Here is a 69,931-nt window from a genome sequence, read left to right as displayed (position 1 = left end):
CTCAGAGGGAGGTAATGCAGCTCCAAGCTGAATTACCTGCCGCGTCTATTTTCAGATGCAAATCCAAGGACTATGCAGCAGAGAGCAGCATCCCCCTACTGCATCCTTCCCGTAAACCCCCACAGAGCCTCAGCAGAGGGGCATCTTTGTATGATAATGGCAGGGGTTGGAGACAGCACTCTGCCTTCCCATGGGAGTTCATCAGCATGAAGAGTGCTGTCTCCCCGTGTGATTCTGCAGAGGGTGGTTTGAGCCTATGTACAAGGCATTCTGTGGAATGTTGAACTTTCGTTTTTAAAAAAGACCCTGATTTTCTCTTAGAAATTCGAAGAAAGTCAAGGACGAGTCAATAGCAAAACAGCCTTTTATCAGGCTCTGCAAAATTCCCTCGGAGGAGAGGACTCCAATTCCTTCATTGAAGATGCAGCTGCCTGGTACTATTCCCTCCAGCACTCGACTGCCGATTATGCATCATTTTCCCGGGCTTTGGAGAACGCCACACGGTAAGAAATTCATTTTAGGATTCTGTTGTGTGATTTGGGGTAAAACAGGTTTGGGTTTTCATCATTGTCAAATACACACTCAGATACTATGGTGGTGAGGACCTTACAAGCACCTGCATCGAGAGATGGGAAAAGGAGGCTGTAGGATTTGGATTGCATAGTAGGCTGGCTGTTTGGGGTTCTTTTTTCTTTTTCTTTATTTTAAATCTTCTAATAGCCATGGGCTGTTAGTAAAAGGAGGGAGATGAAATGTCTTTGGTGCCCTTTTGAAAATGGGTTTTCCACATCAGGTGCATTTTGGAGTAAAAAAAATATTGAGATCAAAAAGGTTACCGGACAGTATTTGTCTAGGTACCTTTTGCTATTAAAAATGATTTGGTTGCAAGAAGGCATTTTCTCACCCAGGTGATCCTCATTACAGCATGACAGTTCCTGGGCCACATTTTTCAAAGATAGGTGACTAAAGTTTGCCACCAGCATGCACAATTTGATACCTAAATAACTGGCCTGATTTTCAGAGGTTTGGAGCACTTTACAGCAGCTCTTGAAGGAACTAGACAAGTCCAAAAACTTTGAAAACTGGTAACTTTTATTTAGGTGGCTGAGTGTGGATTTAGATGCCTACAACGTTCAGAGAGTCAGATTTCAAAATGTTGGCCTTTGCACTCACATGTATGTTATCAAAGTGTAAAAATATAGTTTATCCTTTCTGGAAAGTGCTCCACAAATGGCTCTCCTATGTAAAACAATGGGATCTGCATACACAGAAGACTTGCAGGTTTGGGCATTAACTAATTGTCACACCACCTCTGTGTATTATTGATCCCATTCCACAGACAGCTAAACTGACCAGCTTGGCTAAACAGTGAAATCCTTGCTGATCTTAAATGCAAAAAAGAGGCTTATAAGAAGTGGAAGATTGGACAAATGACCAGGGAGGAGTATAAAAATATTGCTCAGGCGTGCAGGAGTGAAATCAGGAAGGCCAAATCACACTTGGAGTTGCAGTTAGCAAGAGATGTTAAGAGTAACAAGAAGGGTTTCTTCAGGTATGTTAGCAACAAGAAGAAAATCAAGGAAAGTGTGGGCCCCTTACTGAATGAGGGAGGCAACCTAGTGACAGAGGATGTGGAAAAAGCTAATGTACTCAATGATTTTTTTGCCTCTGTCTTCACGCACAAGGTCAGCTCCCAGATTGCTGCACTGGGCAGTACAGCATGGGGAGAAGGTGACCAACCCTCTGTGGAGAAAGAAGTGGTTCGGGACTATTTAGAAAAACTGGACATGCACAAGTCCATGGGGCCGGATGCGCTGCATCCGAGGGTGCTAAAAGAGTTGGCGGGTGAGATTGCAGAGCCATTAGCCATTATTTTTGAAAACTCATGGCGATCGGGGGAGGTCCCAGATGACTGGAAAAAGGCTAATGTAGTGCCCATCTTTAAAAAAGGGAAGAAGGAGGATCCGGGGAACTACAGGCCAGTCAGCCTCACCTCAGTCCCTGGAAAAATCATGGAGCAGGTCCTCAAGGAATCAATTATGAAACATTTAGAGGAGAGGAAAGTGATCAGGAACAGTCAGCATGGATTCACGAAGGGGAAGTCGTGCCTGACTAACCTAATTGCCTTCTATGAGGAGATAACTGGCTCTGTGGATGAGGGGAAAGCAGTGGATGTGTTATTTCTTGACTTTAGCAAAGCTTTTGATACGGTCTCCCACAGTATTCTTGCCACCAAGTTAAAGAAGTATGGGCTGGATGAATGGACTGTAAGGTGGATAGAAAGCTGGCTAGATCGTCGGGCTCAACGGGTAGTGATCAATGGCTCCATGTCTAGTTGGCAGCCGGTTTCAAGTGGAGTGCCCCAAGGGTCGGTCCTGGGGCCGGTTTTGTTTAATATCTTTATTAATGATCTGGAGGATGGTGTGGACTGCACTCTCAGCAAGTTTGCAGATGACACTAAACTAGGAGGCGTGGTAGATACACTAGAGGGTAGGGATCGGATACAGAGGGACCTAGACAAATTAGAGGATTGGGCAGAAAAAAACCTGATGAGGTTCAACAAGGACAAGTGCAGAGTCCTGCACTTAGGACGGAAGAATCCCAGGCACTGCTACAGACTAGGGACCGAATGGCTAGGTAGCAGTTCTGCTGAAAAGGACCTAGGGGTCACAGTGGACGAGAAGCTGGATATGAGTCAACAGTGTGCTCTTGTTGCCAAGAAGGCTAACGGCATTTTGGGCTGTATAAGTAGGGGCATTGCCAGCAGATCGAGGAACGTGATCGTTCCCCTTTATTCGACATTGGTGAGGCCTCATCTGGAATACTGTGTTTTGGGCCCCACACTACAAGAAGGATGTGGAAAAATTGGAAAGAGTCCAGCGGAGGGCAACAAAAATGATTAGGGGTCTGGAGCACATGACTTATGAGGAGAGGCTGAGAGAACTGGGATTGTTTAGTCTCCAGAAGAGAAGAATGAGGGGGGATTTGATAGCAGCCTTCAACTACCTGAAGGGGGGTTCCAAAGAGGATGGAGCTCGGCTGTTCTCAGTGGTGGCAGATGACAGAACAAGGAGCAATGGTCTCAAGTTGCAGTGGGGGAGGTCCAGGTTGGATATCAGGAAAAACTATTTCACTAGGAGGGTGGTGAAACACTGGAATGCGTTACCTAGGGAGGTGGTGGAGTCTCCTTCCTTGGAGGTTTTTAAGGCCCGGCTTGACAAAGCCCTGGCTGGGATGATTTAGCTGGGAATTGGTCCTGCTTTGAGCAGGGGGTTGGACTAGATGACCTCTTGAGGTCCCTTCCAACTCTGATATTCTATGATTCTATGAAGTTAAACTTTTGTTCTTGTTATGGGGCTCATTGCTGAACCTCCTCACGTCCGGTGGCAGTGACTGATGGTTCTTTCTGAACGTGGGAGTATGTAATAGTTATGTATGCAGACAGGCATGGGTGTGATAAGGAAGTTAAAAGCTACAGGACCTTGAATCCAGCCCCCTGCCTTCACTAGCAGGACCAAATATTGATTTTGCCCCAGATCCCTAAGTGGTCCTGTTGAGGGTTGAACTCACAACCCTGGGTTTAGCAGGCCAATGCTCAAACCACCAAGCTACCTCTCCCCTCCTTTTATTTAAATTAAAAATGGATTAAGATGAGGGGAGAGGTCCTACACTGAGCCAATTCCAGAGTTAGCCACATGCCATTGTGTTCTCTTAACTTACATGTACAAATATCCCATTGTGTGCACCCAGTTTGCTCTTTTAGTGCACACATGAGCATTTGGACACATAACCGGTCCTGTGCACATGCAAACACCAGATCTGGGTGGGCTTACTGGGCACTTCCATGCATGACTAGGCATGTGCAAAGGTGTGCTCGCTGTTGGTTGTGCTGCACTTTGAAAATCTGGCTCCATACCTTTACTTTTTAGAGTTCACCAGAGGTGACTTGTTCTCCTTTGTCACCAACTGGAACCAGGCACCAAACTGTGGAAGCTAAAAACTCCTTGTAGTTCATATTGAATCTGCTCTTTATACTTCTTCTAGGTATCTGAGTAGCACAGGGGCTGGTATGTTTCTGATCTGAATCCCTAATGCTACTTCTTGGAATTAAAAGGAGTTTTGCAATTTACACACACTTTGTAATGAAAAAGTGAAATACGAATAGAAGGGTCAGATCTGGAGAACTGGACAGAGGAAAGCAGGACAGAAAAATAATGGGAAAACAGTGGGTTATAATAGCAATAGCATGAGAACAGTAGTGGCTGTTATATGATCAACTAAAGACACTAAAGCAGTGGTTCTCAACCAGGGGTAGTAATCAGAACTCTTCCAAAGGGTACATCAACTCATCTCAATATTTACCTTGTTTTACAACAGGCCACATAAAAAGCACTAGTGAAGTCAGTACAAACTAAAACTTCATACAGCCAATGGCGTGTTTATACTGCTCTATACACTATACACTGAAATGTAAGTACAATATTTATATTCCAATTGATTTATTTTATAATTATATGGTAAAAATGAGAAAGTCAGCAATTTTTCAGTAATAGCATGCGGTGACACTTTTGTATTTTTATGTCTGATTTTGTAAGTTTTTAAGTGAGGTGAAACTTGTGGGTACACAAGACAAATCAGGCTCTGGAAAGGTTGAGAACCCCTGCACTAAAGAGACCCCTGCAGTTGCAAACATGGAAGCTCACCGGATATAGACAATCTGTTGAAGGTTAATGGAAAATGAAGCAATTACAGCAGCTGGCCATTTATTTTAGTCTCTGGTTACTAAATGCAAACATAGTATAAAAGAGAATTTGTTCCTAACCAGCTTGAATCACTGCAGCTGTAAAGATACAGGCTCTTGTGACTATTTGCACCGTGAAACTTTTCATACCAGATAAGAAAATACTTAACCAACTGCAGAGAAATGAGAGTTTAAAGCAGGTGGGTGGAGCTGACTGGCCTTTCGTCAGCTCCTAAGCCAGAGCAGTTTAGTCAGTCTTGCCCTGTTCTGCAAATAAATCAGTGACTTCCCTGTTAGGCTGCAATCCGAATTTTTTAATCCACCTTGGTTTCTTAAGGAAATTTGAGAGCTATTTACACAGTTGCAATTTGTCTATGTTCTTTCCCAATTTTTAATCAGAGTGGGTGAGAAGAAAGTGACTTCCGCAGAAATCTCTTGCAGACAGAGGGCAAAAATCCCTGAAATGAATCAAAGAAACTAAGTTTTTTTTGGATGAGGCAGAAAACTGAGGTCATGGTGACCTGTGGTTATTAGAGCCCATGAAACATCTTGCAAGCAGAGGTGAGTTGGCCAAGTGTCTTGGCCAAATTCCAGTTGTGTAGTTGCTGGCTATCTGCACTCCCCTGCTATTTTCAGCTGGATGCTGGATACTTCTGAGCTGTTGTGGTATTATCATTTCCTAAATGCACTCCCTCAACTGTTGTACAGGAAAAATGCTGTTCACTTCGAGAAGTAGTTCCTCATTGTGGTGGAGCATTTGCTGATACTCATTAGCTTGTGCATCCCGATTTCCCCACACACATACACGAGTCACATCATGGCAGTCTCTGAGCAAGCTCTGTTAGCAGGGCACATTTTTCTCCCAGGGGTTGCTGTGGCCCCAAGGCACAGTGACCAATCCACTCCTGCTGTCGGTCTGGCAGCACTTGTCTTTCCTTAGTTTGTCAGGACGAGTATTTTTTTAAATGATAACAGGGGGTCCTGTGGCACCTTTGAGACTAACAGAAGTACTGGGAGCATAAGCTTTCATGGGTAAGAACCTCACTTCTTCAGATGCAAGACTTCAGATGCTTGCATCTGAAGAAGTGAGGTTCTTACCCACGAAAGCTTATGCTCCCAATACTTCTGTTAGTCTCAAAGGTGCCACAGGACCCTCTGTTGCTTTTTACATATTCATATTCAGACTATCACGGCTACCCCTCTGATACTTTTTAAATGATGTAACTCATCATAATTTCAAAATGGGTTAGTTTGGCTAATGGACCACATTGAAACGGGTCACGGTGGGCAGCTGTGTCCGTTTGCGGTGGTGCCGAGCTTTGCCCCAGGCACACACTCTAACTATTTAAGGCGTCCCGCGTCAGTCTGAGCCTGATCATGCTTCTGTGCTGTGTAACGCTCCTGGTCTAGCGCACATAGGGTGACCAGATGTCCCGATAAAATCGGGACTGTCCCGATATTTAACCCTTTGTTCCATGTCCCGATTAATGTACGATCGGGATGCCATTTGTCCCGATATTCAGGTAAGAAGGCGAGCGGGAGGGAGGCGCCAATTCCGTGGGTGCTCCAGGGTTGGAGCACTCACGGGGAAAAATTGCAGCCAAGCTCCCCCCTTCTCTCCTCCTTCTCCCCCCCCCAGCGCACCACGTCCCCGCTCCTGCCCCCCTCCAGCGCTTCCTGCCGCCTAACAGCTGTTTGGCGGCGCTTAGCAATTTCTGGGAGGGAGGGGGAGGAGCTGGGATGTGGTGCGCTCAGGGGAGGAGGTGGAGAAGAGGCAGGGGCGGGGACTTGGGGGAAGGAGGTGGAATGAGAGCAGAGTGAGGGCAGATGCTTGGCTGGGAAGAGGCGGGGGGTGGGCGAGCACTCACTCAGCAGAGGGGAAGTTGGCGCCGTAGGGGTGAGTGGCAGGCGGGGGGTGAAGAAGCGAGTGGCGGGTGGGGATGGTGAAGAGGTGAGTGAGCGAGCGGCCGGTGGGTAGGTGTGAGGAGGCGAGCAGTGGGTGGGGGACTGAGGAGGGACGCAGGAAGCCATCAGGGGGATGGGGGATGAGGAAGGGCATGGTGGGGAGGGGCGAGCGGGGAGAGCGGGGGACCTGGGACAGAGCCTGGAGGAGCAGGGGTGGACTGTGGGCGGGGCTGATGGCACCCCAATGTGTCCCGATATTTTAGTGTTGTGATCTGGTCACCCTAAGCACACATCAAAGGCACTTTCTGCAGCAGCCACAGCAGCACACATGGAGGCCAATTGTGTCCTCCAGCAGCGAACGAACCTACCGCTGGGAGCAGGATGGGGCCCTTGGGAGGAAACATTGTCTTTTACCCTCCCCGCAGAGCATCTGTGCTGCTTTAGGGCCTGACTCCTCATTGGAGCCAGGGCTGCAGGGGTGGGCCCTGGTTTTTCTATCTAGCAGTAACACAGACACACACAGAGGGGACCAGGTGAAGGAAAATTCCTTGAGGTTTCCTCGCAGAGTTCCTGCCAAACCCTGCTGCTGGGGGGTTTTGACTTCAAACCTTACAGATCTCCTAGGCTGCAGGAAAGCACAGGGCTAGCTATGCAGAGGCCCCTTGCCTCCCTTCTGGCTGTGGGGTCCCACTAGGCCCAGGTAGCGCAGCCCTGAAGGAGCTGGGCTACCAGAGATTCCCCATGGTCCGTCTTAGCTGCCCAGTGCCTAGGGGCCCATAGAACCAGATTAACTTTTCCAGGTAGTGCATGTAGAGCTCTAGGGAGGACTAATGCACATCCCCTGCCCCCCTGTAGCAGGGTGGTTACCCCGCTCCTGCCCTGAAGGGCTTAAAACTGCCCTGGGAGAGGGCTGTGGCAGGGAAAACAGCTAATTGGCTGATTGGGGAGGCAGCTGCACCTGGGCCATGCCCCATCAGGCCTCAGCTGGCCCTAGCCAGGAGCTCAGCAGTCTCTTTCTAGCTGTAGAGGGCCCTGGCCCTGGCCGCAGGGAGCTAGAGACAGAGTACCTGAGTGGAGCATGGCTGGGGACAGGCTGAGGAGCTGGGGAGCTGGGGGTTGCAGAGGGCAGCCCAGAGGTAGGCCAAGGCAGCAGGTCCAAACCCAACCTTGCCAGTGATGAGTAGGCTGATACTGCACTCTGCCCCAGGGCGTGGGGCTAGATAATGACTGGCAGTAGCCGTACACTGAGGCGAGATGGGGCTAGTGGGTGGGGGTTCCCTGGGGAGGGGAGACCCTAAGACTGAGGGGTTACTGCCAGGGGGCAGCACCCCAGATAATGGGGCACCAGGTCCGGGAGGGACATGGGGGGCCAAGCCGTAGTAGATCACCAGCCTGCAGAGGGTGCTCCTGGCTGGAAAATGAGCTAATTCCCGGAGAAGACCAGCAGGAGGCGCTGCAGGGGTGAGTCTCGCACCCTTACACCCCCTCACTAATGCTGCCCTGTGGAGAGCTCCCCTTTCTGCTCAGAAGAAGGGGGATTTGTGTGCAGATCTTGGGGAATGTGATGGGACTCGTTGTGTTTAGATTTCCCCCTACGGATCGCTCTAGTTCTGCTCAGTGCAGGAAAGGCCTCCCAGAATCTTTAACAGGGAGCAGGGTGCCTCAGTCTGGACGGCCTGGTGCACTGTTAATAGCCTCAGGTTTTGTCTGACTCAACCACAAAACAAAATTCCGAACCCCACAGCAGCTGTGATTCCAGCCATAACTCCAGCACTTCCCAGAGTGAAATAACAAGTCACCCCAAAGGACGGGAGGACTCAAAATGCACAGGGGAGAAAAGAAGTGTTCAGAAGAGATGTGAACAAAGATCATGAGCACAGGAGGCTCTTCTAGGTGTCTGGAACTGCAAAGGAAGTGGCTTGTGGCAGGCTGATGACATGGTTTCTATTTCTAGGAACTAGCATCAAAGTACTGAGAGAGGCAGCAGACAGTGGCTGTGGTTGCCCCTTCTCCATAGTCTCGTAGTGTAGTTTCATTTTTTCAGTGAGAATTAGGACAGTGGTGATTGTACAATACTGAATGTAAATTATGTAAGGTTATTGGGAGTCACCGGATGGTGATGTTCCAGACAGAGCTATATCTTACACATATTTTAACATGTAGGCCTTAGAACATGGAGAAATGCTTATTGTCAGCTGTGATGAACTTCCTGTTAGAAGCTCAGAATATAACCAATCGAAGTAGTTCCCTGTTTTGTGTCTGTCTCTCTGAATCGTTCGTGGGTTATACCTGTGCAAGCAAACAAAACACAGTGGTGGCACAATAGTAGCAAGTGCTGCTGTGTTCCTCTGTCTAGAGCTAGAGGGCTCAGCTAAGGTTGAAACTGAAGTCTCAATAAATGGCAGCATTTGTGCGCTACAGTCATACAGTGGCTGAATCTCTTATTGTTCTAGCTAAATGATGTTACCCATCTGAGTGCCTAGTACCACCTACTGACTCATACATCTTTGACAGACATGGTAACATACCCCATGTAATTTCTGAGATTCTCGGGACACCGCATGATGAACGTGTTTCGAGTTATAACCTCATGGGCCTTGGCTCGCTAGCACGTGTGGGAGAGAGGAGGTACCTGCTCTTAGCAGAAGCACTATGGGGCACCAAAGCAGGATGCTCAAAGACCATCTAACCCGTGACACCCCCGGCGTACTCCCTCCTCCAGCACCGGGGTGCAGACCCACTCCCCGCATGGACATTAGCATTGTGCGTTTATGTCCGTTGTCAAAGCCTGCTCACTGCAGGGTCCCCCAGCCACAGCTCTCTGACCCTGCTGTGCTTGTTTTCTCAGCAGTTTCACATACAGAGCTCGCTGTGTATTCCTCTGCATAAATATTTCATGTGGCAGCTATAGCATGCGCCAGAAACTCAACCAAGGTGCCAAAATGAACATCAACTCTGAGGCTGTGGATATTGGCACCATCCCTTCTGTGGAAGTTAAACGGGGTTGAAATTAAACGCTCGGGCCTCTCTGCTCACAGCCACCAGCTGCAGTGCGGTTCAGGAGAGGAGGGGAGGAACAGCTGAGCTGCCAGGGAGCTGGACTCACTGTCTGAACATCCTGCACGACAGCAGTAAAAACCTGGCCCCATTGGGTATGCAGGCAGCACCAGGTGTCTCAGGTGCGGGGAAGGGTCCTGCCCATGGCTGAGCCAGCCTGTGCCTGTGATCACATGTTCTGCTCACCCGGGCTGCACAGACCCCTGGTTCATGCTGCCCCTTCTCTTACACCAGTGATTTAAAGCAGAGGCCCCTACTGCTTGGAGATCTCGTGTAGCTCAGGGAGCATTGGAGCTTACACCTGCTGTGGGCCAGTCCCTGGAGGTGCTTCCTTCTGCCCCATGGAGGGCAGTGGCCTCACACGCACATTAGCCAATGCGGTCCCTGAACATATTTTCGGATTTATCTACACAGGGCCGTTAACTCGGTTGAGGTAGGTGGGAATTGAAAGCAGGCTAGTTATTGCTGATTAATTCCCGGTGTGGAATTAGAACTCTTGGGTGAATACCATCTGGTCCTGGTGATGTATTACTGTTTAATTTACCAATTCATTCCAAAACCTCCTCTACTGACATCTCAATCTGGGATACTTCCTCAGATTTGTCACCTAAAAAGAATGGCTCAGGTGTGGGAATCTCCCCCATATCCTCTGCAATGAAGACTGATGCAAATAATTCATTTAGCTTCTCAGCAATGGCTTTGGCTTCCTGGAGTGCTCCTTTAGCACCTTTTTCCCTCAGTAGCCCTGCTAACTGTTTGGCAGGCTTCCTGCTTCTGATGTACTTTAAAAACATTTTGCTGTTACTTTTTGTGTCCTTAGATAGATGCTCTTCAAATTCTTTCTTGGCCTGCTTTATTATACTTTTACACTTGACTTGCCCGAATTTATGCTCCTTATATTTTCCTCAGTAGGATTTGATTTTCAATTTTTAAAGGATGCTTTTTTGCCCTTAACTGCCTCTTTCACTCTGCATCTTTTGGTCTTCTTACTGTTTGTTTGTTTGTTTTTAATTGTGGGGTATGGATTTAGTTTGAGCCTCTGATATGGTGTTTTTAAATAGTCTCAATGCAATTTGCAGGCATTTCACCCTTGTGACTGTTTCTTTTAACTTCCATTTAACTTGGTTTCTTATTTTTGTATAGTTCAGGGAATGTAAGCTATGTGCATTGATAACCAAAGCCACTATATACTCGCATTGCTGTAACCCTTCTCTCTTCCCCCCAATATTCAGTACCTTCCTTGTGAAGTCTTGATAAAGGTCCCAATCCTGCAAACCTGTGCTCGTGGGATTACTTATCTGAATAAGGGGGTTGCAGAAGTGGCCCCTTTGCACCCAATTCTACTCCCATTTCTGTCAATAGGAAAGTTCCCACTGACTTCAGTAAGAGCATGATTGGGCCCTCGTGCTACTACGTGCTGCCCTGGTGAACACTACCTTTAATGCAGTGACTGCAGATTTACACAGGTGTAAATGAAATCCAGATTTGCCCTTTGGTCTCCTTTTTTGTGTGGAAGGCATCATGTGCCCTATGTCAGCGTGTACATCACAATAAAATCCTGCCTGACTATGTGAGGTTTCCACAGCCACACCTCTGGCAAATAAGGTTTGAGTTTAACCCTGTAATGATGACTGTGATGGTCTTCAACACTTCTTTGACTACCTTGTGCCATCCAGAACTGGCTTCCTACTCCATTTTCTACAGATCAAACTCAGGCCTGCAGAGCAAATGTGAATAGCATCACAAGAGGTAGTAATCTTTCTGCAGCTGTAACCACAGGAGCAAACCAGGAAATGCAGCAAATGAAGCATTTGCTTATTTCTCACATCCTGTTCTGGACTGGTACAGCTAGGAGCACAGTTTATTATGCTAATTATCAGGCATTTCCATTTTGTTGGGGTGTTCTTCACTCACAATGATCTGGAAAAGTTCAGGATGTTCATGTGTCAGTAGGTAGCATCAAACCATGCTTGGATGAGTTATTAGTGGAGAGAGATGGGCCTAAGGTGAACCCAGATCTATTTCCTCCTCCTTAAAACTCCAGCTACCAGTGAGTAGGCAGGTGGTGCGATGAGACTGCTGCTTATTGTGGATAACTTCTTGCTCGTTTCACTGTTACCTCATCTTCCCCTCGTCCTTCCTCCCTATTTGTTTATCTTCTCTACCTGTTGTGTCTGATTACCAAGACTGGTAGCTCATTGTGGCTGACCTTTTATTATCTGCCTATGCAGCGCCTAGCGTAATGAGGCCTTAATCCTTGATTGGTTCCCCTGGATGATAATAGAATATAGATAATACAAGTGATGATATCATAATACTGAGTGGCATCATCCCTTAAGCAATGATGTCACAGTGCAGAAGCAACCACTTCTTTATCAAGATTCCACAGCAGAGAAGCTCTGTGCCAGTCTTCTCAGCAAGATGCTCCTCCCAGTGGCTTTCTAGGAGTAAGTCACAAGCCCACTACGGGATTTGGGCTGAATTTTGGGATGGGAAATAGTGAAGATCCCATATAGGCTACACATGCCATAGAATGGAGGCGGGAAAGTCCTGGTAGGGGCTATTTGGGATCAAGCCCAAAAAGGAGGGGTTGGGGGAAGGCTGTTTAGAAGGGAGGTAGGTCCCTGGTGATGTTGGCCTCGACTGGAGGGATGAAATGGTTCATATTTGGGGATAAATTGCTGCGTCCACCTTGTCTTGTGTTCACCCTCCTCCTTTTCCCACAGAGGAAGGGAGCTGAGCAGTGCCGGCAGAGAGAATGCTTCGTTTGATCAGAACTAGACTGAGTGCCAGCTGGTGGAGGCAACTTTGGGCACAAGCTCTGGCTACGCCCCACTTCAGGTACAGTAACTGGTGGATTTGAAATCATAGAATCATAGACTCATAGAACTGGAAGGGACCTCGAGAAGTCATCTAGTCCAGTCCCCTGCATTCATGGCAGGACTAAGAAGGAGAACTTGGATATACTTGACAGTTAAAAGCTGTCTGCAAAAATATAAAAGGTCTGTAACAAACCCTGTTGAAAAATCCCGTCTTGGCACTAGCAATGCAAATGCAAAACTTGAGAAGCAAGTGCCAAGTCTAGATGTATGATAATAAAATTTAAGTTAGTACAGTGAATTGTTGATAACAGGGGCACCTCGTGTAACTTACAATATTTTGAATTTAAGACGTGTATATCAATACTCACCTCCTCTGAGAACAGAAATGGTTATTGCCTTTGGAAAACATTTGGTAACTTACTCAGCAAGTTTACATTCAGAAACCAGTTGCGTACACTTTGATATCAAAATTATAAATGAACCTTATAAAATTTCCCTGATATAAGTGTGTGTTAATCTTTGAAGGAGAGAAAATTTGTGTCATATTAAGAAAGATACCAAATTTCCTAATCTTACAGAGCCAAGAACGGATGGGTATTCAAATAAAATGTAAATGATTACTCAGGAATATCCCTATGCGATACATACATTTGAATAACAGTGAAGATGAAATGGCGGCAGTCTTTTCTGGCTTTCCTGCATTGTAATTATGATCGCTTGCCCAGGATGGCGTGCTGTTTTCTGATGCCGGCTCTTTAGCAACTGGTTGGGTGTTTGCTTCAGTTTTAGGGGCTGTCACCATACTTTTCTTCATGTTAATCTCTTTTTTCTCAGGAGTTGGTTTCTTCCGGGAGGACAAAGGCTTAGTACCTGCCTGCAGTGGAGATTTTAGAATTGTGGATCTCTCAGATTTTGATTTGATCTTCTCTTTTGGCTTTGGTTCTTTTCCTGCCCTGAGAAATGTCATGGTGGCTGCAGCATGTTTGAGAACGCAGTCGTTGCTGCAGTGCACAGAATCGGGCTGAGCCACATTAGAACAGCCAGGACCAATGCATTTTGATGCACCAGGAGCTTCCATTACAGGTTGAAATATCTTGAGTTTTTTCTTCCCACTTGGATTTGCAGCTTTTTCAATCCTACCCTTGATTCCTTGATCCTCACTGGACTTTTGTTCGACTGTTCCTACACTTGTGAGCTCTGTGCCATCCACGTTTACATGCCTTGATTTAGTTTCTTGCTGATCTGTTTCTGAAACTGTCTCATCCTGCCCCTGCAGAATGGTGCAATTTGGGCAGATATAGTCCTCCCCATTCCTTTCCAACAGTCGCCCACGAGCCTCAGAAATCCCCACACAGTCACCAGGAAACCATTCCTCACACCTATCACAACAAATCATAAACCTGTTATTATGAGGCTGGTGACAGATACAGTACAGTGTATTTGGGTCATAAATCTCAGACTCAGATTTGCTTTTTGTGAACTCTTCAGATTCTTCGTCTGTGATCTCTTTTGTTGCCAGGGCAGGTTTTATTTCCTTCTTAACCTGAAGATCTTCAGTATGTTCCTCAGGGCTTGTCTATACTTACCGCGCTGGTTCGGCGGCAGGCAATCGAACTTCTGGGTTCGATTTATCGCGTCTAGTCTGGACGCGATAAATCGAACTCAGAAGTGCTCCCCGTCGACTCCGGTAATCCTGCTCGCCGCGAGGAGTACGCGGAGTCGACGGGGGAGCCTGCCTGCCGGGTCTGGACGGGGGTAAGTTCGAACTAAGGTATGTCGACTTCAGCTACGTTATTCACGTAGCTGAAGTTGCGTACCTTAGTTCGATTTGGGGGTTTAGTGTAGACCAAGCCTAAGACACAATTACTTGATTTCCAGTCTCAGTGCAATCAGTAGACTCAGGTTCTTGTTTGACAGGCAGCTCAGTCTTAACTTGATTTCCTGCCTGGACATCAACTGTTTCTGTAGGATTTTGTTCTAGGTGTTTTTTCCTGAGGCGGTTCTGTATCTCTTTCAATGTCAATTCTGCAGGTTTTTGTTCAATGCGTTTGTTTCTTAGACGATTTTGTCATTAAGCCATGACTTGAGGAGTTCAGTAACTCAGCCAGAGGTGAGGGGTCCATTAAGCAGCGGGTGGGCGCGGTTCTGTGGCCTGCAATGTGCAGATCAGACTTGATCATGATGGTTCCTTCAGGCCGTAACCTCTGAGAGTCTCTGAGGTACCAGCTCTGTCCTTGTGCCATCGCTAAAACGCAGCAACTCCCTTTGTCAGGCCTGGCCCTGGGGCAGCTCCAGGGATTCTTCACCCCCTTGCCCTTTCCAGCACTGCTGGGCAGGGATGGAGAGGAGAGGCGGAGGGAGCAGGCTGACCCATTGTTTGAGGGGGGGGGGGGAGGGCAGGCTGACCCATTGTTTCCAGGGGGGCGGGGAGAAGGGGACAGCAGGCTGACCCATTGTTTACAGAAGCAGAGGGAGCAGCAGACTGATCCATCCGTTCACAACATAGAACAAACCGATATGTTATTCTTATAAAGGACAAAGAAACACACGTGCCCATAACTTCCGTTGAAATCAGTGGGAGCAGGATTGGACTTAAAACTATGCACAAAAATAATCATCATTAAGTTTGCTAAATGTTCTTCAAAGCTGGCGAGTGCCGCACTCCAAGGAGCTGTAACTCTACAGCAAGTTCCCAGGGGCCAAACCAGCTGTGTTTGATTTAAGAACAAAAAACATTAGAGAAGTCAGAGCTTCACCTCAGGGCACTTTGAAGGCCTGTAACTCAGAAACAGGTTGACAAGCTTTCTTCAAGGTGTGTAGAAAGATTCTCCTTTGGCTTCGGACTGTATCTGGCAGATCTCAGGTCAAACTTATCTTGTAAGACAAAGTTAAAGGAGGGCTTTATGGAAACTGTTTCTAGCATTAGCTGTGGAGAGACTGACACTTCAAATACCTAAGTAGTATTAGTGTGCCCAGCACCATAATACCTATGCAGCAAGAGAGAGGGAGTTAGATTCTAGAGGTATGTTTTCATTGCGCCCCCCCCCCCCTCCAAAAACAGCGTGTGCTTAATCCAGCAAGCTAACCTGAGGTAACGTAGCAGTGAAGACATGGCAACTCTGGTCAAGTCAACCCCAGGCTCCCCTATCGGCTTTAACTCGAGTGGCTAACCCAAGGTAAAAGCCAAATTGCTGTGCCTTCACTGCTGTTTTACCCTGGATTACCTAACCTGAGTTAAGAACAGCTTCCCCCCCCCCTTTTTTTTTTTGGCAGTGAAGACATACCCTAAAAAGCCAACTCCAGTGCTCGTTCACAAGATCCATATCTGTTTGGGGAGCCTGAGTAATTAATTACTCTTAATAAATAAACTCCCATCTGCCTGTTTTCCCCAATAAAGTACCAGCTGGCGAAAGAACCGAAGATCCTGCGTTTGTGCAAAATCCCCGGTAGTAAAGATAGAGATTGGAGATGTCCTGGAAGCAGTTTTCCAGGTGGTCTCTCAGGCTCCCTTTAAAGCTGCTGTGCAGTGACCACCAAACCGCAGACACGTGCCTTCCACTGCTGCCAGTCACCCCAAAGTAAATGCTTGTGACTGATAGTGAAAATTGCACTTGCATGATGTCACAGCAGCTTTGTTCTTTCCCCAGGCTGACATCACCTCCGTACTATATAACACATCAAAAAGGGAGATACTCAAGTCAAGCGAACAAGGTAAGTCACGGTGCTTATATAATTTTGCTTTGAAAGCCTTGGGAAGTGGCTGCAGGTCTGTGCTTTGTCCCAGACTGTGTTAAATATGTCTGATGTTGGGACCATTGCTGTCCCCAGGGGGGACTCCGCCGTACTCTGATAGATACTGTGGGCCTGATTCTGAGCTCCCTCAGCTCCCATTGACTTCAGCTGGGTGTGGCAATCAGATCTGCTCCGCCTCAGAGGCAGTGAATATCATTAGCATATTAAAAAAAAAAAAAAGCACCAAAGAAGAAAATAAAGGATGCCTGAGGCTATGGCTCTAGGGTAACACAATGGGTATGGTACTGTAATGGTGCCAAAAACACAAGCTTGGAGGCCTTACCTCTGAGACTCGTGTTGTGTTTGAGGCAAGTGTGCGAATAAGAACTGGGAGGAAAATCTGAAAAGCAGCTCAATTCTTACCAGGATCCAAGAATTGGTACCAATTTTTACCAATTCTTACCAGTCTGCTGCACAGTGACAATAAAGGGGGGTCTTGGCAGCCCACGCAGGCAGTTCTCCCAACAGGCTATACTGCAGAGTGACAATATGCTCAGCCAATGAAACACGAGGTGGAAGCATGACATCATCAGAACAGCTGTTCGTGATCTGGAGAGCTATGAGCCTTTGAGAAGAGATGGAACCTCTCTGTGGGAGTTGGGTGCACCACAGTCCAGAGATCTCCGCAAAGGCAAAAATACCCTCTTCACTTACGTACATTTTCACAGTGCTTGTCAGCATGTCCTGCAGGGTGCTATGGTTCTGCAGTCAGCCCAGGAGCGGTTCTCCTCCTGGACTCCCCTCCTCTGAGCTGTGCAGAAAGCAGACCATGAACTTCCATCTCCTAGTACCACTCTGCTCTGCAGGGCTCATTTGTGTAAATGTTCTTGTTATCGTCTGTCTCCTCCAGGAATCCACATCCTTTGTCATGAACCTGTTCAACGGGCAGTTTGTACCTGACAATGTTTTTCCTTTCCCCTCAGGTAGGATGTTTTTATTTAAATTTTCCTTACGGATTTATTGCTGATGGTGACATATGCTGGCTTAATGGCATTGTAGAGTAAAACCACCAAAGTCACAGAACGCAGGTCGTGTGCTCCTCCCGCCCCCGACGAGAGGCTCGTTCAGTTTCCATGGAGCTCTCGGCTCAGTCTGCCGACTAGGGGGCCAAATACGCTGGTGACGTCTGTGGTGTGGATACTGGTCCAACTGGAAGTAGACTGAGCTGATTCAAAGGCCTGTGCGCTGGGACAGGATTTGAACCAGCAGCCTAGCGGAGAGAAGCACTAGCCAGTGCCTGTTGCCATTCCGCTGAGCCAGTTCTTCCCCTACAGGTAGATTAATAGATTCTAAAGCCACTACGATCCTCTAGTCCAGTGTTTCTCAACTACCGGTCCGTGGACCGGCGCCAGTCCCTGAGATCTCCCTGTAAGCAAGCTGGTCCCTGGTGTCAAAAAGACTGAACAACACGGCTCTATGTTCCTGCATAACACAGCCACAGAACTTCCCTGAAAGAATTCCCTACAGCAGATCTCTTAGACAAACATCCAGTCTTAGAAGGCGCCTCCTCACCTAAGGGCGTTGGTGTCAAACCATGTAATAAAGTGATGAGGGTTAGACACATCCTGCTAATCCAGCTGCATCTTTGTCCCTCTTTAGTGCTCTCAATGGAGCAGACGCAGTCCCTGCAAGCCCTGGTAGATCCCTGCACCCGCTTCTTTGAGGTCAGTGGCAGTCTGCTGCCTGTTTGATTACGGATTAGCCTGAAGTGTGCGTTGTAAACAAAAGAAAAGGACTTTGTCTTCCTCAGACAGTGACATGGGATGGCCCATGTAAAAAACTACTTCTCCTGGGGAATCCACCCTCTTTCTGAAACCTGGAGGATGCAGATGTGCATGTGCACATCCACGTTCTTCTCCTGATTGTGATTTCCCGAGTGCCTCTAATGCCCGTGTCTCATACAAAGCACCACGGCTGTCAGACCGAGGCGTGGGTTAGCCGGTCAGGTGTTGGCAGTGAAGAAGCTCATGTGGGAGGTCTTTCTCCAGGGATATTTGAAGGACAGGGTGGCTCTGCGTGGCCTGGCTCTCCCCAGAGACAGAGGACAGGCTTGGGGGGAGGAAGGGAGTGTGGGGTGGGGGCAGAGGGGACGGGAAATCAGAGCATAGATCGCCCACTCAGAGGCGCCCCTCCCCCCCCACACATACTCTGACCATCGGGCTCACTCGCACAGCAACAGCAGGACACTAACACACCAGCGCCCAGCTGGCCTGCTCTAGGATCCAGCAGCTCCTTGGTGCCAGGGAGGTAGGCAATGCATAAACGTAGCCTTTCCCAGCCCTTCGGACCCTGCCCCACGCAGCCCGGGCAGCGTTCACCTGGGCNTGTCAGACCGAGGCGTGGGTTAGCCGGTCAGGTGTTGGCAGTGAAGAAGCTCATGTGGGAGGTCTTTCTCCAGGGATATTTGAAGGACAGGGTGGCTCTGCGTGGCCTGGCTCTCCCCAGAGACAGAGGACAGGCTTGGGGGGAGGAAGGGAGTGTGGGGTGGGGGCAGAGGGGACGGGAAATCAGAGCATAGATCGCCCACTCAGAGGCGCCCCTCCCCCCCCACACATACTCTGACCATCGGGCTCACTCGCACAGCAACAGCAGGACACTAACACACCAGCGCCCAGCTGGCCTGCTCTAGGATCCAGCAGCTCCTTGGTGCCAGGGAGGTAGGCAATGCATAAACGTAGCCTTTCCCAGCCCTTCGGACCCTGCCCCACGCAGCCCGGGCAGCGTTCACCTGGGCACTGCACCTGCCTTTCACTCGCTCCCTTTCATTATTTGAAGGAGGTTAATGATCCTGTGGAGAACGAGAAGCTGGAGAGTATTGAGACGGCCACCCTGGCAGGGCTGAAGGAGATGGGAGCCTTTGGGCTGCAGGTGCCCGAGGAGCTGGGGGGAATTGGGCTGACGAACACCCAGGTAAGACAGAGCCTTGGGGGGCGCAGGCCTGAGGGGACAGTAGGGGCTAGGTCGAGGGTTTGGAGCCGGGTGTCTGGCTTAGGCCTGTGATGGGTGGGGCTAGGCATGGAATTCAGATCCAGCATCCCCTGGGTTTGACTTGGAGCGTGAGAGCTGTCCTGACATGCCAGGTCAGCTGGGCCCGTTCTCTCCTCGCTGGCCCGTGGCTCCTACCCCGTTGTAACATGGTAGTCACTTCCTGGAAGAGGTTGGGAGCAGAGAAGAGCGTGGCTGTGATACAGAGGCGAAGGGACAGTTCTTCATGTGCGCCAGGCCTGGCGGTTCAGGACCCTGGCACCTGTGGGCTTCCTTCATCAGTTCTGAAAGTAAAATAATTGCTGGAGCCCCGGCACCTGTTTCATTCCAAATTAAGCCCTGCCTAGGGAGCGTGGCGGTGCTCAGCCTGAGAAGTGCCCATATGCTGCAGTGAGAGATGTACTATTCCTGGGCTCCTGTGCATCAGGCTTATGAATCCAGCTTGCTGCGTGCTGTCAGTCACCAATGAGCCACATACAGTTATGTGTCAGTGTGTGTGGACAAGCTTCACCTCCCTATGCAGCGTCCAAGCTTTACTGCTGCCAGAGTTTAATTGTAACAGCACAGAAAATATAGTTGGACAGTTTGTACCCACCCGGCCTAACACTCTGGAAGATCTGAAGCCATGTCACCTGTCAGCCCGGACCAGGACTGTTCCTACAGGCAGTAGACCAACAGTCACTGGAAAGCCTCCCGCTGCCATGCTGAGCTCCACCCATCCCTCCAGCTAGGTTTTTATCCTGTGCCCATTATAGTAGCTAGGGAGTGTGAAAGTATCACCTGGATAGTTCAGAGGTGAGGCAGTGTGGGATAGGGGACCAGCGTGGGAATGAGGAGAACCAGGTTCTGTTCCCAGGCCTGGTATCCTCTTGCTATATGACAGTAGTCTAGTCACTTCCCTGAGTCTTGCTTTCTAGTAATTCCATCAATAAATATTCAGTACCATCGATTCTGGTGGCTGGGTGCTGCTCGGCCAAACAGTCAGAGGCAGTACCTAAATAGACAAGACAGACACAGTGGTAGACAGATAATGTATCAGTAACATCTCCAATGTGCATATCTCGCTAGGTGTGGGTTTTCTTTTCCTTCTTTTTAAAAGTTCTACCCAAACCTTCCCCCACCTCCTCCCCTCTGCTGTTGTGAGCCAGACAGTGCGGTGCAGGGATCAGACAGCTGAATGGGGCCTGAGAGTGTCTGAGGGCTCCTGATGACTGGTCTGTGCCCTCAGTGTCCTGCACTGGGCCATGGCAGGGTGATTAGGAGGAGCAGATGGGGAGCAGTGCTAATATTGGTGTTGATGTGGAGTCCCCAGAAGCTGTTGCATCTGAAGGTCAAACTGGGCAGCGGTTCCAACCTAATCCCCATCCCCACCACTTCTCTTTTGCTTTCCCTTCAGTATGCTCGGGTTGTGGAGGTGGTTGGAGTGCATGACCTTGGTGTGGGCATAAGCCTCGGTGCTCACCAGTCAATCGGCTTTAAGGGAATCCTGCTCTTTGGGACCCAGAGTCAGAAGGAGAAATACCTGCCCAAGCTAGCATCTGGTAGGGAGCAGGGCCTGTTTTCTTCTTGCCGTTGTGCCCTATGCAAGGTATAATGTAGATCTTTACCCACCCTCCGGGCTTCTGCAGGTCTCTGAGCCGGGCTTTCAGCACTCTGCTTGCAGGCTGTGGGGAGGGGTGGTGACCGCGGGTGGCTGACCGCAGTGGGGAGAGCTAGGTGTAGCACAGGCGAGCTCTGTGCAAGCTTCTCTGCCCTGCTCTGCCAGTTCAGGGCAGGAGCCCTCAAGCCCCCCCAGAGCACAGCCTTCGAGCTCACACTGCAGGCTGGCATGTCGCTGTGCCAGTAGGGGATCTGCGGGATGCCCAAGGCAAGGCAGCCACCTGCTAGCACCAGTTGAGTTGCAGAAAAGTGCAGCTTTCTGTAGCTGTCCGTTTACATACGGCCAGCTGGTCGCACTGGGGTGCACATGGATGTACCCCATCCTCATCCCTTCCTATGTGCCCACCTGCCACGGACTCACTCCCTGCTGCATAGGGGGGAGCCCTCAGGGCAGTGGGGGTCCTGGGCCCCCTGCTGAGCCTGGCTGCATGTGGGTTGCTTTGTGCTCTCCGTGCTGTTAAAGGCTGGGCCATCGGTGACCGTTTTGCTCCCTTCTGCAGGAGAGACCATTGCCGCCTTCTGCCTGACGGAGCCATCTAGTGGCTCAGACGCGGCATCTATTAAAACCGTCGCCGAGCTCAGCGAGTGTGGGAAATTCTACACCCTGAACGGCGGGAAAATATGGATCAGGTGAGAGAAGCCGGGAGGCCGAAAGGGTTCCTCGAGGTCCCGTGAGAGCCAGGAGCTCCCGCAGGCCCCAGTGACACAGGAAGTGCCCAAAGCCATCGGAGCTCGTGCTCAGTGTAACAGCAAGAAATGCGCTTTGAATGGAGCTCCCAAAGCCTGCAAGGTCTGGCGCAGGGTCCACTGCCGGGGTCACGGAGGGGGATGAATCCTGCAGCCTGGGCCCAGCCCTGCTTGGGGTCAGCATTTCCTTCCTGCCCTTCCCTGTTGGAAGTGTTCAGTGGGGAAGTGAAGTCCGTTGCCAGGTCAGCGGCTCTTGTTTGAGCAGTGCGCTCCGTTCCTTGTCCCTCCCTCTCGGCTCGCTGGGTGAGGACGCTGAGTGTGGGACAGCCTTGTTCACAAGGCGGCAATTCGCTCTCCTGGCTGCTCTGGTGCTCGTCCCTGAGGTGTCAGTCAGGCTCCTCCGTCTCCCATGGTGTGGTCACAGCTCCCCGCCTGACCCAGCGCCAACCTGTGCCCCCCAACTTCCTACCCAGCACCAGTCATGGCCTCTTGCTGCCTCTTCCCCCTGTTCAGTGTCAGTCACGGCCCCTTAGGGCTCCCAGGACACCAGTCACAGCCCCTTGGCCCTGCCCCTCCATTCTCAGTCTCTCTCCCCTAGCCCCAGTCACTCCCAAGGGAAGCCTGTTCCTTGAGATGGGTGCTGCATCCTGTGGGAGGGAACAAGCGGGGAGCTCAACGGGGAACATGTGACCTGCTCTGAAATGGAGTCGCGGAGCCGGGCAGCATGTGCAGCAGCCCCCCCAGAAGCCAAACAAGAGGGCTGGGCTCATGCCAAAGGCCGAGGTGTAGTCCTGAATGTGCATAAGTCAGTACTACCAGAAGACCCCCCCCCCAAGTAGCCTGACACACACACACCATGCGTGCAGGCTCATGCCGTGTGCGGCAAAAGTGCTGCTATGCCATTCCGGTAGGGCTACCATATGTCCGGATTTCCCCGGACATGTCCGGCTTTTCGGTCTATAAATAGCCGTCCAGGGGGGATTTTTAAAAATCTAAAAATGTCCGGGATTTCCCCCCGGTTGGCTATTTATGGACAGAAAAGCGGCGGCCAAGTGCCGCTTGGCAGCCAAAGCCCCTTCCCGGCTCCCCCCATCCCCTGCAGCCCCTGCAGCCGTACCACGCCGTCCGGCCCCACAGCTGTCTTCCCCCTCCTCCCCTCCCCTGACCGCTCCGCCCCCTGCTCCTCCCCCTCCCCTGCTTCCTGCCAATCAGAGCTTCGCGGGAAGTCTGATAAAAAGCAGGGGCAGGCGGGAGGCAGCAGCAGGTAAGCTGGGGCTGGAGCTGGGGGGACGCGAGGAGGAGAACTCTGGGGAGGCGCGGCCCTGGCCCCAGCGGCTCCGGCCTGGCTCGACTCAGGCCCAAGGGCACCGGCCCCGGTTCTGGCTGAGCGGCACCGGCCGGCTGAGCACCCCCGGCCCCAGCAGCTCCGGCCCGGCTCGGGCCCCAAGGTGGTGGCCCCGGTTCCGGCCGAGCGCGCCAGCCCAGCCCTGGCTGAGCGGCGCCAGCCGAGCGCCCCCAGTCCCAGCAGCTCCGGCCCGGCCCGGCTCGGGCCCTAGGGCAACAGCCCCGGTTCCGTCCGAGCACACCGGTCCTGCCCTGGCCGAGCACCTCCAGCCCAGCCCCAAGCCCCGCAACCCCAGCCGGAGCTTTGGCCAGAGTGCACCCTGATTCCTGGGCTCTTTAAAGCCAGCCCTGGTCAGGGGACCGGGGGGTGGGGGTTGGATGGGTTGGGAGTTCGGGGAGGGGCTGTCAGGGGGACAGGGGTGTGGAGAGGGGTTAGGACAGTCAGGGACAGGGAGCAGGGGGGGTTAGACAGGCCAGGCATCCTGGGGGGGTTGCCGGGGGGTCAGGGCTGTGGAGAGGGGTTGGGACAGTCGGGGACGGGGGGGTTAGATGGGTCTGGGGTTCTGGGGGGTCCGTCAGGGGGGCAGGGGTGTGGAGAGGAGTCAAGGCAGGCAGGGAGAAGAGGGGGTTGGATGGGTCGGGAGTTCTGGGGGTCCTGTCGGGGGCGGGGAGCAGTTGGCTAGAGCATGGGAGTCCCGGGGGTCTGTCTGGGGGCGAGGGTGTGAATATGGGGTGGGGGTGTGGATAAGGGTTGGGGCAGTCAGGGGACAGGTAGGGTCCTAGGGGGGCAGTTAGGGTTGGGGGTTCTCAGGAGGGGGCAGTCAAGGGACAAGAAACAGGGCAGCTTAGATAGGGGGTGGGATCCTAGGGGGCATTAGTGGCAGGGGTCCCAGGAGGGGGCAGTCAGGGGACAAGGAGTGGGAGGGGTTGGGGGTTCTGAGGGGGGCAGTCAGGGTGGAAAGTGGGAGGGAGTGGATGGGGGCGGGGCAGGGCAAGGGTGGGGCTAAAGTGGGGCCCCTCCCCCCGTGTTCTCTTTTTTGCTTGTGGAAATATGGTAACCCTACATTCCGGTGCCACTCGGCCCCGCTACAGCACAGGGCAAAGGCGTTAAATATTGTGGGCTACTCTTTGAAACCCCTTTTACACATGTTTCCCTCCAGCCACTGCCCTGCCTACACTGTGCAGGTCTGCACCCCCGCTGGGAAGTGAATCTGCTCTCATGTCAACTTTACACGGACTCCAGCACAGCTGCTCCTCCTTCACCCCAGGAGAGAGCAGGCAGCCGGGTCCCCGGCCACAGGGCACTCTGCAAAAGCCCAGATGGTTTGGCTGATTGGGGGTGGAGGGTACCTCTGACCCTTGGCAGCTTTTGGAGGGTTTGGGGCTTGTCAGTACCTGATCCAAACAGTCCAGGTCTCTTGTTCTACACACCAGGATGGACATCTCCTGGGAGCAGCCTTCCTTGGGTCATTTGGGATCATCCAGACCCTGGTACAGCGAGGCAGCTGTGGGCCTGGAAGGAGGAGGAGATGTGGGACTTCTCCAAACCTTATGATGCAGAGCTGGAGTGATGATTCAGAAGAGTGGTTTCTAATGTCAGTTGAACCAGCTCCCCTGCCCCTGCTGGTTAGGGTGTAAGATGTTAGCGAGCATCTGTGACCAGTGCTAACTAGGGTCCTGAGCCAAGACAACATTTCAGCACGTGCTTTGGTCCCAGTGACTGAATCAGGATGTTTTCCTGTGGGCCAAGGAGAGGCAGCAAGGTAGAGTGTACTGAGCACCACTCTGGGAGTGAGGCACTCCCGAGTTCTAGGTCCCATTCTGCCACTGAGTGCCTGTATGACTTGGGCAAGTCCCTTGTCTCTCTAGGCCACTTTCTAAGGAGTGTAATGGGCAGAGCCAGTTGTATGTCAGTAATCAGGTGTCAGGGAAGTTTATGGTGAGGGGATGGAAGAGCACGTTTATATTAGGGAAGACAACCAGCAGGAAGGTATAACAAGGTCTTAGCTAAAAGAAAGGGACTTGACTTTACTTTACCCATCCCTGGCTCCTTTTCCTGCTACAGCCTTCCTCTTCTTCCTGTAGGCCTGCTCCATACACAGGTTTGGCACTAGTATAACTTTGTCAGGTAGGGGTGTGACTTTTTACCGAATTGCTCACACTGGTACAACCTTTGGTACGCACTCAGATATATTGGTATAAAGAGACTGTATGATGTTATAGCTTATTCCTCCTCCTGTAGTGCCCATACTAGGGGCTGTATCACTTTAACTAGGCCAGTGTGGGTAAAGCACTACAACTTGTGTATACATGCAAGCCTTAGTGCGTGGGATGCACTCATTCAACCAGGGTGTGTAATTTATTCACCATCTGCCTCACCTCTGAATTGTCTCTGGCTAATGCAGTCTAATTACTCCCTCCCAGGAGGTGAGGAAGATGAATTATTGTTTGTCTCTGACTGCGTGAAATGTTGTGCTAGGGCTGATTACACACAGGCTAGCTGCTGTTATTATTAACTGCAGTAAAAAGTGTGTGTAAAAGGATGTAATGGAAAAAGGGAAACCACTGAGAGGGAAAGAGAAGAGCCTGATTATATATAGGCGGTTGGGATCTGGGGCTCACTGTTTCCCTAATTGCTTTGGGTTCCAGTAATGGAGGGACAGCTGAGATCTTCACAGTGTTTGCCAAGACCCCGGTAAAGGAGCCAACAGGGGAAGTGAAGGACAAAATCTCAGCCTTCATTGTGGAGAGAGCATTTGGGGGAGTGACCAGGTAAGAAAGTTTATAACCTAACAGGCACGGTTTGAGGAGATATTACAAGGACTGGGACTGTTCAGTTTAGAAAAGAGACTCAGGGGGATATGATAAAGGTCTATAAAATCATGACTGGTGTGGAGATAGTGAATAGGAAAGTGTTACCCCTTCACATCACACAAAAACCAGGAGTTTCCTGTAGCCTGATTTGGGGTGTGTTGTTAATGTTGATTTCATTTAATTTTATTTAATTAATTTTAATTAATGATTATTATGGATATTAATTAGTATGGGTTTAGGCTCGCCAATTTGTTTGATCAGAAGATAAAATTCATCCTGAATCAGGCTTCACAGAGTTTATAAAAGGACCTTCGGGGGTATGACAGGAAGCTCACACTCAGACAGATGTAGTCAGAAAGACCTTTTATTAGAATCAATGGAATAGCAAATGGTAAAACAGTTAGAATTGGAGTTGCAATTGTATGACTGTTATTCCAGTGATACATATGGTAATACAATATTATCTGCTGCAGACTTTGGTTAACACTCACACTCTGTTTTAATAACCTGGTGTTATTAAACCTCTGGCGGTTCCGGCTTCACACCTCTATCAGAAGAAACTGATGGAGAGCTGTTAAAGCTGTTTACGCTCTAACTTAACTTAACAAACCTTAAACTGAAATAAAGCGTAGGGGAACCAAGCTTAGCCGAGTCTCCTTAAAACTTAAAGTTTGAAAAGAAACAAAGTACAGCCTGTTAATAGTTAATAGCCGTCATAGATGGGGAGCATCGATACGTTGTTGAAGATGGAGACAATGAAGAGTAGATTGCCTCCAAAATGGCGAGATGAATCACCTTTTCATAGGGCATTGGTTGGAAATCCTTCCTCTTATGCCCAAATTTCATCCTTCCCCCACAGAAATGTTAGGGTATACTTACCCCATAGGCTAGTATGCATTTGCGTAATGATGACTGGTATGTACGCATTTGTGGTGTACTTGTTAAGTCTGTGGGTACCACTTTGAAAAATCCCCTTTGCCATCCTTCATTGTCTATTGGTTTAGGTAAAAGGTCTCTAGACATCTGCGTGGGTGTTTTATCTATTTGGGTCATCTTTACTTTTCAGGGTAAAGGGTCCCAAAATATGCTGACTTTGCCTTAGCTTAACATACAGGGTTTTGGCCTGTAGGTCTCTTGCATTACAGCCAAACTTGTTTTTAATATAAATTGTGACAGACCCAGACCAGTGGGGTACAGGAATCTGGTAGAAGGCAAATATACTGGTCACTGAATGAGTAGTTTTCTGTTCCCTGAGTGACCAGCGCAGGGGCTGTACTAGAGTAATCAGGAACCTGCTAGAACCAGTTAAGGTAGGCAGGCTAATTAGGACACCTGGAGTCAAGAAGAAGCTGCTAGAATCAATTAAGGCAGGCTAATCAGGGCACCTTGGTTTTAAAAGGAGCTCACTTCAGTTTGTGGTGTGAGTGTGAGGAGCTGGGAGCAAGAGGCGCAAGGCGCTGAGAGGGAGAGGGTGTGCTGCTGGACAACTGAGGAGCACAAGTGTTATCAGACACCAGGAGGAAGGTCCTGTGGTGAGAATAAGGAAGGTGTTTGGAGGAGGCCATGGGGAAGTAGCCCAGGGAGTTGTAGCTGTCATGCAGCTGTTACAGGAGGCACTATAGACAGCTGCAGTCCACAGGGCCCTGGGCTGGAACCCGGAGTAGAGGGTGGGCCCGGGTTCCCCCTCCAAACCTCCCAATTGACCTAGACTGTGGGTTCTTCCAAAGGGGAAGGTCTCTGGGCTGTTCCCCAACCCACATGGTGAATCTCTGAGGCAAGAAAATCCGCCAATAAGTGCAGGACCCACCAAGATAGAGGAGGAACTTTGTCACAAAATCTATAAACCTATTACATCAAATACTCCAATTTATAAGAAAAGATATATCTATGCAAGCAATCAGATTAATCCTTAGGGCTACACACCCATGAAATTAATAGGCAGCAGGTTTAAAACAAACATAAGGAAATATTTCTTCACACAATGTACAGTTAACCTGTGGAACTCATTGCCAGGGGATATTGTGAAGGCCAAAAGTATAACAGGATTCAAAAAAGAACTAGATAAGTTCATGGAGAATAGGTCCATCAATGGCTACTAGCCAATATGGTCAGGGATGCAACCCCACGCTCTGGGTGTCCCTAAACTTGTAACTGCCAGAAGCTGGAACTGGATGATGGGATGGATCACACGATAATTGCCTGGTACTGTTCTTTTCCTCTGGGGCACCTGGCATTGGTCGCTGTCGGAAGACAGCATTCTGGGCTAGATGGACCATTGGTCTGACCCACTATGGCAGTAGATCTCAAACTGTGGGTCAGGACCCCGAAGTGTGTCATGAGCCAATTTTAATGGGGTTACTAGGGCTGGCTTAGACTCGCTGGGGGCCGGGGCTGAAGCCCGAGCCCTACCGCCTGGGGCTGGGCTGAAGCCGAAGTCTGAGGGCTTCAGCCCTGGACATTGGGGCTCAGAGTACAGGCCCCCTACCTGGGATTGAAGCCCTTGGGCTTTGCCCCCTCCCCTCCCCCAGGGCAGTGGGGCTTGGGTGGGCTCAGACTTTAGTCCCGCCTCCTGGGGTTGTGTAGTAATTTAGTTGTGAGAAGGGGGTGGCAGTGCAATGAAGTTTGAGAACGCTTGCACTATGGCCATTCTTATGCTCCTATGTCCTTCTGTTTACATGACTCAACCTAGGAGTAAGATCCAGGATCTGTCTTTCCAGCACTGACTTGTTGTATGCTCTTCGGCAAGTCTCTTAACCACCGTATGCCTTGATTTCCTGGTCAGTTCAAAGGCGATAGCAATATTTCCCTGCCACCCAAAAGTGGGGTTATCATTGGCTAGTTTGTGCACTTTTAACAATGAAAAGTGTAATGAATATAAGTGTTGTTTTGTTTTCCTCATTACTAGCTGACAATAGAGTAGCCTTCCTCTCCTGACCGAGTGTTTTTATAGGCTGATTTCACTTTTGTGGTGCAATTAAAAATATTGCAGTTAGTCACAGCTCTCCTCTGAGCAGGTTTCTCGAACTGGCTTGTAAAGGTTACTGAAGCCACTGAACTTTCACAGCCCCCTAGTGAGGTGCCAAGAGATAACGGCAGATATTAATGCTGCTGGGTTGGATTTTAGATTACAGACTGGTAGCATTAAAACTAAGTCATCATTCAGCTGGTGCTGTCCCAGTGACCTTGAATTGCAGCTTGTCTGAAACTGGTACTGCACACGTTTACAAAAATGTCAGACAAACAAACAAAAACTTTAGTTGTATAAGGTTGCATCCTAGAAACCAAAAAAATTACACCACAAAAACACCAGATATCCGTATACAGTTAAAAAACAAACAAACAAACAAACAAAAACCCCAAGCATCAAAAAAAGAATGAAGTGCTTTATAAGTAAAAAAACTGGTCAACTGCACTTCAGTCTACTGTATATAGACAATTAAATTGGCAATCAGCTACAAACTACTACCTGGACCAAAATAAACTATCATTTAATTTAAATTTAGCTACTGTGTAAAAGCAACAGTTTTATTGCTGTACTGTATTATTGCTGTACTACATTTACAATGTGCATAACTTTACTAAACTGTTCAACCAACCCACAGGCAAAAATCAACAAACAAATGGCAGCAAACAACATGCAAGCCCCCCCCCCCCCCCCCCCCCCCCCCCAAAAAAAAAACCCTAATAAAAAAAATTTAGTTACATAGTAACTACAAATTAGGTAAACAATTTCCCTGGTAGTCGCAGTCACACTTTGAGATCAGTGACACTGCATCCTAAATAAAGCACGTTATTCAAAACAATCTTGTTTAGTGTCTGGGTACCAACACTAAATCCTAACCCAGTGATATTTAATAGAGTAGTTACTGTCCATTCAGTAGGTTATCTAAAAAGCAGCATCCATAAAAAAACAACTAAATCTATCTCAGCTACTGGGTTATCACAAAGCCATGCAACCAAGAAAACAAAAAAGCCATTCCTGTTTCCTGCCCAATAACGTTTACCCGAAGGTAATCAGCAGTAAGAGTAACCTAGAACATGACTGAACAGCACAGCACAGTAACTAATTACAAAACCTTTATATAAAAAGGCCTCGTTTGTAATGTCACTACTCCACATTTCTGGTTTACTTCTCATATACACGGCCCTGTGAAACAGACTGTAATAATGCCTATCTCAATATTTAAAAACACAGTAATACAGGTGGTAACTAATTGCCCTAATTAAAAAAATGTTGCTATCTCCAGTACCACAAGGGCCAAACTACACCACCCAGACTAGAAAAAAATTGTTATGCTTAAATATAAAGTGCTGTCATATGTACACATACATGCTATACATATATACCCATATATAACATACAAATATATACACCATATCCATTTTATCCATACATATTAATTATCTAGAAGTGTCCCCAAAGCTCAATCACAAAACTACATTCCTCAGTCCTGGTCATGGGCCTAACATTCCCAGGCCCACCATAAAAAACTAAACACAATTAAAAAATAAAATCTGTCCGTCAATCATACGAGGGAATGTGCAAACTAAGGGACAGATGGGGCATAAATGGCAAAGTAAAGTAACCACATAACAGTGTTTAGCCCGTTGGGTCATCTTCAGCCCATGCATTATGCTTTTCCGGGATGATGGGTAAACATCTTCCCCATAAAAAGACAAAAAGTGGGGGAATGTAGCAGGAAGAGAGCCTGAGACATGAACCCTTGTATCAGAGGCCTGGTATGAGGCCTGGGCTAAAGTAGCAGTCAAAACTTTGCTGATATAAAGCAAAATCAGGCTGTGAGCTAGAGGCAGGCCCTGCTTACAGAATCTGGCAAGAACAGGACTGATATTGCAAAAACACACATTCCTAAGAGGTGCTGGGCACAAAGCACTCGCACAAACACCAGAAGAGTGGTACCAGAACACCTTGATACCAACACACTTCCTAAAGATAACAGGAGCACGCTGACCCCATCCTAAAGATAAGGTCAGGATGACACTGTGATGGATAAAGATGTACAAGGTGATGGGGTGTAACCAGCTACATCAGAGGGTGTCAACTAACGACGTCCGGGGGCAGTACGTAACTTTTTGTATTGATGTATAAAATGGAGCCTCAAAGAGAGTGTCTCTGTCTAGTCTAGAGGGGAGCGGAAAGTCCCGCTGTTCACTGAGCTGGTCCATTGTTATGGGCATACATATATTAATGGTCCGGTAGAGTCTGCGGGATCCTAGTACCGTGCTGTCGACAATAAACATGGCAGGGTGCCTTTGTATCTTAACGGTTCACTTGAGGTGTGCTGTGCCAGCTGTCTGTGCAGAGCTGGGACAGCACACTGGGATAACACACACATGCAGCCGAACATCTGACCACACCATCCTGCCATGCCAAATGCCATGCCTGATCCTGGAGGGACTCAGCACCTTGTAGGGTCAAGCACCATCAGGTGGGACTTTAACCAGGGATGCTATAATGATTATCCAGCTGTCTATCAGGTGCTGAAGTCCTTGGATGTGCTTTCCAGGTCTCCAGCCACAAGAGGGTGCTAGACCGTTATGCTCACGCACCACTTTCACTTTCTATTTATATCAAAATATAATCCATGTTCCTTTAAACTTCCCTCTGCTGAGCGATTTGCTACAATGAGTATGACAAACTAGGAGAGAAGTGTTGGCATTACAGTGCTTGAGGTTATGCAGCTACATGGTCCGGCATAGGGTACAAGGTAGCCGTTCTAGAGCCTTTAGAAAGATGCAATGGTTATTTAATGTATTTTATGTTTAAACTGCTCCCTGTTTCTATATAAGACATTCTGTTAACATTTTATTTGCACACAGAATTACCACACGTAAACGTGCACTGACCTTTGCACACTGCCAGGTTTTATTACGTGTAGAGCAAGTAACTTGGATCCTACCAGGAGCTGAGTCCCCTCAACTTCCATTGACTTCACTGTGAGTTAGAGGGCACTTGGCCCTTTGCAGGATCAGGGCCAGGGTATGCAGTTACCAGCATGCATGTGAGAATGCTTATTTGCATGCACAGATACAGAAACTGCACATGCAGCTAGGTGTGCATGTCCAAAGGTCTCAGTCAGGTTGAGGCCATCTCTGGTTTTTTTCTGTTTTGTCAGTGGTCCCCCAGAGAAGAAGATGGGGATCAAGTGTTCCAATACAGCTGAAGTGCACTTTGATAACGTGAAGGTGCCAGCAGAAAATCTGCTTGGGGAGCTCGGAAAAGGCTTCCTGGTCGCCGTGACCATACTGAACAACGGGCGCTTTGGGATGGCCTCTGCCCTGTCAGGCACCATGCGTGGAGTGATCGTCAAAGCTGTACGTTCTTGTTCTTTACACAGGAGTAGATAGTGCGGAAGGTTTGTGCAGGGCAATTGAAAATGGGCTGTCCAGCTGTCCCACATGTTAGCAGAGCGTAGTCAGTGAGACGCAGTGCTCATTTATTCTGTGAGACACCCCCGTGGTGGATCGGCTCTGGGAAACTCATATTACATGTACATCCAGAGAGAGAGACAGGAGCTGATGCTGGAAGAGCTAACAGGTCGAAGATCTGCATTTAGTCAGTGTTTAATTTTAAGCATGTGTGTGGTCCTGATGGCTTCAGTGGGATTCTCCACATGCTTGTAAGACTTGTCCAGATTTGGGACCTTAGCTTACTTAGCTGCATATGTTTTAGACAGAAATTCTTCTTGTTCTCTCTGTGTAATGGGATGAGATTGGGCTAAGGGCTCAGGCTCTGGGACTGGAGTTAAGTTGATGGCTGAGCTTACAAGATCCTTTGAATTAACTTGGTGGCATTTCTGATTGGATGTAATGTGATACCTTTGGAAGGCTGTATCTAATTGATTGCAAAATGTCAGAAATTTTTCTAGGCATCCTGGGCAGAACCCTATTGATTTTGGAAATTGGAAAACCCGAAAGGGGGAAATGGAATATACACAGAGTCCCTGGCATGGGGGAGTGAATGGGAGGGTTGCAGTGAGTCCCTGAACTAGAGGGGGTAGGAGGGTGGCACACAGGGATCTTGTGGGGATGGGAGAGATGCCGGGGTGTGCAGCAAGCTCGGCCAACACCAGCTACATAGGGCGCGACCTCTTAGTATAGATATTTCGACTCGATTTTGTTTAAAATTGAAATATGTGGCCAAATCCTGCAGCTCGGACACAGACAAAATTCCACTTGTCTGCGTTACATTAGCTTCTTGCTGTGATCACGGGATCTTGTGTAACACCAGGTTGATCATGCCGCTAATCGTAAGCAGTTTGGAGACAAGATCAGCAACTATGGGGCTATTCAGGAGAAGATTGCACGGATGGCCATGCTGCACTATGTTACAGAGGTGAGAAATTCTTCTCGATTGCAGGCTCAAGACCATGGTCAACAGCTCCATTGCACAGGCACAGCAGGACTTACAGGGTAAAGCTTGTCTGTTCAGGAGACAGGGCGTTCTGGGGGGCTGGTCCCAGACTCTGGAATGAACTCCACCATGGCCTAAGAACCATCCCAAACCTCCCCCCTCCCTTCTCAAGCCCCAGGCACATTATCTGACCTGCCTTCTCTGATATAAACACAGAGCAGTGTTGTCATAAATAAACACAACGAAAAAACAAAACAGTCCACTGCACACCCAGGTCTCCCCCTGGGGACTGGATGAGAGATAGTGACCCACACTTGATTTTAGATGTTGTTTAATGCATGAGTGGTTGGCACTCAGATACTACGGTGATGCAGATGGTATAAAAATCTATATCAAATAGAACAGATTTTACCTGCTGCCATCTCAGTTTGTGCTGGTGTCCTGTCTCATAGGCTGAGCTGGCAGGCGGGGTTGGCTCAGTGTTTGGATGAGACTTCCAGGTGTTGGCAAATAACTGGGCAGCCCTTATTTCTCTGGGCTTGATTCTGTGCTTGCCTACACTGCTGTAAAGTGGGAGTCATGCCATAAAGACTCTGGCATAAAGCTGGCGTGAAACCCATGTGCATTTGGGAAGAATCAGGCCCTCTGACTCTGAGCCAGTGTCCCAGAGTGGTATTGGGAGCACTGTGCTGAGTTTTGGCAATGTTCCCATAGACCGGTTCATAGGACTGGGGCTGTGTAACCCCAGCACCCTGGCCAAATTCCAGCTTGAGTAATTCCACGTTGCCTGCAGCTCTGGCCCTTTAAAATTCCTCCTGTCCGGCAGGTTGAAAGCAGCCTTGGGTTTACAAAAAACAAGCAACCCCAATCCTCCCAAAAACACAAACAAAACACCCCTTTCCTCTCCCACCCTGACCAAAAGCCAGCCAACCAATCCAGGAACTCACAATTCCAGGGAATTCACCCTGCAGGAGAGGAGGCACTTCAGTGGGCAAGGACTGTATCTCTCTCTCTCTCCAGTATCACCTGGAACATGCATATTGCATTTTCCCCTAATTGTTGTGGCCTTTTGCTGAGCTGGCAGGAGCTGTGTGCCCCCCCGGGCAGTTGTGTGCCAGCCTTGGGTGCAGCAGGCTGCAGGTTACTAGCAGCAGTCTCTGTTGTGAGCTGGTTTAAGAAGCCAGCAGAGATCCACTGACGACTGTGAGTAAATGAAAGCCAGTGGCGCTCTGCTGGTTTTCAGCTGCTGAAGAGCAGCCCAGGTGGTATTGCAGCAGTGCCCAGCTGCCCAGGCAGGATCTGGTCCCCGTGAGCATGGTGCTGTCTGAGCACTTGGGAAGGCCTGCCCCAGCATTTACAGTCTAATTGGAAATAAGGTAGAACAAATGAGTGTAATATCCCGCTTCCTGCACATGCCACCACATCTTCCTGCCCCTCAGCCTGCCCTTCACTGGCTGCCTGGCTTCTCGTGTGCAGGGCAGGGAATTGGGCTGAGGGGGGATGGAAGGAGGAGAGGGTAGTGCCCTTATGAATCAGGTCAGAATGGGCCTTATGCCTGCAGGGGACAGCATGGAAAGGATAGAATTGGAGATGGGACCTCTGATGGGCGGTGCCCGCTGCAGAAGAGAAGGAGAGGATGGAGCTGAGCCAAGCCAGGCCCTCCATACAGCATACCCCGGGGCATGGGATGGTGTCTTGGGCACATACACTGTGTAACCAAAGGCAAATGGCTGGTTTCCCTTCAGTCGATGGCCTACGTGGTGAGCGCCAACATGGACATGAAGGTGCCCGATTACAAGCTCGAAGCTTCAATCAGCAAGATTTTTGCCTCAGTAAGTGTGTTTGATTCCCAGCGCGAGATGTCTCTGCGAGGAGGGGTCAGAGCAAGTGTGGCCTGTCAGTGTTGGGCTCATGCTGCCCCGTGGCTGAGCAGTAGCAGGTATCAGGGCTTTGTCACGTCGGTGTCCCACTGGAAGGGAAAGGTGTGCTGCAGAGGCAAGGTATTCTCTCCTCGCAGGTGGCACTGCACCCCAGAGATTGCACCCTCAGGAACCCCAGCTGAGGCATCAACCCTGGAGCCAGAGAGCAGCTCCCTCCCGGACTGCGATCGGCCTCTCCTGCTTCCAGCAGGTGGCCTGTTCCTGTCCCGCCCTTCTCCTGGAAGATCCCTCCGCCCCAAACCACCCGGTTCTCACTGCTGGGCATGGACAATGCAAAGGGAATCTGCTCAGGCAGGTGTGACTAAGCAGTGTCCACTGGAGCTGGCTTCCCTACAAGTCTCTCTCCAGACCAGGCTGTTTCCCGCAGCATTGCCTGCGTTGACTTCCCGGCTGCTGCCGCAGTGCCGTGCTGTAGCAGCCCTTGTGGAGTCAGCAGCAGAACCTAGCAATTCAGGGCCTGCAGTTCTTCGCTGAGTGATTGCATGTGGCCAGGCCACATCAGGTGTCTGCACACCCAGTGTGCTGAAGCTGGAGAACTTTTTCCCTGAGTGGTACCTGTCAGGGTGGCATATGCGACCGCTGCACGCTCATGCTACCAGCTGATGGTATAAAGGGGCAGAGCCACCCCGACCCCCCTTCAGTTCTTCCTCACCACCCATGGTCGGTTGGGGCGCGTGTGTGCCTGCTTGCACAATCTTCCCTTTTCCTCTGAGAGAAGTCTGTAAAGTGATGTAAATAGTTCGGCTGTTGGTTAGATAATGGCTCATTTCAGTCCATTTTCTGTTGGGTTTTCAGACTTGTAGTTAGGCCTGTCCACACGTGGTGCTGGGGCATGTTGAGTTCCCCGGGTGTTAAACAACGTTCTGGCTGTAATAGGTCTCTGTCTGTCCGTGACCCTCATGACTGGTGGCTGAAGGGTTTGGGGGAGGGCCACGTTCAGGGCAGGTGCCTGATTTGTAGGGGGTTCAAAATTAGGACCAAACCATTTCAGGAGGTGAGACTTTGTTGTGTTTTGATGCAAGCTGACTTGTGTCCTCCCTCCAAGCCCTGCTGCTTGGCACATAGTCCCTGGGCTCTACTCCATCATGGGGTGACCGCCAGACGTCTCCGTTATCCCTCCTCAGAGAGGTTCAGAAGGGAGGCATTGTTCTCCCTCCCCAGGACCCGACAAGAAGCTGAATCCTGTGACCCACATGCCTCTAAGCCTAACAGATCTTCCTCATCAGGGAGCTCTTTGACTCTGGTACCATCCTCTGTACTATTGGGACCAACTTCTTGGCCTGGGCTATCTGTATCATCTGCACGCCAGCACACGGCTACACATGTCATCCTCGACACCCACAACAGCCTGTATGCAGTAGCTAGAGACTTGCTTTGGTCATTGGTAGGAGCTACTTCTTCACAAGCTCCGGAACTGTCTACATCATCAGTGACGTACCATTCGATTCCGGCTTCAGTGCGGCAAACGTCGGTACCTACGATGAGCAGCTGCAACTCAAACACTTGGTACTCTCCCAGGGTCAGCCACCCTGCTGTCCCACTACTGCCACATCCAGCCACAAGTCCCAGTCACCTGCCCCACGGAGTACTGTGTCTCCAAGGAATCTTATGCATCCCAGTCCTATTATAGGAGATCTCATAATTCTCTATCCTCCTTGCAGTGATCCAGATCTTGGTACTGGGGCTCTCTCAGGGCAGGTCTAGAGACAAGAGGCCATGGGCTACTTTTCACTGGGGCACCAGGACTTATCTGTGGGCCCTCTGGAACCCGTGGAGCACGCCATCCACTTTCCATACTTCTCCGGGACCTCACTTGTCTAAGTCACCTCTGAGACAAGGAGAAATGTCTGGAGAAATGTCTTACATACTTCAGGACCTGGTAGAGTAGCTCTACTGATTAATTAAGCCATCCTGGAGCCTACAGAAATTATATGGCAAACACCAGGATCGCTTCCTCCCACTGCCCAGAGAACAGATACCAAGTGCCATTCCAAGGTCATGAACATTTCTATTCGCACTCTACCCTGGGCTCGATGGTGGCTGCAGTCAATGAGAAATCACGCCAAGGTCATGCCAAATCCACCTCAAAATGATGACTCCAAAAAACTCTTTCACTGCAAAATCTTTTTGGAAGAAACCTTTATGCAATGTCAGGGTTACAGGTCAGGAGAATAAATTACCAGGCTCTCCTGGCCAGATACAGTTTCCCAGTCTTTGGTAACAGGGCTAACTTTATTGACAAACTGCCAGAAGAGGTTAGACAGGAATATTGAGCCATGATTAACAAGGGTTTTCTGGTAGCCAGATTTTCCCATCAAGCCATCTTGAATAGGCTGAGGCTAGAGTGATGGCATCTGTGCCTATGATGTGATGCTCTTCGTGGCTGCAAGCATCTGGGATTCCAGCGGAGATCCAACCGACAACTGAGGATCTCCTGTTTAAGGGCCCTAATTTGTTTACAGGGAAAGCCAATGAAGCGCTGCATTCCCTAAAAGATTCTAGGGCAGCCCTTAGATCGCTGGGAAGGAACCTTCAGGCACTTTCCTCCTCAGACAACCCAGTGGTACCATTTTACCCTCAGAGGCAGCCTGAGGAAGCAGAGATGAAATAAATTCCACAGGACAAGGCCACCTCCTCCTCCATCTGCTTTGACTTCATCAAGACAGTGTTCGACCTCTCAGCAGCCTGTTGGACTTCTTAGTCGAGGCCAGAGTACCACTGCATCTGGATCTCATCTCTCTTATCACTCCCTTTGGCAGCAGGTTATCCCATTTCCTAGCTGATTGGACCCATATTTCAGTCAGTCGCTGGATACCAAGCACAGTGGAACTAGGATATTCCCTGCAGTTTGTCTCTATTCCCCCTACCTAGCCAGGGTATCTAGATACCCAGCCCCAGTCCCTTTTCAGGGGCCAATCTCACAAGACTTTTCTTATCCAAGAAATACCATCTGGTTTACAATTGGGAGCCAGAGAGGTCCCTCCTCAACACTGGGGGAAGGGATTCTATTCCCATTCCTTCTGAGAGAAGACTCAAACCTATTTTGCACCTGCAAAACCTAAACAAATACATAAAGAGATAAAATTTCCCCATGTAAGTGTAGCCTCTGTTATCCATCTCTAGATCCCAATGACTGGTTTGCCGCTCTCGACTTGACTGATTTCCACACAGCCATCCACCAGAGCCGCAGGAGGAAGGTTCATCGTGGCCAACATTATTATCCGTTCACTGTCCTGCCTTTCAGTCCATCTTCAGCCCTGTGAGTCTTTTCAAAGTGCATGGCCCTGGCGACAGCACATCTCAGAAAGCCAGATGTCCAGGAATTCCTGTACCTGGATGACTGGTTAATTCAGGGACATCAACGAGATCCAGGGTGGCTTTCGTTCTGACAAGGATAAGTGAGTACTCAGCCCTGTGCAGAAAATCAGGCCTATTGGGGCAGATCTAGACTCGACTTCAGCAAGAGCACCCTTGTGCCTGGCCAGAGTCCAAGCAATACAGGACCTCTGTGCAGACCTCAAAGCCCATCCTTGCACAACAGGAAGGAATTGCCTGAGACTTCTGGGGCACAGGGCAGCTTGCACATACGTGACTCAGCATGGCAGCCTTTGCATCACAGAGGCGTGCACGGTGGGTGAAGTCACTCTACTGACCATCTCGTCATCCATTGGACATGCTGACTCGCATACCTGCAAGCATCTTGTCATCCCTAGATTGGTGGGTGGACCCTGCCAATGTATGCAAAGGATTTCCTTTCTCCTCGACTCTGTCCTCCACGACATTGGTCACAAATGCTTCATCCCTGGGGTGGGGATCCTACCTAGGAGACCGTCAGACTCAGGGTCTTTGGTCAGATCAAGAACTCAGTCGTGGGGGTACCAGAAATAGATGTCTTGGTTATCATCTGAACAGGAAGTGTCACCTGTTTTGTTCCAGAGCAGGTCACAGCCCAGGATCTATATCAGATGATTTCCTGCTGTCATGGAAGGACAAGCTACTATATGCCTTTAATCCCGTCCCTCTGATTCCAAGAGTGTTATGCAAACTCGGGCAGGAGCATACCTTTATAATCCTCATCCGCAGCCACCCCTGCCTTCCCCATATCTCATCAGTTATTCTTTGAACCTCCCTCCTTCATTCCTTCTGGCCTTGTCACTCATTCTTTTCAAGGCCTTCCTTCTACATGCTAGTCGGGGCCTTTCTTCATAGCACAGATATTTCCTTAACCAAACTTAAGGTAACGCCAACTCTTTAATGTCATATTTATCCTACAGCTGTTGCAGGCTCTAATGGTTCCACCTTTTGAACCTATGGCTCCACATTCCTTGCTCCATCTTTCCATGAAAGCATCATTCCTGGTGCTTCTGCCAGCAGGGTAGCAGAGCAGTGTGCGTTAGGTGCTGACCCTCCAGATGTAGTTTTCTATACAGATGAGGTTGATTTGCATCCTCACCCTACATTTCTGACTAAAGTAGTCTTGCACTTTCACCTTAATCAGCCTACCTACTTACTGAGCTTTTTTCTGAAGCCTCGTGAAGATGAGGAGGGCTCCATGCATGGGATGTCCAAAGGGCGTTGGCTTGTTACTTGGACAAGACGAAACAGTTTAGGCTGTTTCCTCAGCTGTTGATTTCTCTGTCTGCCAGACTGAAGGGTCGCCCTGTCTGGGTAGAGACTATCTTTCTGGATCTCGTCCTGCACCCTATTGTGCTCTGCCATTGCTGAGGTCCCTCTGCCTGGGGGAGTTTCAGTGCATTCTACAAGAGCTCAAGCAGCGTGAGCTGCGTTCCTGGGTCAGGTGCACATGAGTGATATTCACAGAGCTGCAGCCTGGTCATTGGTGCCTCCTTTCACTAGACACGAAGCTGTTTCCCAAGCACTGAGAGATGGTGCTGGGTTTGGATGAGTGGTGTTGCAGTCCTTGCTCAGACAGACTCCAAAACCCTCATCCTTGCCAAAGTGCTTGTGAGTCACCTGATGTGGAATGGGGATGTGCGATCACTTGAAGAAGAAAAAATGGCTACTTACCTGTTCTGTGACTGTTGTCATTTGAGATGTGTTGCACATGTCCATCCCACAACCCACCTCCTTCCCCTCTACACTGGAGTCAAACTCACTGATTTCCAGTAAGAAAGAAAGGAGGGAGGCTCAGGATGGGTCTCCCTTTATGCCGTCACCTGGTAACACGAGCCTGGGGCGTGTGCCAGGGCTGCCCCAAGGAGTTCTGCAAGGGGAAAAAGGTCTCTGGTTTTGGTGCCCTGGGTGTGCATCCATCTGAGATACAGCACAGGTAACTAACACGTAACCACCGTGGACATCACAGTATTATAACAAACGCAGGCCCACCTAGGACTGCCCAGAGCCGCTGTGCTAACTGCTGTTATGGTGACACATCTGAGTTATCACATCGAGACTAGAAACATTCCCCTCTATTGCACTGTGATGTTTTTATCTTTAGGAAGCAGCCTGGTACGTCACAGACGAGTGCATCCAGGTCCTTGGAGGAATGGGATACATGCAGGTAAACGAGCTTGGTTCCATCCACCAAGAACAGAACCACGTGCATCATTTTCAAGGCAGTATTCAGAAGCTTGGAGTGCTCTGCCAAGGCAGCTGTGTGCACTCCCCTTGCTGGGATCACTTGAGTCTATTACGGTCTTTGTTTGCACAGGAAACTGGTGTCGAAAGAGTCTTGAGGGACCTGAGGATTTTCCGCATTTTTGAGGGCACCAATGATATCCTTCGCTTGTTTGTGGCACTGACGGGCGTTGAGGTAAGGGGCTTTCTGAGGGCAAATACCTCCCCTTAAAGGCCTTGGCATTTTCCAGCCCAGAGCGAGCATGCAGGGCCATGTTGCAGCTGGCACTGCACAGCTGGGAGAGGGGGCCAGGAATCTGCCCTGGGACTAGGAGCAGAGTCCCTGCACTGTGCTAGTGCCTCCACCAGCAACAGCCTCTCCAAGGTGTGGGGAGGAAGCCAGGGTGGGAAGAGGGCAGCGCTGTGCCTCTGCCCCACACTGGCCAGCTGGGCTGGCTGGATGCAGGGGGGAGCACAAAGGCTGGTGGAGCTGCCTCTGCAGAGAATGTTCCCTGGGAGCCCCAGGGGGAAGGGATTCTAGTGGAGTCAGCTATGAACCTTGCAACTGCAGCACAGCCTCCTCGCACCCACCCGCAGCGCAGAGCGTTAGCCACTGCTGCGGAAAGCCCTCTCCGAAATCGCATGGGAGGATAAAGTATAGGCTGTAGAGATGGGCCTGAATCAAATGTGCTCAGATCCGAACAGTCCCAGCACTGGGGGTTGAATCTAAACCCAGATCCAGATCCACATTTCATGGCTAGAAGGAGCTGTATGAAATTGGCTGAACCAAACCCTGTGTCTGAACACCCGGAGCTGTGACAGGAAGGGCGGGGCAGGTGGGGGGATGTTTTGGAATTTGGAGCCTGATCTGAATTTTGTGGCAAAGGTCCATTGCTGATGGTATGGGCCAAATTCTGCACTCTTTATTCAGCCCCGTTGGCTTAAATAATAACAAATGTACCCAGCTCTTGTGCTGCTCCCATGTGAAGGCGTAAATAATACTTCCTTATTCACTTTCTCCACACCATTTGTGATTTTATAGCTCTCTCCATATCCCCCCTTGTCTCTTTTCCAAGATGGACAGTCCCAGTCTTTTCAATCTCTCCTCATAGCTGTTCTATAACCATAATCATTTTTGTTGCCCTTCTGTACTTTCCCCAATTCTAATTTATCTTTTTTGAGATGGAGCAACCAGAACTGCATGCAGTATTCAAGGTGTGGGCATACCATGGATTTTTATAGTGGCATTATGGAATTTTCTGTCTTCTTATCTATCCCTTTCCTAATAGTTCCTGAAATTCTGGTAGCATTTTTGACTGCCGCTGCACATTGAGCAAATGTTTTCATAGAACTATCCACAATGACTCCAACATATTTATTGAGTGGTAACAGCTCATATAGACCCCATCATTTTGTATGCGTACTTGGGATTATGTTTTCCAGTGTGTATTACTTTGCACTTATAAGCATTTAATTTCATCTGCCATTTTGTTGCCCAGTCACACAGTTTTGTGAGATCCCTCTGTAACTCTTCACTATCTGCTTTGGACTTAACTATCTTGAGTAATTTAGTATCAAATGAAAACTTTGCCACTTCACCGTTCACTCCCTTTTCCAGATCATTTATGAATATGTCTAACAGCTCTAGTCCCAGTACAAATCCCTGGGGGAACCCCGCTATTTACCTCTCTCCCCTGTGAAAACTGACCCTTTATTCCTACCCTGTGTTTCCTATCTTTTAACCCGTTACTGATCCATGAGAGGACTTTCCCTCGTATTCCATGACTGCTTACTTTCTGAAAGCCCAAGTGTACTCTATCTACTGGATCATCTTTGTCCACATACTTGTCGACACCCTCAAAGAATCTAAGAAGTTGGTGAGGCATGATTTCCCTTTCCAAAAGCTGTGTTTCCTCTTTGCCAAAATATTGTGTTTATCCATGTGTCTGATCATTCTGTTCTTTACTATAGTTTCAACCAATTTGACTGGTACTGAAGTTAGGCTTACCAGCCTGTAATTGCCACGATTGCCTCTAGAGCCTTTTTAAAATAAACTGTGTTATATTAGCTATCTTCCAGTCATCCGGTACAAAGTCTGATTTAAATTACAGATTACATACCACAGTTAGTAGTTCTGCAGTTTTGTATTTGACTTTCTGTAGAACTCTTGGGTGAATACCACTTGCTCCTGGTGACTTATTACTGTTTAATGTATCAGTTTGTTTCAAAATCTCCTCGGTTGACACCTCAATAGGGGACAGTTCCTCAGATTTGTCACCTATCTTAGACACGTCCCCGTCTCAATTTTTAATGCTATAGACTTTGTTCTCTTCTTCAGTTAATGGAGCCCTTGTTGTGAGTGCAGTATATACAAATACTTAGGTGGATGGACAGAAATCTGTGTACTGTGTAATGTTGTAATCCAAGCAAGCTGTTTCACTGAGCTGAGGCCCTGAAATATAGTTTAGTTGCAGAAAATAAAGTTGTAGATTTTCATATTTTGCTATTGCAGTGGTTCTCAAACTTTTGTACTTTCACACACAAGCCTCTGAGTGCGACCTCCCTTGTAAATTAAAAACGCTTTTTTATATATTTAACACCATTATAAATGCTGGAGGCAAAGTGGGGTTTGGGGTGGAGGCTGACAGCTTCTCCCCCCCACTCCCCGTAATAACCTCATGCCCCACTGAGGGGTCCCGACCTGCAGTTTGAGAACCCCTGTGCTACTGTATAGTTAACCCAGAGATGCCCGGTACAACTCTGAACCTGCTGTAGCAATCCCTTGTGTCTCATCTTGAACATGTCCTTTTGTAGGTGTACCCTTAAGATTGTGAGTAATTAAATTCCTTTAATCATTTTTAAAACATTTTCAGTATGCTGGGATCCAGTTAAAGAATCTGCGAACAACTATCATGAATCCATCAGGGAAAACTGAGACCATCCTAAAAGATATCGGGATGAGAGCAAAGCGGTAAGCAGCATAGAGAACCTCTCACCATTTGCCTTTCAGTTCTAGTGGTGTAAAATAACACGCTGCTTCCGCTGGCGGGGCGCTGGAATAATGTATGTGTATGGTGGGAGTGCAGAGAGCCATTGAACCAAACTGTAAACCCTGCAAACTGTAGACCTTGTCTATGATGAACACCACTTCAAGCCGGGGCTGCAGTAGCACCCCCAGCATCCTTAGTTCCAGCGCCTCTGTCCTGCGAGCATGCAGTGAAACCAGAAGTGATGCTTGCGATGCGAGAGCAGAGGCTTGATAGTAAGCCAGTCCTCCAGCACAGCACCAGGGGCCTCCTTTCAGACCAGCTGTAAAACCAAATTCCTGAGCATTTGTGGTCATAGGGATCCTATAGCTAGGGTGCCCAGGTGCCTGGTTTTCGACTGGAAAGTCCAGTGGAAAAGGGGGCCTGACAGTGTCTGGTCAGATCTACTGACTGGACACCCAAAGTCCAGTTACTGCGAGTGGGGGAGGCGAGGGGGCATTGGTTCATCATCCGCTCCAGCCCCTACTCAGCCGGGACTACCTTCATCAGGCAGCTGCATCTCCCAGCCCCGGCTCTGCAGGCAAGTCCCTCCTGATCCGGGTGGTGGGGGTGGGTGGGAGGGAGAAAGCAAGCAATGGGTGGGAGGAGTAAGAGGAGTGGACAGAGGCGGGGCCTCAGGGGAAGAGGTGGAGCAAGGGTGGGGCTTTGGGAGGAATGGGCAGGGAAGGGGTGGGGCCTCAGGGGGGATGGGGCAGGGGAGGTTCCAGCACTGCTGCTGAAGTGTCAGTTTTTTAAATATTACCAAGTTGGCAACCCGCCTGTGATTGGTTCCTCCTGGGGTGCCGCTTGGAACTGGATACCACTGAACCCGCCTGTCCCAGCCTGGGTTCCCCTTTACTCTGTGCTGCTGTGACAGGCTCTCAAGCCCCCTTCCAGCACACACACAGGTAGAGACACACCCTGCTGCAGCTATATTCACACACATGCTGAGATCAGCTCTTTATGGGAGAGCTCAGCTAAGGAACTGCTCAGCACACAAGTGCACACTCCCTCTGGGGTGTAAACCCCAAATTGTATTGTCTTCCGCTGCACAGAGAACTATACAGCATAAGCTCATTGAAATTTGCCCCCTCCCTCAATGGGGAGGAAGATATGCACAATGTTTTGCCCCCCAGTTATGAATTCCACAGACTGGTTTTAGAGACAAAAAAACAAGTTATTAACTACAAAAGATAGATTTTAAGTGATTATAAGTGATAGCAAACAGATCAAAGCAGATTACCTAGTAAATAAACAAAACTGCAAACTGAGCTTAACACACTAGATGGGGAAGATATAAATTAGCAAATTCTCACCGTGAGTGATAAACAGGCTGGAATTCTTAAGGCACAAGTTGCCTTGGCTTTGCCAGGTTTTCATACACAGGCTAAAAATCCTTCTAGCCTGGGACCATCACTTCCCACAGTTCAGTCCTTGCCCCTTAGGTGTTTCCAGGTGTGTTGTTGCAGGGAGAGTGAGGTACCCTCATGATGTCATTGTCATCCTTTTATATCTTCTTCCCACTTGCTGGAAAGCTCTTTTGCTGTGACTTGGATCAGACAGTTCCCATTGTGTAGTGCTATTGCTGAGCGGTTTCTGTTGTACACATTTTCTGGGGTAATCCTTGTGCTTGTGTGCATTTCCTCTATAAGCCATTAATATTGTTTGGCCTTTTTATTGTTGTACCTGAAAGGCTGCTTGTGGGTGTTTTCAACCTCACAACATGTTTCAGTAACACATACATACTCAAATTTCATAACTTCAAATACGACGATAGCACATACAATCCAATGAGAGATTAATGTCTAGCAGATCAAGACTTTTAGAATGATACCTCACAAGACATACTTTGTACAAAACATATCCTAATTACATGACAGTGGTGAATATTGGGGTGTTAGGGTGTTACACCTGCCTATAGCCCTTTTTGCAAGAGTTGAGGTCAGGGACAACATAGCCTTCCCAAAAGCCCCGCCCCCTGCCCCTCTATGGCCCCGCCCTTGGCCAAGCGGGAAACCAGAGCTCTGCCAGTGAGTTGTGGACCCTTCACCTGCCCAGGGTGGGAGGGCCCGAGAGCTGTTCCTAGCCCGTGTCCTCACCCCAAGGGCAGGTGGAGGTTCTGTGGCTCCCCCACAGCTGCCCGGGCTCCAGCTGCCAGCCTGGCCCCCCCAATTCCGGCGCCCCCGGTTGGGTGTTAGACCAGGTGGTCTGGCCAAGTGTCCATTTAAGTGTTCGCACTTTGCTACCTCAGTGGGACTTTGCAAGGTCAGACCTAATGTCCTGTGTCCAGAATGGCATGCATGGCGCATCGCATGCATCATGTCATAAAGGTGGGGGAAACTGTTCATGTAGAAAGGCTGACCTTGGTATGGGCACTTCCTGGAGATCATACACTGCCGGGTTTAGCTGCAGTTGTTTGAACTCAAACTCTTATGGTAGGAGTGAACCTTAGAGATGAGTTGTTGAAATGATACTGGGCCAAATTCACCCCTGCTTTACCTCCAGCTCCAGGGAATGTCTACACTAGGAACATGGCAGCATCGATAAAGACACTTACTACAGTGACAGAAGGGGCTCTTTCCTCACTGTAGTAAATCCACCTCCCCGAGAGGCGGTAACCAGGTCGATGGAAGAATTCTTCCTTTCACCTATCGCTGTCTGCACCAGGCGTAGGTTGGCTTAGCTACACCACATAGGGTGTGAATTTTTCACTGCCCATAGCGACGGAGTTAAGCGAACCTAACTTCATAGTGCAGAGTAGTCCCCAGTGACTGCCGTGCAGGTGCTCCGGGATGAGCTGCTGAGTTGTGTTTTAAACCCTTTGTCTTTTCATTTTTTTGCTCATCTCTTTTCTCCCTTTGCAGTAAAGTTGGGATTCCCACTGGCTTGTCTCTGGAGGGAATCGTTCACCCAGGCCTGGACAACAGTGCGCACCTGGTAAGGGAATTCTTTCTGAAAGATTTATTTCTCAGAGCCCGACCCTGCAGCTGTTGGAGTTGTTGGTAAAACTGCTGTCATCTCCAGTGCTGCAGGGCCTGACTCTTACATAGTCTGTTGTTTTATGAGCTCTGAATTCTCTTGTATGTTTCTTGCATTTTTAGCCTTAAAGCAAATAATTTTCATGACAGTCTGCTCACCAGTGATGATGATTTTGTGATTCACGGCATTCATCTAGCATCTGCTTTAGACGAAGTTCATGCAAGGAATGTTTCTCTAGTCTACAGTTAGGAATGAACCTGAAAGCCTGTGTTTTGAATGAAGTCTTTGCTAAACGTGAACTTTCCGATACAGACTGAAACATCATTTTCACTTTTAAAATACCATTGCCCACCTGTCATTTCACTCTTTCGGATTTGTCAGTCTGATTTGTCAGATTTGTTGTCTCTGGCACAATAATGATAATTTGCCTTTTTAGTAGCATTTGGCATCAGCGGATCTCTAAGCACATTACATCACTCACAGTGCTACAGAGGCACACACATGGCTGGAGATGCACACACAAATGGACACACATAAATGTGGACATGGATACACACACACACTCTCTCTCTCTCTCTCTCTCTGTTTCCTTGTAGGGGCTGTACTTTCTCCTGGGGGTTTTGCTTTACTTCATTCTTGTTGTTTTCCCTTCATCTAAGATAAAAGAAATTGTAGGCAAAGCGTACATGGAGACTCACAAGACAAAGCTGCCAGTATAGGAGGCAAGCGTCCCCATGTACTGCTGGGGGTGCTGGAACAATGTGTACAATGGGGGAGCTGAGAGCCATTGAACCAAACTGCAAACCCTCTATATAATCGAATCCACTTCAAGCCAGGGGGTGCGGTAGCACCCCTAGTTCCAGCACCTATGCATACTGCCCTGCCAAAGTGACTGAGTCATGCCTTACGGGGCGAGATGACCATTCTGTCTCCATGGCTCATTCTTTTACAGGCCTCGCTGCTGAGCATCTCCCCAAGGGCCCAGTTGTGATGGTGGTTTCTGGTCTTCAGAGGACCCCAAACCCTCAGCAGCTTGGCTGGGACCTTGGCGTCCCGTGTCACTGGGTTCCTGAGCGCCAGCTCCCCAGCCGCAGTCTGATTTCTGAGTTTCAGTGACACCCAGAGAGCCAGTCCCCAGCGCCCGCCTGGGTGTTTTGTGTTGCTCAGGCAGCAGAAAGCACATGGCCTGCTCCAAGGGGCAGCTGGGGGATCCCCTGGCCAAAAGAATCCTTGGGTGTTGTACAGCAGCCGTAGCTGCCCTCATACCGCGTGCTCCCAGCCCTCATGGTATGTGCCTGTGCTCAGCAATCCCCAGCTGGTAGAGCGGCCCCCGGAGGCCAGTCCTGCCAGTGGAAGTTGCGGCAGCTTTGAGGCTGCTCAAAGTCGTGCTGAGGGCTGAACCAGCTCCAGGCTTGGGGCTGGAAAGTGGCTTAGTGCCAATTCACCTCCAGGTCCGAGCACAGTGCAACTGGCCCCCAGGATCGTGCCCTGTGCCCTGTGCTGGACGCGCTTTCCCCCAGCGCTGCTCCCTGACCCCCAGAGGGCTCAGCAGGCTCTGTGGTTGCTGAAAGGTTACAGCTGTCTTGGAAAGGAAATGAACTGCTCCTCTGTGTCCATGTAAAGGTGACGAAGGCCATTGACCTGTTTGGTGAAGCTGTTGAGAGCCTCCTGCTGAAGTATGGCGAGAAGGTGATAGGTGGGTGCCTCTGCGGCTGCTGTCAGCCCGCTTCTAACCAGCCATCAGATGATGTTAAAGGACATTCCCACCATTTGGCCTGTTGTAAAACCTGTCACCTGGGTGCTGAGCCAGGGCAGGGTGTGCTCCGGGAGCAGTGCTTCAGTCACCTTCTGCAACACTCTCTTCTCTCCCCTTCATCCTCTCCCCATTTCCCCTCTGAATTCCTTCCCGTGACACACCCCTTGCTCTGCCCACCGCACCTCTCTCTGAATACAGACCTAGGTGGTGCGCATCTATCCCTTGGGGATTGAGATGGGTCTCCTCACTGCGGCATGCCGGGGTGAAAGCTCCCCCCGTGCCAGCCTGGAGCGTCGCTGGGCTGCAGGACTGCGGTGCAGCTGGGGTGTCCGAGTAGCCCTGTGTGCCTGCTCTGCATCCAAAATCCACCACAAAGCTCTGCAGGCCAGGGTCCGTGTCCTGCTCTGTGTGTAGCACCAGCATCATGCAGCCCTGATGCTGATGGCCTCCCGGGGCTCCTGAACAGCAGTACACTATTCATACCCTTCCCTCAGCATGCACATGACATTTCATTAGCACCCGGGGGAGCCGGGATCCCACAGGGGCACCAGAAGTGATTGGCCGGTGGGTCTGTCCGTTTGTTTCATTCTTTGGGGGCCGGGGCCGCACAGCAGTGTGCTGTTGAGCATTTGGTTCAGGAGAACGCTCCAATCAGCCAAGTGAGCTCCCCATGCCAGGCTCCGGCAGCATCACGCCCCCTCCCCGGGAGTCCAGTCGGTGGGTGGGTCCTTGTAGCAGTTTCTGGCCTGCCAGTGTATCTGTGTGGTGAGAGCCGGTTCGCTGGTTTCCGTGCAAGTTCTGCTGAGCTGCTGTTAGTTTTCACTAGCGTAACACGCGTGTGCGCACACGCCCCCTCTCACCAAAGTCTCTTCTCCCAGACGAACAGTTTCATCTGAAACGCGTGGCCGACGCTGCCATTGACATCTATGCCATGGCTGTGGTGATCTCCAGGTACGTGTGGCTAGCAGAGGAGAGCGAGTGCTTGGGAATGCCGTTCCTGGCCTGGGCTGCCCACCGCTTGGCTTAGGATGACCCTCTCCGGCTGCGGGAGGAGCTTGTGGGCACTTGCTTGTCCCTGCCCCAATAGATTGTCTGCCCCAGGAGCCAGTGCAGAGAGCGTGGCGGCAGGAGAGCTGCCTGACCCATCGAATGTACTCATCCCTGTAGCACCTGGGAAGCCAAATAAAACTGAGTGAGACCCCGTGTCCCTCGAAGGCCAGGAATGTGCCTTTGCTCTCCCAGTCGGGCGTCTCTAATACAGGGTTGGATCCCAGCCGCTGGTGCTGGGGTGAGCATGGCGGAGTGAGTGGGACATGCCACGCCTGCACGCAGGGCTCATTTTCCACAGAGGGGCCCAGGGAAGCAGGGGAGTCCATCCTGTCCTCTGGAACCCGGTCGCTTTGGGATGATGCTCTATGGCTGGGCTTGTTCCGTGTTACTGCTCAAACCCATTCTGACAAGTGCATTTTCTGTGCTCACCAAGTCCTGTCCCTGTGGCCCTTCCCTCGTGGCCACTGTCTTGTCTCAGCAGGGCCAGCCGCTCTCTGTCTCTGGGACAACCCACCGCTGAGCACGAGAAGCTCTTGTGTCAAACGTGGAGCCACGAGGTAGGCTACGGGTGGCTGAAGGGCCGGGTTTGGTTCACTCGCTGTGGCAGGCGTATGGGCTTGTCAACACGCAAGCCCTGCTGTGAGCTTGCTTCCAGTCCCTGCAAGAGAACCCTGCATTGCCAGTGTGCGTGCTCTGGGCCCCACACAAGCCCTGGGCACGCCCTGGGCCCCCTGCATGAGAGCCCCACATGTCCCCCCACGTGCCCTCAGCTCCCCCATGCACACCCTGTATGAGAGCCCCGGGTGGCCCCCTGGGCGCCTCTCCACCTGTTCTCCATGTGCCCTGAGGCCCCCCCCCATATGCCTTGGGTGCCCTGCATGCCCTCCATGCACCCAGCACCCATGTACAATATGCTGCCTCTGCCCCCGGGCTCAGTGCTGGCTACATAAGGGGTATTGATCTGCCGCGCGGTCTGTGCAGGGCCATGGCTATGTGAGGGGTGTTGATCTGCCACACCAGCAGTTGAAGCGGCCAGCAGCAGGTCCGGCTCCTAGGCAGAGGCACGCAGGCAGCTCTGCATGGCTCTCGCCCGCAGGCACCTCCCCTCAGTTCCCATCGGCCTGTTCCTGGCCAATGGGAGTGCGGAGCCGGTGGTCGAGGTATGGGTAACGCGTGGAGCCCTGTGGCCCCCCGGCCTAGGAGCCAGACCTGCTGGCCGCTTCTGGGGTACAGTGCGGTATCAGAACAGGTAGGGACTAGCCTGCCTTAGCCGGGCAGCACTGTCGACCAGACTTTTAACAGCCCGGTCGGCAGTGCTGACTGGAGCCGCCAGGTCCCGTTTCGACCGGATGTTTCAGTAAAAAACAAACACCTGGTCACCCTAATACCGTATGTACTATGGAGGGGAAATACAGCTGTGGTTGCACTGACCTGTGACACTGGCTTCGGTTTCTCTGTCATTATTGTCAGTGTAACAGCTCAAGGTGTGAATTCTGGATCTCTGCCTGTCCAGCTCAGGGACCCTAGCTCCTGTCACAAGCATTGCACTGGCTGGAGGAGGTGACTGATCTCTGGTACCAGAGCATCAAGGGGATTTCTGACCCGGCTGCACAATGATAGTGTCTGCTTGTTGTATGCACATGGAGCCAGTACTGAAAGCTTGGCCCACTGCATGTAAATCACTTCCTAGGTCTGATTGCACAAGCGTTACAGGAAGTGGTTTAATGACAAGAAAGTGACTGTGTGTTTCTTTGTCCAACGCAGGCATTTGAGCGAGTGAGAGAGAATCTCCGAGCAGTGAAATCTTCTACATGGAATCAATCCTTTGCTAACATGAAGCTAATATCTAATGCTGTTGTACAGAACCAAGGGATCCTAGCCACGCACCCTCTGGGCTTCTGAACAGAAATGATGCTTTGGTTGACAATGAGCAACAGCTACAAATCCTATTATACAGAAAAATATTACATTACACACCGTTTGCGTCTGTCTAGCCCTGCCTGTGAGAAAAGCCAATACTGTGTCACAGCGGCCCTGCTAATGCATGCGGGCTGCAGCAAGGGGCCATGCGTCTGTCCCGCTCTCTGAGAACCCTGAGCACGTGGACATAAAGGCCCCCCCACTGCGGGTTGTTGGGGCAGTCTGCATACATACCAGCTCCCCCTGCTCCTCCGTCCTGGTCAAGGAGATTAATTTGGGCCACATGGGTTCCAGCTGAGAGCAGGTTTTAACTGCCTCTTGCCTGCCCCCTTCTAGCCTGCTCTGGGGGTCCCATTGGGGCCTTTGCTGGGGGAGAGAGATGGTCACCCCAAGGTGCACTGAGCCATGGCTGCTAGCTCCCCCCATTGTGTCCATGGTTCTCTGGGGGAAGAGGAGAGGATCCTGGCTACGTCCGTGCACACAGACTCCTGGCCATCTCCCGCTCTCCTGCCTCGTCCCTCACCGAGTCCTGCTGTAGGGTGAGCCTGGGGCTGTCCTGACCTTTGGCCGAGGGTTTTACTGACCCTGGCGCAGGGGCCTGTGAGCTTCTCACTGTCTTTACACGCCACGTGAGGTGAGCTCTGGTTTGGTGGGCTGGGATCTGGCTAAGGGGCTGACTCAGCCCCACATCTCTGAGTCCAGGCAGGTGCCTTCTCCAGCCAGGGCTGCATGCAGCGTAGGATTGCAGGGGCATGCTGGCTTTGGGGGCCAGTCTCTGTGGCTTCTCTTGGGGAGACGCTGCCAGCTGCTTGCAGCTCATGCAGAGATTAGATTCTGCCTGCTTATGGGCTGACGTCAAGGGGAGAGTCCAGGCAAGCAGCCCTCGTCCCTGTGAACTCAGGGACTGCCTTGGCAGGGCTAGCTTAGGTCACTTGCGGTGGATGTGGGCCCCGGGGCTGCCAGGGGAGCTGGAAACAAAGGGGCTGGTATTCTGGGAGCCCACGTTCTCCAGTGTCTGGTGGCACATCCCTGCAGCCGTCAGCCTGCAGGCCCTGGGGGCGCAGCCCAGTGACTCTGTGAGGCACACATCACTTGGGGCACGTGCACTGGGGTTTGCTCACAGAGGGCTGCGTGGTATCAGCTGTGGTAAGGTTGTTGAGCCCTGCTAAGAGGCTGCTGCATTTCCATGATGGCTGGGACAAGCTCCGCTTCTGATGCGTGTTGAGGGCTTGGTCCTCTCTGGCTGACGTGAGCTGTGCGCCCAGCCCCAGGTGCCAGGAGCAGCTGGGGCCCCGGTGACCGAATTCAGCAGAGCTGATTTAGGTCAGATACTAATTAAAATACGTCATGAATACGACCATTAGAGAGACAGGGTGGGTGAGGTGTGTCTTTTATCTTCATTAGCTCTGTATGGCTCGAAAGCTTGCCTCTCTCTCCAACAGACGTTGGTCCAATAAAAGATATTACCTCCCCCATATCCTGGGAGTGACCTGGTTACACCACCAGTGCGTATCACCCTGACGGTGTGAAGCTGGAAAGGGAGGTGCTGAAAGCAGGCAGCCCTTGGGGGCAGCTAAGCAAACTGACACTCCAGATCCAGTGAACCAAGAACACAAACCTGTTTCCTAATCAGGTCCCAGTGTCCCACGCTTCGAGCTCTGAGCTCCGTGGGATGTTTCCCATTTGGACATTCATCCGCCTTTGTCTCCTCCACATTAGGCAAACAAATGCGTAGGATTCAGCAGATTTACATGCGTGCTCAGCCAGGGCTGCAGTCGCCCCTGCTCCCTAAAGGAGCCCATCAAATCCGGATCCCTGGCATGCAGCACATCCCTTTGTTTCCTGTGCAGCTGAGCTGTTTGAATGCTGTGTGATTCAGAGGCTGGTGCAGCGTGAGTTATAGCTTCCCAGGCAAAGTCCTACATAAAGTGCTTGCTGGAAATGAGGCAGGCCCAGGTGCTGCTGCTAATGACACATTTTGCGGCGGGGCTGCTAAACAAAAAGGGTTTTTGTGGAATGCCACAAATTATTCATCCTGGAGCAAAATCCTTGTCCTTGTGCAGTCAGCACCCCAGAGGCTGGAGCATGCAGGGCTGGCTCCAGGCACCAGCTAAGGAAGCAGGTGCTTGGGGGCGGCAGAAAAGCTGAAGCCGGCCACGGGAGCATGCGTGGCCCAGCTACGACTCACTTGGAAAGCAGCTGCTGTTCTAGCAGAGTGGAGCAGAACTCCGCTTTAACAAAGAGCAGCTGGTCCTGCAGCGAGGGCAATGCACTCCCACAATCAGGGTGTCTCCCCTACTCCCCATTGTGTCGCCTGTAGATTTCTTTGCCACACGGGGGGAAGTGCTGGGGGTTGCGTGCCCATGGAAAGGCATCCCAGAAGCCATGCCCCATACCATGGGAAGCAGCACAGGATACATGGGGGGAACAAATCAGTCCCATGATCCTGCCCTCGGGCCAGATTTTAGAAGGGCAGAGCCCCCAGGACAGCAACCAAGAGCAATGTCTGTGGAACAGACTCAGCACCTCTGAACGATCAGCCCCAGCTCATGCGTTGAGCGGGATGGGCACCTCAGGATGAGAGCCACACGGGGCAGACCGGATGTGGCCAGCTCAGAAGGAGTGAGCCTAGCACTCGGTCTCTCCCCAACGCATACACACCTGGGTGCTGGGGAGCAGCCCAGGAAAGAAGTTGTGGGAAGCTGCTCTCGGGGCTTGTAGGTGCAAGGTGGACACTGGCCGGGGGGGCTCAGCCACTGAGAGGCCAGGCTGAAATATCAATACTGACCTAGAGGAGGCCCCGTAGCACGAGTGAACTGCAGCAATCTGGAGCAGCAACTTCACTGTCACTCTGGCCCCAGGGCTGCGAACTGCTGCCTCCCGGAGCGGTCAGTGGCGACCCTGGGGGTATGTGACTGAATAGAGGCAGGAAGGGAATAAAGGGAGGGTGGCAGCCCCCAGGAGCCATCACAAGCAACTCTGACTGACGGGATCCCGACGGGGCAGCACCTGCTGTCTGGACACAGGATGTGGAGGAAACGGCACCAGTGTACGGCAGTGCTGGGGCAGGCTCCAGCATGTCAGGGTCGTGGTCAGACTGAGCCGGTGCTGGTCTCCGGGACAGCATCTCCTTGGTGCAGGCCGTGGCTGACACAGAGAGCAACAAGCCCACGGAGCAGAGTGTTGAACAGCCCAGATGAGAACAGAGACGCCCCGCGCTGAGCACACAGCACAGCATTCATGAACTGCAAGCAGAGGGCATCCAAAGGCAGGAGCGCCATTGCACACGACTGACTGATCCCAGGCATGCCTGGCCCTCGGCCACTGCTCCCAGGTATGTTCACGTTCGTGTCATGGTCACAAACCGGCGCAGCACATCCCAGCGTGCAGGCAAATGGCAGCTAGAGCAGTGCCGGGCAGCACTAACGAGTGCAGCGGGCTGTAGCCGGCTGCCTGGTTGGAGAAGTCAGCAGACCGGCTCTTAAGCAGGAGCAGGTCAGGAGCTGCTCACAGTGTTTGCTGCATCTGGAAGAGGTTCTGTGCTTGCCTGTCCCCAGCCCTGCCTCAGACCAGGTAACCCAGTCCTGGCACTTCCCTGATTTCTGCCTTCAGCTCCGACCTTGGGTTCTGGCCTCTGACTTGACTCCTGCTCTAGCCATGCCTGGTCATGGAGAAGGCTGCTGCTGAAGCTTCTGGCTCTCCCGGTGCTAAGCTCTGGCAGGCACGTGTGTGTTTAGACAAGGCTCCTAATCCCAGGGGCCCAGAGCAAAGCAGGCTCCCCGGCGCGGAGGTGCTGTTACCATGGCTGGGAGCACACGAGGCCAATGCTGCTAAGTGAGATGCCACAGTCCAGCATCACATTGACTGCCAGAGGCTGAGCACCCACGAGCCCTGTGGACCAGCGGGTGCTGCAGGGACCCTGCATCTCTGGAGCTCAGGCTGGCTTCATTGTGGTGCCCGGATCTAGATGTGGGGAACACAATTGCCATGTTGGCCTGGGTGTGTGGCCAGCAGGCTAAGAGCCATCGCATGGGGGAAGGTGCACAACCCATGTGGTATCACAGGGCGGAAGCAGCGTGCAGCATGCTGGAGTACTAAACGGCTGCCCATAGCCAGGCCCTGCCATGGGAAGGTGTGACCTCCCTGACTGGTTTCTCTGACAGGTGCCATGCTGTGTGGTGGGCTGCGGCCCTGCGAGCTGTTTTCTGCTGCACAGCGCTGTGACGTGCAGGCAACTGCAGTGGAAGAACTTGGGGTTTGGTCCCTTTGTGTGGGAAGGGCAACCTGGTGGCTGTAGGAAGGGATAAGGCAGAACTGGACAGGGTCAGCATGAGGGGGTGGAGCACTGGGCATGGCTGAGTGCAGGCCTGTTTTAAATGGTGTCGGTGGACATCCTTTGCTGGTGGGAGGACTGAGAGCTTTCCGTGAGTTCGGCTCTTGCTGGTGTTGGCCAGGCTGCGATTCACTGTGTGCCTCAGAGAGTTGTGGCACAACGCATGGTTTGCGGGGGCTGCTTATCCTATCCTATCCTATCCTATCTCCTAGAACTGGAAGGGACCTTGAAGGTCATCAAGTCCAGCCCCCTGCCTTCACTAGCAGGACCAAGTACTGATTTTGCCCCAAATCCCTAAGTGGCCCCCACAAGGATTGAACTCACAACCCTGGGTTTAGCAGGCCAATGCTCAAACCACTGAGCTATCCCTCCCCCCTCCTGTTCACGTGTGTGCAAGCAGACCAGGGCATGACAGGGTTTTTCCTAGGCTGTGCTTGGGTGGCCGTCTGCCAGCAGCCGACACCATGTCCCTGCAGCCCCTGGGCGGGGGAGGGGGCAGAGGGCTCCATGCACTGTCCTTGCCTGTGGGTATCTCCCCCGAAGCTCCCATTGGCCATGGTTCCCTGTTCCCGCCCAATGGGAGCTGCAGGGGGCGGTGCCTGCAGGTGAGGGCAGCGCTCGGAGCCCTCTGTCCCCCACCCCCAGGAGCCGCACAGATGTGGTGCCGGCCGCTTCTGGGAGCGGCGAGAGGCCCGTGGTGCCACAGGGGTGGCAATCTCGTGGGCCGGATACAAAGCCCTGAGGGGCCGGATCTGGCCTGCAGGCCATAGTTTGCCCACCCCTGGTCTAGGACATGAGACAATAGATGGAGACAGACGAGGTGCACAAGGAAATGGTGATACAATTATCGGTCAGCATGATGGGCCCTGGTCTCAGCACATCAGCAGCCAGTTACTCCAGCATAAATCCAGACCAATTGCACTGGCCGTCTCTGGCGTCACTGAGATCACAAGCTGGCCCCTGATCTCCAGTCCCCAGTTAGGCTGGGAGCAGCGCCACCAGCGAGAGCGACATTTAAACCGACCCTTTTAAAACTGGCTGATTCAATAGCACTGACAGCCCCTTGCCATGCAGTCGGGTTGAGCTGCAAAGTATCGAGCTGCAGCTGCAATTGCTCCGCATAGAAACACACGGTCCCTTGTTTCCCTGCAGGGAGCAGCTGAAAGACAGAAAGTCTCTGCAGTTCCTCATCGGGTGCAGATTTAAGCCATCTGAGCTGCATTCCAAAAAACAAGCGTGTCAGGGATCAGGGTGTGGCTTGTGCTAGCGTTAAGTAATGATGACCCCAGCATGCTTATAAAATACGAGCGGGCAACTCGCTAGGTAGCTGTTCCACATAACCCGGGCCTCTATCAACGCGGCTGAGCGCTTTGCTTCTCTTTCTCAGCAAAGGTACGTCGCTAACTCATTGATTGAAGGTGCTTGTCAGTATAAAACGGGAGCTGCTTTCTTGTGCCCTGGGGTTCTCGTGTTCCTTGTAGGTAGGAGTGCTGATACTGTATTTCAAAAATAAGGGACTGTTTTCTTAGCACCCCTGCCCCACCCCCTCCCGATATTTTTATTATTAATCCTTAGCAGGACTCACCTTCATTCACCAGGGATATTTCTTGCTGCTTTTTGCAGCACTCAGTAACTCCCGATCTTGTCCAGAAGAGATCATAGATGCTGGAACTGGGGGTGCTGCCGCCCCCCTGCCTTGAAGTGGTTTCCATCACAGACAGAGTTTACAGTTTGGGTCGGTGTCTGTCAGCACCCCCACTATACGCATTGTTCCAGCACCCCTGGAAGAGATGGAAAAAAGAAGGGACGTCCCTCGTAATAAGGGGCTGTTGGCGACCCTTGCTGGCGGGGGAGAGATCAGGCTTTCCTTACAAATGTAGGGGAAATGCTTCAATGTAGGATCTGTGTTCGTGCCCCTGTCTGCAGTCCAAAAATGCTTTGGTTGGATTTATTTTTAATGTATGTTTCGGAAGTGTGATGGGACAGCCAGGAAAGGTGAAGAGCTGTTTGCCTATTGGGGATCGAGGGTCTAGAGTTGAAGATTTTCCTCGTATTGTTGCCAGTGAGATGCACACCCTCTAATGCCTGGTGGAGGTGCTCAGGTGTTAAAGGGAGAAAAGAGAAATACACCAGAGCTTCTTTGGGTGCATGCCCAGCAAGGGAAGAACTAGAGCTAGCAGGAGGGGAAACACCAGGAAACGTGGCACTAAAGAGTGGGCTGCGTTCGCCCATGGAGCTCACTGCTCTGTCTCTTTCACTTGCTCTCCTGTCTGCTTGCCTCTGTCCCAAAGAGCCCCAGCCCCAGACAGCAAAGCCAAAGCCCCCACTCTCAGGATGGGGCCGTTCATTACAGCCTCTCCAGGTCATTCACTGATCCTCTCTGTGAGCAGGTTGCGGTGGGGTTTCTGCTCTAGCCGCCAGTCAGTATTTTACACAAAATGTTGGTGAGCTTCCCCTCGGATCGGGGCTTTTCTTGTCCCCACAGCTTCCCGGGCTGTGACTGAGGTGGCAAAGTAGCAGCCCCTTCCCTGGTGCTCCTGGATACACTGCCTTGGTGTTGGTTGTTGGGGCTTCCCCACCTTCCCAGGAGCTGTGGGACTCGGGCTTTGGGGTTCAGCCCTGGGGTGGTGGGGCTGCAGGCTCTGGATCTGGCCGCAGGGTTTCAGGCTCCAGCCCTGGGATCTGGCTGCGTGGAGGCAGGCCCCAGGCTCCGGGTGCAGGGCTTTGGGCTCTGTCCTGTGGCCGCAGGGCTTTGGGCCCGGCCCCAGCTGCCTCCCCCGATCCCCCATCCAGGGCTTAATTTGTCCCCAAACTTGCCAGGGCTGAGTAAAAGTGATACCTGTATGTTTGTTAATATCACTTTTCACAACAGACGTACTAGCTAGCAATAAATACATTACGATTTGGACGTGTATATGTGCATATTTATTTGTTTTTCCTAAAGCTAATTAATTAAGTATTTTAGGAAAAAGAGTGAGAGCAGCCACCAGCAAGAGTTGGTGGCCGCACTCTGTGGCCACCAAATTATTTGTCCTAAGAACCCCAGCACTAGCCTTAAAGCCCAGGCTGGCAGCTGCTGAATGCCCTCAGCGCCCCTGAATCTCACTGCCCCTCAGGGCTGTGCAGTGCCTACAAACTGGTTCCAGGTTGCTGTTGCTCTCCTCACCATGTGCAAACACAGGTGTGGCAGTTTGCTTCACCGGGAAGCACTGGGTATGGGGTCGGAGTCGGCCATGCTACAGGTAGGCAGTGGTCTATTGGCCATTTTAAGACAGCCTTCACAGTGAGTGCTGGTGGTTTCCATCCTCCACTCCTTTTCTTCTGACTGTGGTTCTAACCGCACCCTAGCGCTAACGTGCTGTTTGTAGTCCTGTCACCTCCTGCACAGATTTGCTCCTCCAGGGGACCAGACGTTCTATGTTTTATTTCTTTTTAGGTCCGGTTCCCATTTGCATCCACACGTGACCATGCCAGGGACTTTGGCGCTGCTTTCAGTTCTGTTCAGTCTCCTCTACGTCACCGAGGGGCAAACGTTCAACTGGGGGCGATGTCCAGATCCACCCGTCCAGGAGAACTTTGATGTTACCAAGGTGTGAAGAAATCTAAAATCCTGCTGGCTCACAGCAAGTAAGGCAGAGAGTGGGTAAAGATCAGCCAGCCTGCCAGGGCGGCTGAGCAGCGGAGCAGATTTTGTGGGGCTGCCACTCACTGCTCCGTGTGTTATGCCTCCCCCTGTGCCCACTCCCCAGAGGATGAGTCTAATAGTGATATCCCTCACTCGGTTACAGTGCTTTTCATCTTTAGATCTCAAAGCGCTTTACAAAGGAGGTAAGTACCATACCCCCATTTTACAATTGGGGAAACTGAGCACAAAGGTGCATTGACTTGCCCATGGTCCCACAGCAGGCTAGTGGTAGAGAACCCATGTGTCCTGACCCCCAGTCGAGCGATCTGTCCATTAGGCCACACACTGGTACAGCCTCTCCTACCTATAGAGCCTGGCTTTCTAGCTCAAATTGTAGGGACACATGCATTTAATTCTAAAGGTTGCCAGTTCAGTCCCTTCCGTGGACTAGTGCATTTCTTCACACACAAACGTACAAATGTTTCTTTGAACTGAGCAGAATAAGGACAATGTTAATGAATGAACTAGACTGCCCTGTAGCCTGTTGATCACATCCATTGAATCCCTGTGAATCTGAGGACACTAACAAGGCTTGTTCTGGGTTTTCTTTGTTTCAGTATGTTGGGAAATGGTATGAAATTGAAAAGCTGCCTGCGAGCTTTGAGAAGGGAATCTGCATCCAGGCCAATTACTCACTGAAGGAAAATGGGAAGATTAAAGTGATCAGTCAAGAGCTCCGGTAAGTACCTTTTTCCAGGCTTGTGTCCTTGCTGCGGCAGGATCCCAGTGAGCCTGGAGTTTTCTTGCAGCTGAGCGGAGAGAATCTCTTAAATTGCACTAACTGGCTGATATTGTCTTTCTCCATATCTGCCACCGCAGCCTTCTCTCACGTCCAGAGGGCACCCTGCAAGGCAGAGGGGACACTGCCCTCAGGGTTTCAGTAACTCAGCTGGCAGGACAAGTTAGAGATCTGTTGTCAGAGTTAATGCATCGCCCAGCCATGCTTTATCCTTCTCCTTGAGCTTTAGCTTGGGTCTCTGGTTTCTGTGCTGTATCCTCTGAGCACTATCATGTCTTGTCGCACTGATCAAATGATAAGAAATACATCAATGCATACAGTGACTTGAGTATTCCTCACTGCCTGTCCTGCAGTCCTCCTTGACTTAAACCTGATGTGACCTTTCTAGTCACAGGGTGACATTCATCCCTGTGCAGAGGCAGCACAAGACCCTTGTACCATTTGGTGCTTAACAGGCTCTTGGGCCTTCTGCTGGCCCCTTGCTCACGGGTGAATGTCACCGAAATATCAGTTAAGGGGCCACAAACGCAATCCAAGTGTATTGGCCATTTTTAGTGAAGCAAATATTTGTAAGTCTGTTTTTGCAGTATTCACTTAGCTCTGGTAGTAATTGCTTTTAATATCTACCAGAAACCCATGTCAATCAATGAGCATTGTAAATAGATTGATTGTTTGCTGTATTTTACTTGTGATTTGCAAGCCCACAGAGCTCTTCTGAATTTTTGCAGAGACTGGTCTGGCTGTTTTTTCTATAGTGCTGTCAAATAGTCTCAGCTTTCACAGGACGCTGTTGTGAGTGAATGAATGAAAGGTTCTTTGCATTCCCTGGCATGACATGGTGGCTTTGTTCCATTGCACGATAACAAAGTTGCAGTCCATTCTTTGTGCTTGGCAGATGAGCAGTGCCCATTTTCCTCTGTATCTGCTTAGCACTGTCTCCTCTCCTCCTTTGCCAAAGAAGGGCCTGACAAACACCAGGGTAATTCATTGAGTCCATATTAAACTGCAAGAGACAGGGAGGTTGTGATGTGACTGACGGTCTGTGTAATGACTTCACTCTGTTTAGGATCCTGAGAGCTCCAGAATAACTCAAGCTGTTCAAGGTAAAGAACACCAGCCCTCCTGAATGCAATGGCAGATGGAGGAGGCTGCCATGAGAAGGAGCCAGGGAAGTTTTTTGCTGTTTGCACAGACCCATACGTTCTCAGCACTCACCCACACTTCAGCCCCTTCCAATCCTCTGCTCTTGCTGGGGCAAGGCAGCAACCATAACAGATAATACTTGCCATTTTCTACCATTTTGTATGTTCAAAGCACTGTTTACTGACACTGACAAACTAATCCTCACAATGGAAGCAGGTGGGCAAGTATTATAACTTTCTCCTTTTTACAGATGGGGGAAACTGAGGTACAATGACTTGCCCAAGGCCACAGTGAGTCAGTGGCAGAACAGGGAATAGAGCTCAGGATCTCTTGTCTCCTAATCCCAGGCTCATTTCTTCAGACCACATGACCTCTCCCTTCCCAACCCTCAAAAGCGGGCAGTTCTTGTTATAGGGGTTTTTGCTGTTGAGTGGAGGTGTTGGGACAATAGTTCAGAGTCTATAATTAAACAAATCTTACTTTATCAAACTGGGACATGTAATTAGCAAGGGGAATAATATGCTTTAATCTAAGAAGGACACAGGGAATTAGACAGGTGTGAACACGTTATACGATTTCTGGAAGCTGGGCAAGTTCTGTGGGTGTTGGAGGAGGGATGTCAGGATCTCCTACCCTTAAACAGCAGAGGCCTGATTCCCACTGCCTGACATTGTGTGTGTGGCAGTTACATCAACCTAGCTCTGTCAGTGTCTACTCACTACAATATTGCTCCCGCTGATGTAAGTCGCCCACTATATCAACCTAATAATTCCACCGCCTCAAGAAGCGTAGCGCTTCGGTTGATGTTGTTAGGTCAACGCAGTGTCAGTGCTTCCATCAGTCTGTTCTGGCTGTCAGCCCCTGCTGCCCGGGGCTGACAGTTAAATCGGTGCAAGCACTCCTGGTGAGGATGTGTGCCGCCGACAGAAGGAGCTAGTGTGGACACGTGAAACCGATTTAATTACTATGGTGGCTGTACGTCGACATGACTTAATTTTGTCATGTCGACTTGCCCTGATTCTCCTTTCACTTACACTGATCTAATGCCCTGCCTCTCCATTCAGTGGTGTTACTCCATATTCACACCAGTGTGAGTGCGAGGAGAGCTGGTGCCCTGGTGCTGTGCCTCTTTCACCCATGCACAGTGAGCATGAAGTGCTGTCAAATCTGAATGCTCCAGACACTTAGCTTTTTACACCCTTTTTGCACTGGTATAAGCCTCTACCCAAAGCACAGGAAAATAGAGAATTGGTCCACAGATAGTGGAGAATCAGGCCCCTGGAGGCTATTTTATTATGAGTTAGCTTTGTAAGGAAACCAGGACAGGGAAAGCTGAAGCATCGTGGAAAAAACAATGACAATTTCTGAATTTTAAGCAGAACCGGGCCTGCTCAGGCGTTGGGATCTCAATTCCAGAGAGAAAGGAGAAGTGAATAGGAAATGATGTCTCAAACATTCCCTGCACCATGTGAGCAGATGCAGGGCTGTGCACTAGGATGGGGTGCCAAACAAATAACACATTTCCTTCCCCAAAGGACATCTCCTGCCTAGTATTATTACTATTTGCATTGTGATGGATCAGGGTCTGTTGTGTTAGCCACTGTACAAACGCAGAAAAAAGGGCAGTCTCTGACCCGGGGAGTTCGCACAATCTTGTCCTCATCACTGTAGTATCTGAGAGCTTTCCAGCAGTGTAGTAAGCTACGTGACAAACATCTGTCACATGCTTGGGTTTTTCTCTCTTCGTCTCCTACATGACAGTTTGGGTCTTTTTTATTTCTTTTCTTTATATTAATATATTGTATGCACACCATACCGTGGGTGTGTATTTGCAAAACACACACGGACATTCTGCTGACACAAGCTGTTCATCCAGCAACATACAAAGCAGGAAAATACACCCAAGAGGCAGTTGGTTGTACTGGGCTAAGTGGCCCCCTGCTCTGATCCAATATGGCAATTCCGATGTTCCTATATTGCCATCTAGATTGCTCTGCATGGCATAGCATCTAGAGTGTGCCGTTCCTGAAAGTCGAAACATGTCATCTAAAAGTTGATTCTGTGCCTATTGGGAAGCTGCTGTCCACTGGAACGCATATTATGTGGGGTTTTACTACGGATTTTAGCCAACTATATGGAGATTACCACCTCAGGAGAGTGAGTTACTGGAAATAACTGTTTAAATATGATTGCAAACCTGTGTCATTAATTTCCAAACCTCTTGTTCTCCCCTTAGCTCGGATGGCACAATTAATCTAATCGAGGGGGAGGCTGTCCAGAGAGATGGTGAGCCAGCCAAGCTGAGTGTCAGATTTTACTGGGGTAAGTGTGTTTGTTTAAAGGCTCATCCTGGAAGAAGTTTAAAGACATTCCCTGCACTGGGCCAAATCCTGCTCATAGGGTCTTGCTATTGACTTCAGTAGCACCATGAATTCTGCCCAGAGCTGAGTCCTGATTCTGCTTGCACACTAGTATAGATCAGTGGAGCCCCCTAGGTGTAAAACTAGTTTAAGTGAGAGGAGAGCCAGGCCTCATGGTAAGGCCCCCAGATGAAAAACGGTTCAGGGATAAATGTTTCTGTGGTCACTAGGAAGTTGGACAATTATTTTATTTTAATGTAATTACGTGGCTTTTTTTCTTTTCTTTCACTTGTTATCATGCCATCAAGACCCCTACCATCGCCGTTACATGCCCGTTTCTCCTTGTGCACAATACTGTTTCAGGGGGTATTTCCTTTGTCCACCTTTACTCTCCTTCCTCACTCCTTCCCGCTGCCTTGTTAGAGGTTTGATGGCTGCTCTGATGGCTCCTGTGTGCATGGAGGCGGGAGGGAGACTATTCTTATTCACACACATCTCCCATGTGTACCAAACTCCCCTTCATCCCAACACGTGTGTGGGGTTTGTTTTTTAGCTGTGGATTAGCTGTTGATACTAGGCTGTAGTACACATCCAGCATAATTACTACTGAGTCTTTAGTTCAAAATTCTATTGGATTTCTTGCATCTGTCAGATGTAACATGAAAGCCCTACATAATAATGTCCTGCCCTTTCATAGGTCACACAGCAAGTCAGTAGCAAAACTGGGAAAGAACCCAGGAGTTCTGACTTCCCGTCCCTGCTCTAACTGCTTAACGCACACCAAGGACAGTCAAATGTTGGTTAATCATATTTTCTAATGATGCCCCTGCTGTTTTTCTAGCCATGCCCTCTAGCCCGTACTGGGTACTCGCCACTGACTATGAAAACTACTCCATGGTGTATTCCTGCACTACTTTTATCTGGCTCTTCCACATTGAATATGCCTGGATTCTGTCAAGAACTCCACAGCTGCAGTCAGAAACTGTGGAACGTCTGAAGAACCTTCTCCGCTCCTACAAGATTGACACTGAGAAAATTAGGCCAACTGATCAAATGAATTGTCCTCCTGAGATGTAGATCCCACTGTTTAGGAGAAGAAGTCCAGGCTAGTTATGAACTCTGTTGCTTTATTAGTGTTGATTAAAACCTCTTAATTTAGAATAACAAAGTATTTTGCTAATGGTAGCTTGTAAATGCTGACTGTAATGTCTACGTGTGATAGCAGCTAAGTAGTATTGGTGCTCTGTCCGTGTAATCTCTCTCATGTACTTTGAGAAGTCTGAGTAAATTATACCAAGACTCTTTCCATCCTTACTGTTCTTTCAGAGTAAAATAGGGTTTGGCTGAAAGTGAACAACTGGATGAAAAGGAGAAATTTTTGAGTGCCGATTCTGAAGTTCTGCAGCCAATACAAGTTCTCAGGAATGGATGCAGGAGGATGTAGGCCGGGGTGGGCAAACCTTTTGTCCCAAGGGCCACATCCAGGTATGGAAATTGTATGGAGGGCCATGAATTCTCACGGAATTGGGATTGGAGTGTGGAAGGGGGTGAGGGCTCTGGCTGGGGGTGCGGCTCCAGGTTGGGGCCAGAAATGGGGAGATCAGGGTGCAGGAGAGGGCTCTGGGCTGGGGCGGGAGGGTGAAGTGCGGGGAGGAGGGGTGTGAGAGCTCCCGCTGGGGGTGTGGGCTCTGGGGTGGGCTGGGGATGAGGGGTTTGGGGTGTTAGGGTGCTCTGGATTGAGTTCGGAGGGGGATCAGGGCTGGGGCAGAGGGTTGGGGCGTGGGGAGGGGTGGCTCAGGGGTGCAGGCTCCAGGCACCGCTTACCTCAAGTGGCTCCCGGAAGCAGCAGCATGTCGCTCCTACGTGGAGGAGCAGCCAGGCGACTCTGCTGCGCTCTGCCCCATCCGCAGGTACCGCCCCTGCAGCTCCCATTGGCCATGTTCCCAGAGCTGCAAGGGCGGCACTTGGGGCGGGGGCAGCATGCAGAGTGGAGCCCCCTGGCTGCCCCTACGCATAGGAGCCGGAGGAGGGACACACCGCTGCTCGCGGGAGCCACACGGAGCAGCCCCCAACCCTGCTCCCCAGCTGGAGCGCCAGAGCGGGGCAAGTCCCAGACCCCGCTCCCCAGCAGGAGCGTGAGGGCCGGATTAAAATGGCTGGTGGGCCGGATGCGGCCCGCGGGCTTTGCCACCCCTGATGTAGGCTGTAGTGTACAAATATCCCTTGGGGAAAACTGTTCTCATGGCATCTGGCAGGCTTGTTTCTTCATATTTGTCTTGATGTCTGGTATGCCTGTTATCAACACACTGCTCAATCAGCTACATCTTTATTATCATCTCTCCAACAATATCCTATTGACATAAGAGGGATTCTGTAGGGAGGCCAGAATTTGGGAGCCAAGATTCTCTACTGAGAGAACTTTTTGTCCATTGTTTACATTGGCAGCTCTATGGTGAAAGATGTTGATTATAATATATTTTTACTTGAGGGATGTAACGGCTTTGCCAGTGTGGGCATAAGCTGCTGCGAAGGCCACAGAACTCTTCAGTGATTTCACTGGGCTTTGGGTCAGGCCTCGTATGTCCAAATCTCAGATTGCTACATACATCCCAGAGCGTCTGCACCAGTAGCCCAACCCCCTATCTGAGAATGTGCCCTCTCCCATCTGTAGCTACGTGGAAAGCAGTTTCGTAAGGGGAGAAGGGAGCAGCGTCTATCCTATGTCCTAACCTAAACTGCTCTCGGTTTCTGAGAGCTGTAAACAAGCAGGGAGAGAGAGAACATCTTCCCTCTGCTAGAGGCTGAGCAAGTGACAGGCAAATGGAGCTCTAACCCTGCCTGGTAAGTATCTTGTATTTCAAGGATTTCATCTAAACGCCCTGTCAATGGAAGGCTTTCGTTCACATCCTGCTCGCTCCTTTTGCATTCATTGGGATGTAGCCGGGACATCACCTTTTCCCTGAGAGATGTTCAGGAGTCATAGTCATGACTCTGCATAGTAACAATACAGCTCATTACAAATGAAACCAGAGCACCTGTGTTACAGCTGCACAGACTTTTCTTTTCCTTCAGACATGGGGAATTGGGGGTGCATAGTCCCTCCCCAGCAGGCAGACTCTGCCTTCCCCATAATGTCACAGCGCTGACCAGCATCCGTCCATTCTGGCCCTTCCTATGTGGCTCCGCCATCATTAGCTCTACGTCTTTGTCTCCTTTGGATCCAAAAGGTGTTTTCCAAGAGAGCTGAAAGATTTACCAAGGTGGAGTTTCCTTTCTGTTTGGCCGTAAAAAGATACAAAGCCAAGTCCACAGTGATATACACTAGAAGGCCTTTTGCTAGAAGCAGGTATCTCCTATCTGATGATGTAGTGGGGTGGTATTTGGAAAAGGCTTGGATTCTTCCAGCCTGTTTGGCTCAGGCTCATTCTCCAAGTGTTGCTTCCCCAGCATTTGCTTCTGTCAATAAAAATTGCAATTATATTCATAGTGTTTCCTCTATAGATGCACTTTACACAAGTGGGATAAGCCTAATTCTCCCCTTTGATGATATTTTATACAGATGAGGTCACTGAGGTTAAGTGACTTGACCAAGGTTGCACTGTGACTCAGTGGTGATACCAGGCATAGACCCCACATTTCTTTGCTGACAGTCTTGTGCTCACACTGCTAGACAACAGCTACCCCTTGTATGCCATCCTGTGCTGGGAGCAGGGGGAGCCAGGGTCACATTCTGGATCCTGGGTTAAAATTAGGGTGATCAATCCCCATCCCATTTGCCCCCAAAATGGCCATAACCTTTGCTAGTTGTCCCAGGGTGCTGACTTCAGGAAGGAGACGACTTTCTGCAAACTGTATGTGATACAAACTGCTGCTGCAGCCTGGCCCCTGGAGGGGGAACCGCTCCTGTGAAAGGGAGCAGGGATGCTGTTTACAGCAGACAGAATGTGTCACAGGTATTGCATGCACACCTACAGCTCAGCATGTGTACGTTTACAGAGCTACCACTATGACAAGAGCGAAAAAACACCAATGTCCCAGCCAATTATCTGAATTCTGGGGAAGCTGAAGTGTCAATGAAAATTCAATACAGGTCAAATTAGTCTCCAGCAATCTTGTCTATTAAATGTTAGCACCAGCTGGTGCACTGGAAAAAGCATTGTGAGAGCCTTCATCCTTGTTAAAGATGTACAGCGGCAGCCGATGTTTGCCATCTATTCACTACTGTACACAGGGGCTAGTGCACAGCTGCTAATGGGATATTTACAGGACATATTGGTTCCTAGGTCAAGAAACAAATGAGCGTGCTCAAGCTTGCGAGGCACTCTGTATCATCCACTCAGTCAGTGGGAACCCAGGGCATTCAGCACTCTGCATCACTAGGTCTATAGCAAACTCCGAGGGTGGACTGCAGCCAGGCAGTGGGTGAAGATTCCATATAGCATGCAGGCACCATTGAGAAAGTACCCGAGAAGGCAGCAGCTTCAGAAACCTGACACAGGAAAAGGCCAAGACAACATTATTGTCAAAAGCAAAACTAAATGCAACCAACAAGATTTCAAGCTAATTGTGTGCTTGAGCCAACGCAGGCTGGCAGCCATCAGAATCTGTGTAGTGATCCCAAGTCCTGGCAGTGCCAGCTTAACTCATTAGCTCAGTAATTCCAACAAACCCACATATTTGTTTTGGCAAGGCTGTCAGCTGTCAGTAGTTTTATTTTGTCATCTTTGCAATCAGCTACAACTGGCTAAGCTGGTACATACTCATTGTGCGAGGATCCCTGACGGATGTGGAGTACCTGACAAAGCATGCTCTTACACTGAGGTGTCCTGGTAATGCTGCAGGGAATCAGCATTGCATAAATATTTTGTCTCCAGAGGGAGGGATCTTGTAGAGATCAGAGATGCCTGCCATGTTTAATCCGTTATCACAGGAAAGCTTTAACTCCTACTGCCACAGCTGTCCTTAATGCAAAGTCTAGAGCCATATTCAACTGCATTTACAAACTGGAGCCCAGAACGGCTATTCAGGAAAAGGATGCCCAGTCCGTGGTGTCAGAAGAGCTGGATTCTGCTTTCACTTCTGCTACATACCTTGGGAAAGTCACTTAATCTTTCTGTGCCTCATTTCCTCACTAGCACAAGTGAGATGATGATAATATATATCCACTTCTCAGGAGAGTTGCGAGACCATGTCCATCGTTGTTCATGAACGGTTTTGCTGTTCTCAGATGGAAGATGCTAAAGGAATGTCACTTGGTAACATACATTAAATAACTAAACAAAGGGTTCTTGCCAATTCTTTCAGGGGGCGAGAGGGGGAATGTTGGCTGGGGGCAGGTGCAGTGGTGGCAGACCCTGTATAAATTTCCCAATACTGCTCTGACCAAAGCACTTTCACACTCAGTCACCACGCTGGATAGGCCTGGGCCTTTCTGAAGGGAACAGACAACCTACCTACTGGGCTGCCTCATATGTGACTGGCTAGCAGGGATTAGTGTGAGGGCACCCAGCTCATTTCAGATTTTACAATACACATTTGACCACAGATGTGGCAGGACAAAAGCCTGTATCTGCGTGACAAGCAGCACTGTTCCACAAGCATAATTTATAAATGCAAAACTGGAGGTAAGAAGGAGAGGGGCTTGCAATGAGTGAAGTTTTGTTTAAAGTCTGTATAAGAACTTCCATACTGGGTCAGACCAATGGTCCATCTAGCCCAGCAGCCTGTCTTCCAACAGGGGCCAATGCCAGATGCTTCAGAGGGAATGAACAGAACAGGGCAATTATCGAGTGATCCATCCCCTGTCGGCCATTCCCAGCTTCTGGCAAACAGAGGTTTAGTGACCCCCAGAGCATAGGGTTGCATCCCTGACCATCTTGGCTAATAGTCATTGATGAATCTACCCTTTATGAACTTGTCTAATTCTTGTTTGAATCCAGTCATAGTTTTTTCCTTCACAAATCCTTGGCAATGAGTTCCACAGGCTGACTGTGCGTTGTATGAAGAAATATGTCCTTATGTTTGTTTTAAACCTGCTGCCTGTTAATTTCATTGGGAGACACCTGGTTCATACGTTATGTGAAGGGGGTAAATAGCACGTCCCTATTCACTTTCTCCACACCAGTCATGATTTTATAAACTTCTGTCATATCCCCGCTTAGTCCTCTCTTTCCTAAGATGAACAGTCCCAGTCTTATTAATCTCTCCTCATATGGGAGCTGTTCCATCCCCCTCATCATTTT

The 69,931-nt window shown here is 50.2% G+C and overlaps 3 protein-coding genes across 5 annotated transcripts; 2 read left to right on the top strand and 1 right to left on the bottom strand.

Moving 5' to 3' along the window:
• The first annotated feature begins 11,749 nt into the window (after positions 1-11,749).
• Positions 11,750-53,021, top strand: ACADVL (acyl-CoA dehydrogenase very long chain). Of its 3 annotated transcripts, XM_034782335.1 has the most exons (20): positions 11,750-12,150; positions 12,430-12,544; positions 16,173-16,236; positions 17,168-17,240; positions 17,917-17,981; positions 19,093-19,227; positions 20,699-20,843; positions 21,462-21,591; positions 25,642-25,764; positions 31,944-32,142; positions 33,059-33,163; positions 34,927-35,013; positions 40,580-40,642; positions 40,793-40,894; positions 43,572-43,669; positions 46,589-46,661; positions 48,327-48,399; positions 49,338-49,410; positions 49,991-50,066; positions 51,274-53,019. In XM_034782335.1, exons 2-20 carry the CDS (start codon positions 12,462-12,464, stop codon positions 51,409-51,411), a joined length of 1,905 nt encoding a protein of 634 aa, XP_034638226.1. In that variant the 5' UTR covers positions 11,750-12,150; positions 12,430-12,461; the 3' UTR covers positions 51,412-53,019. The 3 variants fall into 3 exon arrangements, with proteins under 3 accessions (XP_034638226.1, XP_034638227.1, XP_034638228.1); XM_034782336.1 differs by lacking the exon at positions 25,642-25,764 and having other exon boundaries at positions 11,750-12,544; positions 51,274-53,021; XM_034782337.1 differs by lacking the exons at positions 11,750-12,150; positions 12,430-12,544; positions 16,173-16,236; positions 17,168-17,240 and adding an exon at positions 17,304-17,591.
• On the bottom strand, positions 13,093-14,590 carry LOC117882515 (death-inducer obliterator 1-like; the record flags this gene model as incomplete). Its single annotated transcript, XM_034780857.1, has 2 exons — positions 13,093-14,096; positions 14,385-14,590. Coding segments are annotated over 2 exons (1,179 nt in total), but the record flags the coding sequence as incomplete, so codon positions are not given.
• A 3,903-nt stretch (positions 53,022-56,924) lies between the features above and the next one.
• Positions 56,925-64,995, top strand: APOD (apolipoprotein D). The gene is made up of 5 exons (XM_034782503.1): positions 56,925-57,154; positions 59,199-59,352; positions 60,005-60,126; positions 63,566-63,651; positions 64,531-64,995. Exons 2-5 carry the CDS (start codon positions 59,230-59,232, stop codon positions 64,764-64,766), a joined length of 567 nt encoding a protein of 188 aa, XP_034638394.1. The 5' UTR covers positions 56,925-57,154; positions 59,199-59,229; the 3' UTR covers positions 64,767-64,995.
• Positions 64,996-69,931: the final 4,936 nt, after the last annotated feature.

This window comes from Trachemys scripta, chromosome 9 (assembly GCF_013100865.1).
Source record: "Trachemys scripta elegans isolate TJP31775 chromosome 9, CAS_Tse_1.0, whole genome shotgun sequence".
Lineage (NCBI taxonomy): Eukaryota > Metazoa > Chordata > Testudines > Emydidae > Trachemys > Trachemys scripta.
This window is presented reverse-complemented; position numbering and strand designations above follow the sequence as displayed.

Excerpts from the sequence above, each read along its gene's own strand:
- ACADVL (XM_034782335.1), top strand. The coding sequence starts at position 12,462 with ATGCTTCGTTTGATCAGAACTAGACTGAGTGCCAGCTGGTGGAGGCAA. Across the intron at positions 32,143-33,058 it reads GTGGAGTGATCGTCAAAGCT|GTTGATCATGCCGCTAATCG; the intron begins GTACGTTCTTGT and ends GTGTAACACCAG. Across the intron at positions 40,643-40,792 it reads GAGGAATGGGATACATGCAG|GAAACTGGTGTCGAAAGAGT; the intron begins GTAAACGAGCTT and ends TTGTTTGCACAG.
- APOD (XM_034782503.1), top strand. The coding sequence starts at position 59,230 with ATGCCAGGGACTTTGGCGCTGCTTTCAGTTCTGTTCAGTCTCCTCTAC. Across the intron at positions 59,353-60,004 it reads AGAACTTTGATGTTACCAAG|TATGTTGGGAAATGGTATGA; the intron begins GTGTGAAGAAAT and ends TCTTTGTTTCAG. Across the intron at positions 60,127-63,565 it reads GTGATCAGTCAAGAGCTCCG|CTCGGATGGCACAATTAATC; the intron begins GTAAGTACCTTT and ends TTCTCCCCTTAG.